Source organism: Balearica regulorum, chromosome 1 (genome assembly GCF_011004875.1).
Source record: "Balearica regulorum gibbericeps isolate bBalReg1 chromosome 1, bBalReg1.pri, whole genome shotgun sequence".
NCBI classification, from domain to species: Eukaryota; Metazoa; Chordata; class Aves; order Gruiformes; family Gruidae; genus Balearica; species Balearica regulorum.
Window position 1 is genome coordinate 184,423,992 of NC_046184.1, and position 60,998 is coordinate 184,484,989.

General features: G+C 48.4%; 2 protein-coding genes across 3 annotated transcripts; both read left to right on the forward strand.

Moving 5' to 3' along the window:
* Positions 1-15,988: 15,988 nt before the first annotated feature.
* Positions 15,989-20,793, forward strand: PCDH8 (protocadherin 8). 2 transcript variants are annotated; one of them, XM_075741737.1, is made up of 3 exons: positions 15,989-18,940; positions 19,084-19,294; positions 19,760-20,793. In XM_075741737.1, the coding sequence occupies exons 1-3, from the start codon at positions 16,529-16,531 to the stop codon at positions 20,131-20,133; spliced, it is 2,997 nt and encodes a 998-aa protein (XP_075597852.1). In that variant the 5' UTR covers positions 15,989-16,528; the 3' UTR covers positions 20,134-20,793. The 2 variants fall into 2 exon arrangements, with proteins under 2 accessions (XP_075597852.1, XP_075597853.1); XM_075741738.1 differs by having other exon boundaries at positions 19,087-19,294.
* Positions 20,794-41,409: 20,616 nt separating this feature from the next.
* Positions 41,410-56,205, forward strand: CNMD (chondromodulin). The gene is made up of 7 exons (XM_075741739.1): positions 41,410-41,537; positions 42,006-42,140; positions 44,588-44,728; positions 47,673-47,786; positions 50,422-50,575; positions 52,836-53,038; positions 55,008-56,205. Exons 1-7 carry the CDS (start codon positions 41,466-41,468, stop codon positions 55,221-55,223), a joined length of 1,035 nt encoding a protein of 344 aa, XP_075597854.1. The 5' UTR covers positions 41,410-41,465; the 3' UTR covers positions 55,224-56,205.
* The last annotated feature ends 4,793 nt before the right edge of the window (positions 56,206-60,998 follow it).

The window sequence follows — 60,998 nt, forward strand, 5'->3', positions numbered from 1 at the left end:
AGTCCAAGGGAGGACACCCAGTGGGAGAACCGTCACCCCTTCCGCCAACCCACACCCCCTGGACAGCTGTACTTGGGAGCACCTTCACCAAACATAGAGCGTCCTCCTCATCCTTCCAACTGTGATGGATGGGACAGAGAAAACCCTGTGGAACAGCCCTCTACCCAGCGCTCCTGGTCCCTGGCTCCCCAAGCTGGGAGGAGCCAGCAAGGAGCCTTTCTCTAGGCTTTCTCTCAGACTAAAGCATCCCAGCTAGAATATGTCGAGTCTGAACCAGGTGAAAATGGTGGGTAGGTGAATGCACTGCAAGATAAAAACAACCCTGCTCAAGCATCATACAGTCTCACTGCCTCATTTCTGGTCTGGAGACCCCGAAAGGCACACAGGCCAGGAGGTTAATCTAAAGTAACTGGAGTATTCAGAAGCTGGCAGCTGGATCTCCCTGGGGCTCACAAGGGGCAGATCAGCCTCTCGTTGCTTTCATTATCTGGATTACAATGAAAAGAGAGGAAAGAGGGTAGAGGCAGATGCTTCCCTGCAGACTCCTTGCCCAGATGTTGAACCGGCTGGCTACAAACCCCACACAGAGGCTTTGATGCCAAAGCCAGGGCTGACAACAGGAGATGGAGACATGGCCTCTACCTTTCCCCTTCCTGCCAAAGTAGACCAAATGATCTGTAGCACAGCCCATATTCCCCACAGCAAACACCACCTGGGATACCACTCTGAAGAGTCTCGCATCCCCATTGGTACCATGTCCTTCAGGGTTTGGAGAAGACCTTCACCACCTGCACCAGCTCTTGCCAGTGCACCTGGAGGGGCAGTCCCATGAAGACCACAAGCTGTGGGGCTGCAGTGCCCATACCTTGTATTGCCTTTGCCTTGAACCGCTGCAGCATCTTGCCCACCCCCATATGCATCTCACAACTTCTTACTCCCCACGCCACTGCTTCGATCTGTCACGGTGACCCTCCTCCAAAGATTTGTCATCCTCTTTCTGTTAAATCTTCTCCTTCCCTTTTTCCCAGCACACATTTGTAATTTGTATTTAAAGTACACTTCTCATGAGAAATGCTCTTAGGCTACCAGGCAGGGCAGGAGAGGTAGCTCAAATAGACACCTGCACTGGAGAGACAATAGCTCTGTCTTCTGGTAATCCATCATGTTCTGGGCCACATGCAGTGAATTCAGCAAATCCTCCTTAGGAGAAGTTCCTCGAGTCTCTGAACTGAACGGCTGGCACTCCGCACCCTGTTCATCCACAACATGCTGGCATTTGTAACAGGTAAATAAAAAACCACTATTGCCAAACGTTTCTTCCTTCTTATTTCCAAAAAACCAGCAGTCTGTTGATATTTTGATTTACATAACCAGCAACTATCAAACTGATAACACAGAGCAGCTAACACTGATAAGTAGAAAATAGGACATTTACCAGCTTTAGCATGCTTGAAATACTGTGTGGCCTCTTTAAAAACAATGAAAAACCATTCTGGATAAAATCTTTCAGAATGTTTTATTTCCTCAAGAGAACGGATCTCTTTTCTTAAAAAAAAAAAAAAAAAAAGCTCGCTAATATTAAAATATACTGAACCTGATAGAACAGAACGTCTCCTTTGAAGTAGTTTCAATCTTTTTAAATATCTAAAGGACCTAACCCACACAGGGCTTGCACGTTTTCAGCTTGAAAAAAAAAAAAAAATCAAAGCTTTCTCCCCTTTTTTCCCCCATGTACACCCGCTTGCCAATTATGGGAATTAGAAAAAAAATCAGTGTCTGAAAGAGGTAGGGTTTTTTACACTTTTGTAATTATGCACAGGATTTAATCATTTGGGGAGAGGGACTGCTTGCGGGGGAGAGGAGGGTTTTCTTCCAAGAGTTATATGCGCACTTTCATCCTGGATCAAGTGTCAACCACCAGGTCATTTTTCATAGGGATCGCCACGCTCCTCTGCCTAACAGCTCATCTCCGATTTGCTCAAATGATCAACAGCTCCTCATCTTCTTTATTAGTCTCTCTGTTTATCTGCCCAGCAATGAGCTCCAGCTCCCGCAGCCAGAGAACAAGCCAAGAATAGCCAGATCCAGAGCTGTGAAAGATATTCTTCCAGCATCATCTGGCTCCTTGGCAGAGTCTGCGGGCAGCTGTACTCACAGCCCCGTGCCTGCCGCTGGGTATGTCATGTGGCCACGCCGTAGTGGTACTGGCTGAGCATCTCTGTCCTCCTGGACACAATTTTCCTTTGATTCACCTTGAATCCGAGAAACCCATTATATGACCGTTGTCTCAGATTTGATAAATAAGGGCTTTTTTTAATGACTGCCTCTAAAAGATAGCCAACGTATCTTATTTCTGCTGTCATACTTTATAAATCTACGTACTGCCTTTAAGGACCATTCCCTTTGCCGTACAGGGCGTACTTCGGCAGCACTTTTGCACAGCAAACGAGCAGGATCTTTTCCAGATGATTTGTAGCACAAGGGCTGGACTTCTTTGCTGATGGATAAACAAAATTCTGAAAAAAAGGCATGCAGCAGAGGACAGGAGGGCTACCTCAGGATCACTCTGGTTATTAAGGCTACATAAGCCAGTCTATAATTTCCAAATTATATTTGCTTATTTTTTTCAGGAGAAGCACACCAAAAAATTAAGTGAGCAAAATGTTATCCCTGATATAAAGGATGCAATACTACACAGCTATTGCCTTGTGCTTTTCTCTTCCTTCCTTTTCATCCTTTTCTTCCTTTCACAAGAAAGACCAGTAAAAGCTCTGTGAATATGAGCTACAAGCATCATCTATAAAAATCCTGTCTTAAAATATTACTCATATCACACTGTTGCACAGTCAAATTTCATAGGAAACAAAGCACTAAATGCAACATAAATTACATCAGCATTACAACTTGGGCATAAATTATCTGAACTAAACATAATCTGACCTTGCTTCTACTAGTTTGGTCAGTGTCTCCATTTTAGATGCTGCAGGTCATCCTTAAATATGTTTGTCCTTTCACTTGATTTTTACATTTAAATTGGTTTAATAATTCATGACATAACAAGCATTAAAATATAAGCATTTTCTACCTAAGGAACTAACGTTCTGTCAGCTTCAGCAGTAGATGTGACACAGCTGAACACTTGAATCAAAAAAGAGAATATTTCCATGTACTGCGACTGATGCAACTGTATACAGGCGTTTATTTGTCTGCCCAAAGTTTCAACCCCGACAGGTTTTTATTCTTTCTTATTGTATTTGTCTAAATCCAATTGTAAGTTCTTCAGGGCAGCAATCTGTCTCCTCATATGTTCGTAAAGCACCATGTACACCTATGGCATTCTGTAATAAGTAATTTCCTATCTGCTTATGAATAAAGAGGGATTTCAGGTGAAATATTGTAAATTGAAATGGACAGGCTAGGAGGACATCATTAGGTTGGACACTGTGCTTCAACACAGGATAGCAGCCAACGTGCTATGCATGGTTTGAGCTTGCCTATGTGCAGCTCTAAATGCTTCTGAGAGCCATCCTACGACTATTCCCCATGTCCTGACACCATGCCCCTAAACAACACGTTGTGCAGCGTAAGAGAGCTCTCCATTAAATGCTTTGTACTGTGGTACACTTTTGTTTGTAAAGGTATCTATTGCTTTTTCCGGGGTTACTCTCTGAGAGTAAGCTCGACACACCGTGGAGCGACTGGAAAGACAGGAGTGTACTGTCTCGACTGGAGGTGTAAAGAAAGTGGGACAAGCCACGGAAGGGGGAGCAGAGAGAGAAGGTGAGAATTTGTTATATTAATAGGATCGCCTAGTGACTTGCTCGAGGCACGGACACATCCAGACAGGTCTGTTCCCCACTTAATGGTAATTGATTTGTGCAGGTGATATAGCAAACGTGAGAGTCCAGCTGCATGATGCATGCATAGGTGAAACTCCCAGTGTGCTTAGGATTACCATATTTATGATAGCAAGAAGGTATGCGATAGCCTTCTGGGAGCAGTCCCCAGCTCATGCCCTTGCTTGCACCCCAGGACACTACAATGCCTGTTGGTGGCCATCCCAAAATCCCTCCTCTTCCAGAAACCCAGCTCTACATACGCCCTTGCTGTACCCCAAAAGCAAAGCCCCTTTCCCTCAGCCCTTCCCACTCCAGATCCCTCAGCTTCCCCCCGAGTGCCTGTACTCTGCTGCCCCAGACCTCTTAAGCCATCTCAGAGCTCAAATTCCCCAGCTACTCCCAGACGACATCTCCCAACCTCCCCACTCCAGGTGCCTCTGGGACACCAGCATTCCCACCACATCTCTCACATCACCTTGCCCTGACTTCCTCAAACTCCATAACACTCCCTAACCCTGCACCCCAAACTTGCCGTCGCACAGCCCCCTTTCCTCCATCCATGGTCTACACACATTTTCCCCCTTTCAAATCCTCCCATCAACTCCCTTCACCACCCAGTTCCCCCACCTGGTCCTCCCTCTCCCACATTTGCTCACTCACCCCAAGTTTTCCCACCTCACCATCTCCCCGCTATGTTCTCCCTATACTGAATCCTGCTTGCCTCCATCCCTGCTACTCATATCTGCCACACCGCTGACAGCCCTGATGTCCCAATGGGAGCAGACCTTCAGCTTCCCCCACCGGATGAAACCCCACAGCACCCTTTCCCTGCCCATATCTTCTCCAAAAGAGTCATTCTGGAGGTATTCCCATCAATATTGACTTCACTGACATTTTAGATGTCTGGAAGGGTTTCAGAAAAATAAAATCAGTAGCTTTGATTTTTTTCACTCTAGCATTTCTAAGGGACCTAACCACAGACTGAAATCCCCACTGCCCTCTGTGGAGTATTATTCAACTGTAAGACAAGGAGATGTCTTGCCCAAGAACACCCAGAGAGGCCATAGCATGGCAGTATAACCTAGACCTTCAAACTCACGGGGCACACCTTAACCAAACTGTGCCTGAGCATCATTTTTGACTGCCCAAAATGAGTGCCTCACAGCTTTGCCTCAAGGCTCACCTGGGTCTTCAGCCTTTGACTACCTTAGAAGCCTGTTTTCCTCCTCAAAAAGCTGCAATCCCCCTGTAATGTTTTGGTGCTATTTATTCTCAAACACCACGTTCCTGAAGCAGCAAAACGAGGGAGCCCCATGCAGAGGTTCCTTCCTCACCAATGGAAGAGCAGAGAAGGTGTACAACTGCAGGGAAAAGGAAGCCAAGAAGGTCACTGCATACCTGGAGGCCAGTGGGAAGAAAAAAAGTCACCACCTGGGCAGCCAAAGTTTGTTGCTTAATGAGCAATCACTGATCTAAACCCCCGTCATGCCAAAGGCAACTTTGCATGATTACGGGGCGTACAGGACAGGGGTTTCACTCCACAGACCTGTATATTTCAATGGCTATGACACCCAAGAGAACTGCACTGGAAGTACATTAGTAAGACTGCAAAGTCAAGCACTTAAATTAGGAAATATGGGGCCTAAGGTGGTCTTTGCAACCCCAGTCACATTGTGACATAATCCTTATTTGCACAGAAAAGTGTTATTTCTCCACCATTCTCTTGCTCTGCTCCACAGACCCAAGAGCCCTCGTTCTCTTCGCTGGCACGTTCTGGGTCTTTGCTCCACACTGCAGTTTCCTCACATCGCTCAAGTCCTGCTCAGGATGGAAGCAATAATTTTCTCATAGGCTTTTCTTTGGCCTTCCCCACTCTTAAATTAGAGTGATTCACAGATGTTAATTATCTTATTTCCATGATGAACACATGGAAGAAGGGTGTATCATTAACTCCGCATTATAGCTGGTGAGCTGAAACTCAAAGAGATGCAAGTTAGTAGATTAATATCCACTAATGTTGCACATCTAAGCTGAAACACTCAAGGCCTGCATTCCCCTCAGTCCAGAGAGCTTGACATTACAAACTCCATGATGCACTATGCATTTCACCCTAGACTTTAAGGTACAGATACTGGAAGAGCATAACTTCACCACCAGCTCTTGGCAGTCATCCCCAGAGTTGAAAGCCTTAGGTCCATCACACAGACCGTGCCACGTTTGAGGAAGTACAGAGCCAAGACCAGCCCTGGGCTATCATGGCCAACCTTTCTTGAAATCAAGAGGGTCAGGGATGTTTTTGTAGTGGTTTTCGACAGCTGTTTCCTCATAGCAGAGGAATAGTTGGCTCTGTCTCACAAATACGCAGAATAACAATAGAAGTTTGTGGCAGACCAGGAAAAAAGGTGCTATGATTGGAACAGACTCTTCTGACTTTTCTCTCCCCAAACCTTCATCAAGTGCTTTGTTCAAACCCAGCAGTTTCCTTCTCCGCCTGCCTGAGACCACACAGAGATGCAGGCTGCTTTCAGGCCTCTGGATCTGCCCAGCCTGTACTTCAAATAAAAGCCGGTCCTAACTAAGTTCATGGTGTACTCACTGCAGGTAGAACCTGAGGGGTTACCTGCTTAATGTCTACTCAACCCCTGCAGGCTGCAGTGTTTCAAATGTATGGCCCAGTTTGGTTGAATGCTCATTAAAATGGCACAAGTCATTTGCCTGCTTTAGCAGGGCATCTTCTTGCAAAATTTCAAGTCCTCAAATAAAACCATGAAAACTCCATGGTTTTTTTTTAAAAAAAGCAGCAAACAAACCAGAAAAGAAAAAGAAGAGAGCCTGGATATTTATCCCACGGGCAAAACAACCATAAAAAAAGCCTAGGATAAATTTATCCTAGCCTCCTTTCTGGAGATAGCTGAACTGCTTCAGCCGAAACTTTCTCTTAGAAAGAACCAACAGCCTGAAGCGAACACCCAGCATGGAAAATTTCAGCTTAAACAGTTAATACTTGCTGAAGAATAAACTCCTGGAGACAGTCTTCTATACAATGTAAGTAAGTATTGTTATTACAGGACTCCCTATAGGACATAGAGAGCCCCGAGTGCCTTTCCCCAGCGCACCGGCTACCCTCTGCTGCCTTTGCCTGCCCCTCCGCTGCCCCTCTCCAGCCAGCTCTGCAGGACCAGACTCACATTGCCGCCCACACAACACAGGCCAACACCAATTTCTCACCCCAGCTGCTTTCTCCAGGGTAAGATGGCACAGCAAAACAAATACTGGGGAGTCATTAATCCAACACCTTCAGTTGAAGCTGCAACTCTCCTATACATACAGGCAGTTCCTTACATTTTGTACTTTTTGCTGTCCTTATCTCCTGTGGGTCTGCCGCACATTTTTTTGACTGGTTAATGACTTTATCCCTGAGCCGAGCACACAGTCTCGTCATTAGTGAGCATCATGTGCTCATGTTGTGTTATGTGTCTTGGAAAGCTGCATTTTGATACGGTATATATTCCTCTTTACAATGCCAGGGGTGGTTTGCACAAACCTCCCTTTCTCTTTTGATGGACTGTAGACAGCTTGCTCATTAGTCTAGTATCTAATTGCTTATCAGTCACACTCTCAAGCTCCTCATTACTTCACTTACACAGCTACAGTAATTAGATTTCACATTTCTTTAGACTCTCATGGCATTGTTTTAGCCTACTGAGGAGGCACTCATATAATACACATATATTATAAATTATCTCCTATAATTATCATATTCATTATAATATATAACATATATATATACATACATAATGCTGCTGAGGCAAACTCAAACCTCTCCAGTTCTAAGTGTTCAGGATGCGCCAGGAGCGTCTCCGAATGCTTGTTTGTCAGTTTTAACTTCTGCAAAGCTTCACCCATCTGTGACCCTTTGCTTACAAACCATGCCCGACTGCATCATTTTCTACCTCTCACCCACCACCGCATACCTCTCCCACAAAACAAAGCCTTCAGATCTGCTCACTGCAGAGATGCAAATTCTTTTAGGCACAAACACAAATTTGATGTTTAGTACAGCAGCAAACAGAAAAGTTGTTTGAGCCGTCAGCCCTTATTTTTTGGGATAACATAGATTTTATGCCTCTTTTTTGGTCTAATTTGATGCATTTCTTTAGCACCTATTCTCTAAGCCTCAAGCTTTTTTGTGAGATCATTCCACACATTTATTACAGCACTTAAAAAGCAACAACAATTTATTTAACTTTTCAAAAGAGAATTCTGCAGACTTTGGGGCCAGATGATTCTTTTTTTCCTGGAGATCATGTGTGAAATATGTGCTGGTGCCTGTACTTTCAGATGCAAAAACCACAGACACTGGGTGGCATGTAAAATGGTGCACCTCTTTTGAAAGTTAATTAAATAAGTGAATGCAACAGACAGTTAAACTCGAAAAGACAAACAGGTAATTCTCCCAAAATTGGAAAAGGACCATATCAGTATAGGCTATGTCTGCAGAAGTAAACTAAGCAGAGCTAGAGGACAGAGCATTTTATCGTGTTGTAGATGTGGCCGTAGAGACTGCAGTGGTTTCCAGATCGCGTCCTCATCCTGCTGTGGTGCACATTTACAGGTGCAGGAGGGACAGGTGACATTTGAGGACTGACCGGCTATCTCCTAAAGATGGGCAGACATGACACTCTGAGCTACAGTGCAGATACGTCCCTCAGCCATGGGACACAGCTCCGCTCCTCTCCACTCTACCACCGGATCCAGCCCCAGGTCACGTCACCCAAAGCCAGCATCGCACCTCCTCAGCTAGACCTCGTCAGCAAAGCATACGTGGAGAATGAGCAAATGAGGGGCAGTGAGTACAGGAATGCTTTGTAGCTCTGGAGGTCAAAGTCCCGTGGAGGTCAAAGAATGGCAGATTCAAACAAAAATTAAAAGGAGGGAAAAGTCTTCCCGTGGCCTCCTATGGCAGTCTGATCTAATCCTAAGTAACACCCTAAACTCACAAAATGCAGCAAAATATGGTAGCAGAAAACCTTAAAGCAAAAATCAAGAGTACCTGAATGATTTAGGAAACACATTGCCACTAGTCCCCAAGCTTCTGAAAAGTTTACTTCTCATCGACTCAGTATAAATATCTAAAGCCTTTCCAAGTTTCTTGTAAGGGGATGTGTTTGCTCTCCTCCTCCTCCTTCCCGTTGTGTGCCATTTCCCTGCCTTGCTCTGCCCAGAGCCGGCTGCATGTCAGGCAGCAACACGCTGGCAGTCATCGAAGCTAAAATCAGTCCTTGTAAGAAACCCAGCACGTTAAAGGTGGAGACAGAGAGGGAGGTTTAACCCTGAGCCCCACCTGCAGATAGGAAAGGGAGATGATCCCAAAATCAAGATGAAGGAGAGCGGCCCAATCTAATTCACCACCGCTCCCCTCACCTGCCTTCAGTCCCGGGGGGCTCAGGGCTCCTCGCCATGCCGAAATAAAACCTCCCGGGCCCTGGAGGCGGCCGGCCGAGGGAGGATGTTTGCCCGCTCGCCGAGAGTGAATAGCGTTCCTGCCCTGGCAGGCGGCCAAGCGCGGCAGCCGCCTGCGTCGGGGCTCTTCCCCGGCTCTCACAGCCTCTTCAACAGGAGTGACACGAGGCACACTCTTGCTCGCAGCCTGCTGCTGCTCAGGAGGTTGGGAGAAGAAGAGACACAGTCCTTCACAGCTGGGGGGCTCTGACTTTGCAAGCTGAGGCGCGATTAAGATGGAGGACGAGGGGGGGAAGAGGGGGGAGAAGGAGAGGCGAGATGGAGGAAGGGACTCTCCTCCGACTCGCGGCACAAGGCTGAGTGTCTGCCACTCCATCGCATTTTTCCCCCATGTCGCCCCTCACCATAATCCTCCAGGAAACAACCATGAGCAGTTCAGGGCATGAACCTGCAAAGCCCCCCGCCAGCCCAGGAATCAGAAGCTGTGGCGCTATGCCCGAGCTCATTAACCCCGCTATGACACTGAGCTAATTAGCTCGAGCATGGCATCATGCTAACACAACTTCTCCATTTCCAGAACTTCAACAAGGATCGCTCCCATGTCCCCTCCTGTCCTGTGGATGTATCAGCGGGGAGGTGAGAAATCACATGTGCAGGGTAAGACTGAAAATATAGAGACAGCAGAGAAATGGGAAGGACATTTTTATTGACATAGTAACAATATATCGGCACGTATGTAGATATCCTTGTGCTTATGTACGGGTATGATCTTACTGGGAAGGACTTAAACGGTAAGAAGGAGGCGGCCACCAAGGAGTGACATGGCTGTGCTTGTTTAGTGCGGCCCTGGGTGGGTGGCACTGGGTGGGTGGCACCGGGTGCCCAGGAGCAGCGGAAGGACATTGAGAAGGGGACCTTGCACGCCAAGTAGCGAGGGAGCTGCCTCTCAGAGAAATCAGTGGAGCCCATCACAACCGTCACACGTAAGTATTCGCAGAGGACTGTACATCTTCCTGGTAGCTGAGAGGTGGATTTCTTCCACCCATTCATCATTCGTAAGAGTCTAAAATCCCAAACAGTCCTTCAAGGAGGAGAGTGTGAACGAGGCCCAGGAGGAAACAAGGAGCTGCTGGAGGAAAGCCAAATATACCAGCCTGGACACCTTCAAAGTGGTATGAAAGACATCCCAGCCAGGTTTACAGCAGCAGTCACAGCGGGGGGGGCACCAATTCACAGCAGCCAGGACGAGAAGCTGTGCAGCTCCCCTCTTTAACATCCCGGCGATCTGACCAGACCCCAAACTATGGAGAGGGTAGGTATTTCTTCTAAAGGTTACATCGGAGCCTGACGTGAATAACTACTCTGTTACCTGCACCCCCTAAAACCAAAGGCACCGAGGCAAAATAGCCAGAAAGGATCTGCATGATAAAGGTCGTTCCTTCCAAGGGCATCTCTGGTCTCCTACCAGTCCTGCTGGTGGGCAAACAGAAGGACTCGGGCTGTCATCTAACACACCCGCAGTCTGCAGTGCATTTGTCTTCACAACACCGCTGTGAGGTACAGAAGTGCTCTGTGATGTGAGGGGCTGAGCCCGAGAGAGCCTCAAGCCCTCATCCAGGCTAAAATACGTCCAACTCCCACCACATTCAATGGCAGTTGAGTGCCTAAATACCCCAGACCTTGGTGGGGCTGAGCCTCATTAGCTTGCTCCAGATCACAGAGCTGAGAACTGAACCTGGGCACCTGCCTCGTGGTTTAACAGCTGAAAAGCCTCATCTATCTCTTCTGGTGCAGAAAAAGTAGAGGGTAAGAAGAGTGGGAAGGGGGGGGGGGGCGTCGGGGGGGGGGGTTGGTGCAGAAGAGGAGAGGGACAAAAGAACTGCCAGCAGGGGCTCCATTCCTTTGCACCAAGGGGTAGAGTTATGTGGGACCACAAGCTGGGTTGTGGGATAGGAGGGAAAATCTGACATCTAGCCACTTTGCAGGCAAGACAGACTAGGGAGCACCCCAAAAAGCCTGCAGTAGACCCCAGCTGAGGGCCACATGGGGGGACCTTTAGGAATGTTCTGCTCCAGGGATACCTCTGGGCAGCCGCACAAGGCCCAGGCTGTGTGGGGAATGCGAAGAACTGGTCTTTTGTTTCATGCCCCTTTGTTTTAACCTCTTGAATCAAAGACCCCAGCTGCTACTCCGGGAGAGGGTAGAAATTAATCCAATTAAAAAATAAATTCCCTGTGGAATCAAAACTGCTTGCCGGGTGGGGGGTATGGGCATGCAATTTCTTTCTTCTGCAAAACAAACTCTTCCTTCTAACCCACATTTCACAGAGCAGAGATACAGGCAGGGGACCATTTGGAGCAAATATAAGAAACAAATGATCGGCATGATTTATAACCCTGGTACCAACCCGCAGCTCACGGGAAGGATCACAGCCTCTGTCTTCTATAGCCTGCATGGCCGGAGACAGAAGCACAATGCTGTGTGCTACCCTCCAACACAAACAGTCATAGAGCAACAAAACCCTTTGCCGCTTCGTTCCACTCTTTTGTTTTCCAGGATTTTTGGTCAGCCCGTGCTTGTGGAGCTTGACAGGTTAACCCACACTTCCTTGGTTTCGACAGAAATGATTAAACAGGGAGGATTGTTTAGGCCGTGAAGCAGAAGGAATTCCTTTGTTTTTGTAGATCACTCCAAGGCAGCCGAGCCCGCGGGGATGCCCAAGAAGAAAGAGGCAGGGGCTGAGTGCAGAGACGGGTTTCCAGGGAGGAAGGTCATGCCACTCCTCTGCAGGCTCGGGTATGAGGGGTGGGGGGACACGTTGCATCCCAACTTCATGGCTGGAGAGAAGTCAGCTGGACCCTCTGGGTATGTGGGTGAGCAGGACCAGGTGGACACCATGCCCAAATAGCCTGGCTTCCCCACTCCCTGCCAGGCTCAGCAAAGTCGTACCACCCTAAGGCTTGTGCTAGAAGGGGATCCCACCCCACCACCCCAAGGGCATGCAGTCACCACGTGGCATGTGTGATGGGAACCAGGGCCAGTGAGCAAGGGGGGGCTTTCAATAGCCGGGGCTTGGTGCACCTCGGATCTCCTGGGAAACGGGAAGCACATAGAACACAGCCACCTCTTCTTAAAGCCTGGTTTGCTTCCATCACCCCATGTGTTAAACTGTACATCCTCCCTCAAGGTGTATGTGGTCCTGAGGTACTGGGCTGGATCTCTATGGGAGCCTTACCTTCTCTCGCAGCCCCAACATGTAACACCTTCTAGCTTATCTCCATCAACAGAGATCACTGGAGAGAATCCCAGGTAGCTGCCGAGAGGAGGAAAGTCTTACCTTATTGCACCAGGGACACCAACACCGTGGGACGTATGCAGTCTCATTGTGCTGTAGGTGATGGTGAAAAGGGCCAGAGCTATAAGTGCCTGTGGTCAGCTGGAGGAGTGAAGGGAAGAGGAGATCCTGGGGTTTTGTCACCCTCGGTAAGGCAATAACTATCTAGGGAGAAGGGAAAAGCACCCACAAGCTTTATTTCTAAAAGCTGGATCAGAAACAAGGGAAAAAGTAAATTTAAAGCTGAAAAAAAAGGAGTGATTTGCTGGCCATAACTGACTTAGTTGCTGTTGGCATCAGGCTGGTGGTCTAGGAGTGCTTTCACTCCTTGGGCGCAACACATTACCCAGGGATTTGGATTCACGGGGATGGGTGAGGGGGGTCTTTTGCTTTTCCCTTGGCCTGACACCCACCTCTCAGAGCAGCTTTGATTTCTGTGTTTAAGAGGTACGGGAAGGAGCTTGGCAGCAGAGATCAGACCTCCGGACACTGTGAAACGTCTCCTTCTTAACAGGCTCTGAGTCTCCGCAACAACACTAAGTGCAAGAGAGCTGGTAAATTATTAAAACAACTGTGCAACAGCTCCGGAGAAACCACCAGTGCCTCAGATTCAAAGGAAAGGCTGTGGTGTGAGAATCCCCATTAGTAACAATACGCACAGTTTGCAAGAACATATGTCCCCGCATGGAGCAATCAACCAATCTGGGCTGTTTAACCACAATATTTCAAAGAAGTGCTTTTAATGCAGCTGATCCGTATGTTTATTTTTGAGCTGTAAAACGGGATTCTTCACTAGCCTTTCAGAACGTTTCTGTAATGGACTCTATCCAAACTATTGGGGAGAAGGCTTTGCTCCAGCGGAGCGACTGATAATATGGGGGTTTTTTAACTCAGAGTCACGACTGTGGAAAAAGAATAACCCAGGCAGAGAGAAAGTGCATTTTGCCCTCTAAAAAAAAGGCAAGAGGAGCAAGACCCCACCGGGACTCTCTTAAAGAATGGGTTTGGATCAGAAGTGTGTGAGATGAGGACTGGGTGAATGGGAAAGAAGAAGGATTTCCAAGCCTCTTCTGATGCGGATGCTTGAGCACACATTGAAAATACAGCCCTTTGCACTCTTTTCTCCTGCAAAGTGCGTGGGAGGTGAACGCAGGTCCTGGTTTATTGATTAATTGATTCTTTATAAAGAATAAGAGCTCCTCGTGGAATAGCCGTGCCTTTGCGGGGAGGGGGAGGATGGGGAGGGGGGAGGAAGGTCTGGTCTCCTTCCCTGCTCGATCTAATCCTAATTAAAAATAAATTGCACGCTGTATGGAACTTGAAATGGCAAAGCTAATCCTGTTACACACGAGGGGCCTCCCCGCTGCCCGCTGCCCGCTCCCGGCCGGCGGCCCCGTTCCCAGGCACGCAGCCCGACCCCGGACCTCAGCCCCAGGACCCCGGCCCGGTCCGGACCCCGGCCCGGCCCGCGGCGGCCCCGCCAGACAGCCGTCTGCGGAGTTCCCGCGGGCAGGAGAAAGGAGCTGCGCGGAGGCTTTTCGTATGGAAACCAGGCGTTTGGGGAGCTTTTGTTGGCGGCAGAGCCTGGCCCCCCGCCCCGCGTCCCCGCAGTCAGCGCCGAGGCGCGATTTAAATCCCATTTCCATAAGCCGGCGCTGCGGGCAGCCCGCCGCCCCCCGCTCGCGTGCCGCACCGCGCAGCGACCCGCGCAGCGACCCGCGCAGCGACCCGCGCAGCCCCGGGGTACCCCTGCTGAGAGGGGCGGAGCCGGGGATGGAGCCCCCCCCGGGATGCTACATCGCTTCGTGTGCGCGGCGGAGTGGAGCGCTTCCATCCGAGGCTTCCAAAGGAAACCGGGGCGGGGGGGCGGGGGGGGGACACGACACCTCACCCCCCCCTTCATTTTTGTTACCCCTCTTCCTTTAAAACGCATCTCTTAGGTTCCCTGACACATGGAGGAAAGGGAAGGAGGAAGGGAAAGAAGGAAGCAAGGAAAAAGGAAAGGAGGCAAGGAAAGAGGGAAAAGAAGGAGGAAAGGATAGATGAACGGAAAGAGGGAAAGGAAGGAAGAAAAGAAAGAGAGGAAAGAGGGAAAGATGAAAGAGGGAGAGAGAGGAAGGAAGGAAGGAAGGAAGGAAGGAAGGAAGGAAGGAAGGAAGGAAGGAAGGAAGGAAGGAAGGAAGGAAGGAAGGAAGGAAGGAAGGAAGGAAGGAAGGAAGGAAGGAAGGACAAAAGAGGGAAGAATGGAAAGGAGGAAAAGGAGGGAAAGGAGGAAAAGAGGGAAGGAAGAAGGAAGGAGGCAAGGAAGAAGGAAAGAGAAGGGAAGAGGGGAGAAGGGAAAGGAAGAAGGAAAAGAGGGAAGGAAGGGCATGCAGTTTCCTGGAGAGCTGGATGCCCCTCAGGACCCCCAGCTTCCCTCCTCATCGGGTCTCCTCCCTACGGGCAGCCACCCTCTCCAGGGCCGCCCAGGCACCGCAGGGCCAGGAGGCTGCGTCGGGCTCTGCGCGGGGCCTTGGTGCCTTGCGGGGCAGATGGTTTCGTTCCCCCCGGTTCGTGCCAGGTTTCAGCCTCATGCTGTTATTTTGTTCTTCTGGAACGAGACTGGTGTTGCTTCCCAGAGAGGCCCTATTAGGACAAAAAGAAAATCCTGTGAATAGGCGTAACAGGGCACCAGGAGGGATAGGTCTTAAATGTATTTTAATATGAGCAGGGCATTGTGTGTAATTCAGCGCTCATCATCGTTTAGTCAAAGAGTTATGGCAGTGATTGGGAATGAATAGAGGGACATAATGGATACATGTGGCGTTTGCTCATTATATTCAACTTAGTCCAACTCCTCTGTGGAAACTGTTCAACTTTCTCTCCCTTTGGCCTGTCATAGTGAAATAATACAGACATTGGTTCCTCGAATGGGATAGCCTGCCATGCTATTATATTTCTACAGCTAACGAGGGCTTCATAAGCCTTTGATACAGCCTGATCTTTGAAACCTTTCCAAATCTCCTCAAGCTTATGCTAAATCCTATTTGGAACTTTTTTTTTTTTTGGTTTTTTTGGGGTTTTTTTTTTTTTCTTTTCCTCGCCTGCTAGTGCCCCAGGCTTAAGAAACCCGGGCGGTGACATGCATACTAAAGCATGCAGGGACATCTCCTGAAAGGCGACTTACGGCGCTGATCACAGCCTCTCACGCGAGTAACACACCACTCCGGGCGCGCAGCTGAATGCCGCCCCCCCGCCCCGGCCCCACGCCGGCCCCACGCCGGCCCCACGCCGGCCCCACGCCGCCCCGCTAATCCCCCGCCCCGCGCCCGCGCACCCACCCGCGCCCGCGCCGCAACACACCACGCGGCGCGACATGCCACGACACGGCACCTGTCCGACCTGTGGCGCGATTAACAAACCCCCGCCGCGCGTTTTACTTCTCGTACCACCTCCGCTGCCGCGCCGCCGGAGAGAGAGAAAAGACGGGAGGGGAAGAAAAGAAAGAAAGCAAAAAAAAAAAAAAAAAAGAAAAAAAGAAAGAAAGAAAGAAAGGGGGGAAAAAGGACTAAAGCCGGGGGGGGAAAAAAAAAAAAAAAAAAAGGAAAAACCCCAAACCCCGGAGAGTTAAAGAAAACAAAGGCGAGCGCCCCGCGCCCCCCCTCCCGCCGGCTGCCGGAGCCGCCCCGGTTCGGGGACCGCCGGGGGGCCGCCCGCGCCCCGCCGCCTCCCATTGGCTCCGCCGCCCGCTCATTTGCATAGCGCCGTCTATGAAAGGCCGTGCGGAGGCGCGGAGGGGCGCAGGCGGCGGCGGCGGGTTCGGGGAGCCGTGCCCGGGTACCGCGCATCTCCCCCGGGTACCGCGCATCTCCACCCCGGACCGCGCCGTCGGGCTGAGCCCCGCGCAAGTGCCATGAGCCCCCTGCGGCTGCTGGCTGTCGCCTCCCTGCTGACCCTGTCCCGCTGCAAGACGGTGAGGTACCGCACCGACGAGGAGGGCGCGCCGGGCACGGTGATCGGTACGCTGGCCGATGAGATGCCGGTGAAGGCGCCGGGAGAGATGAGCTTCCGCCTGATGCGGCAGTTCAGCAACAGCTCACTGGTGAGGGTGCGGGAGGAGGATGGGCAGCTGAGCATCGGTGAAGCGGGGCTGGACCGGGAGCGGCTGTGCGGGCAGGCGCCCCAGTGCGTCCTGGCCTTCGACGTGGTGAGCTGCTGGCGGGAGCGCTACCGCCTGGTGCACGTGGAGCTGGAGGTGCGTGACATCAATGACAATGCCCCACGCTTCCCCCGTGCCCAGATGGCGCTGGAGGTGTCAGAGAGTGCCGCACCTGGCACTCGCCTCCCGCTGGAGGTGGCCGTGGATGAGGACGTGGGCTCCAACTCCATCCAGAGCTTCCAGGTCTCCCTCAACAGCCACTTTGGTGTGGAGGCACAGACGCGGGCGGATGGGGCCCGGTGCGCTGACCTGGTGCTGCTCCAGGAGCTGGACCGTGAGCGCCAGCCCTCCTACACGCTGGAGCTTGTGGCCAAGGATGGTGGCAGCCCAGCACGCTCAGGCACAGCCACCGTGCATGTCCGCGTCCTCGATGCCAACGATAACAGCCCTGCCTTCGCCCAGGGCTCCGTCACAGTGGAGCTGCCCGAGGATGCACCACCCGGCTCCTTGCTGCTCGACTTGGATGCCGCTGACCCCGACGAGGGCCCCAATGGCGAAGTGGTCTATGCCTTTGGCAGCCAGGTGCCCCCTGAGGCACGACGGCTCTTCCGCCTCGACCCGCGCTCGGGCCGCCTCACGCTGGAGGCCACCGTGGACTACGAACGTACCCGCACCTACGAGCTGGACGTGCGTGCCCAGGACCGTGGTGCCAGCCCCCGTGCCGCCACCTGCACCGTCATTGTGCGCCTCGCCGACGTCAACGACAACGCGCCACGCATAAGCATCAGCGCCCTCCGTGGCGCCACCAGTGCTGCCGGTGTGGCCTATGTCAGTGAAGCAGCAGCCAGTGAGAGCTTTGTGGCCCTCGTCAGCGCCTCAGACCGTGACTCGGGCGCCAACGGGCAGGTGCGCTGCAGCCTCCGTGGCCACGACCACTTCGCCCTACAGCGTGCCTACGAAGACAGCTACATGATCGTCACCACAGCAGCGCTGGACCGCGAGCGCATCCCTGAGTACAACCTCACCGTGGTGGCCGAGGACCTGGGCTCACCACCCTTCAAGACCGTCCGCCAATACACAGTGCGGGTGAGCGATGAGAATGACAATGCACCGCTCTTTGCCAAGCCCCTCTACGAGGTGGCCGTGCCAGAGAACAACCCCCCGGGTGCCTACATAACCACCGTGGTGGCCCGTGACCCTGATCTTGGCCACAATGGTAAGGTCACCTATCGGCTCCTGGAGACACAGGTCATGGGGGCTCCCATCTCCACCTACGTCTCGGTAGACCCTGCCACCGGGGCCATCTATGCCCTCAGGACATTCAACTATGAGATCCTTAAGCAGCTGGACCTGAGGATCCAGGCCACTGATGGAGGCTCCCCACAGCTCTCCAGCAGCACCCTTGTCAAGGTGAGGATGGTGGACCAGAACGACAACCCTCCTGTCATCATCCACCCGGTGCTCACCAATGGATCAGTGGAAATCGGCGTGTCCAGCAAGACCTCCCGTGACTCCCTGGTGGCCCAGATCAAAGCTCAAGATGCAGATGATGGGGCCAATGCTGAGCTCACCTTTGCCTTTCTGGAAGAGCCCCAGCAGGACCTTTTCACCATCAACCCAAGTACCGGGGACATTGTGCTGAGGGGCGACCTCTCTGAAGAGCTGGGACAGCTGTTCAAGGTCATCCTCACTGTGACAGACAATGGCAGACCCCCCCTGGCCACGACCGCCACAGTCAACTTCCTGGTGACCGCCACTGCTCCTTCCAGTATTCAGGAGATAGCCAAGCCCGGCTCCTGGGAAGGAAAGGCTTTGCAGTGGGACATCCCCCTGATTGTGATCATCGTCCTGGCAGGCAGCTGCACCCTCCTCCTGGTGGCTATAATCACCATTGCCACCACCTGCAACAGGCGCAAGAAGGGGAATGAGATCAAAAACAACGCTTCCTTGAAGGAGCAGATAGACATCTCCCACCTGGAGAAGGGCCGGCAGGAGGACGGCAGCCAGAGGGGGAATATGTTTGAGGTACGAACCTTTCCCAGCAAAACCTCTTTCACCAGCCCTGACCCTTCTCCAGCTGCGGAAGAGATCGCCACCACTGAGAGCGGCAGCGACAGCACTTGCCTCTATGACGGTCAGAAGAGGCTCAGAGGACCGAACGGGGAGGTAAGATCCTGACGTGGGGAAGGGGGTTGGAGAGTTTGGGGGGGGGGTGTCTCAGAAGATGTGAATTGCAGAGATGTTGTTCTGATGTTGATTTACCCTTCGCTGCTTCCCCTCTCACCTCTCCTTTGATCCCCCCACCCCAGCAGGGTTTTGCTGCCTCTTCGAGCTACGGCAAGGAGCCTGCTCCGCCCGTGGCCATTTGGAAGGGGCACTCGTTCAACACCATCTCTGGCCGAGAGGCAGAGAAGTTCAGTGGCAAAGACAGCGGCAAAGGTGACAGCGATTTTAACGACAGCGACTCGGATATCAGCGGAGATGCCCTGAAGAAAGATCTCATCACGCACATGCAGAACGGTAAGGGCTCAGCCCCTGATCCTGGCTGGCAACTCCGGACAGACAGACGGGTGGACGGGGAGGTGGATGGAGGGACCCATCCCTGGGGCACGGTGATTAGGCAGAGCAGCTGGAGGGGCAAATCTGATGCTGTATGACTCAAACTGCCCGTCTCTTCGCAGCAGGCTGCTAGATGCTGGTTCCTCTCTGCACTGAGCACCCGGCACAAATTAGCTGATGCTGGAAGTACTGTAGGATTAGGGGGTTTTCCTCCCCAAAAAGCTTCCTTTAAAGTTAGGATTGTGAGGAGCGTTCCTAGCAAAACGACATAACCTTCCCAAGCGTGTTTTTTCGTTGTGCCATAGAGCATTGACTCCCACTGCCAGTGCATTGAATCATCCCGTGACTGATAACTCTGAGGATTACGAACGACGTGGATTTATTCCTGCAGTAACGACAGGTTTCTCCTTCTCTCTTTCCCTTTAGGTCTGTGGGCATGCACGGCCGAGTGCAAGATCCTGGGCCACTCGGACCGCTGCTGGAGCCCCTCCTGCGGACGAGCCAACCCTCACCCCTCTCCCCATCCTTCAGCACCCCTCTCTACCTTCTGCAAGAGCACATCCTTGCCCAGAGATCCCCTTCGCAGGGACAACTTTTATCAAGCCCAGCTGCCGAAAACAGTGGGGCTTCAGAGTGTCTACGAGAAAGTGCTGCACAGGGACTTTGACCGGACAATTACGCTGCTCTCCCCACCACGTCCTGCACGGCTCCCCGACCTTCAGGAGATTGGGGTGCCCCTCTACCCAGCGCCCTCGACTAGATACCTGGGTCCCCAGACTGACACGGCTGAGAAAATGTAGCCCAACACACTCCCCACCCCAGTACACACGTCCCTGCACGCACACGACTAGGTCACTCCCGAGAGCCTTTAAGTTATTGACCAGATCCAGTGTCGTATGTATAAATATGCAAGATGTGCCTTAAAAATGAAGTCGTTGGGAAAGATTTCCAATCACGTCAGTACTGTTTGATATTTGCAAACAAAAAAAAATTGTTTGTAGTTAATGTAATTTTTATGAAATGTGCAGTATTTAAATTTTTTTTGTTTTCTACATCTTTTTTTTTTTTTTTTTTGCTTTTGGTTCACCCATGGCCTGCCATTTTTTGTAGTGTTTTTAACCTGTACATTGTGTAATGTAATGTTTGTACATAATGAAAATTGGTTATATTTTTATATAATAAAAGCTTAAAAAATGGGAATTCTTGCCAAAGGAACTGTCTGAAAGACACAATAATAATAATTAATAATAATATCCTGAATATGTAGAACCTCGTAAGGGAAATTCCTCTTTCACGGTGTAATAATAACCTAAGCAACCCAGTGTACTGAGAAGTTTGCCTTGCCAAATGTGACTTGTATTTCTTGAGTATGTGGTCAACTTAAATGTTATTTAATTGCCTTTGGTTCCTGTAATCTGTGTCACTGATAAACACTAATAAAGGTTTTGTGATGTGTCGGAGGGATCTGTTCATGGATTTCATACTTCAGAGCGTAGAGGTCTTTACAGGTCAACAAAAGTATTTTGTGCAAAGAAATGCAGGGGGGAAGAGCGTGAAGGATGCTACTTCTCATCTTGCCCATCCTTTAGCTCCGGCAATACCTCGCTGGAGGTTTAGCTCCAGAGATTTTAATGAGGGGCTGCAGGGTGGGAGGAACTGCCGTGTGACGGAGCTGGCCTTTGCTTTTTCGTTGCCTGGTCTAAGCTCTTCCAGCCCCATCCTTCACCAGTGGGAAGCAGTGTGATTTTAGTGAAGCAACTGAAACTACGTCCATCAACTGAAGTGTTCGTGCTGAGTAAACATCTCTGCATTAGCAGCCACTCGAACACTTCGCTTTCTGAGCTGGCTGAGATGTTGATTTGAGTCAAGCTGCATAGGTATGTGCTTATATGTTTATCCCCTGTTAAAGCAGCCTTACTAAAGGACAGTAACTTGCATTTTCATACATATATTTATTCACCAAAGGAAAGGATAGGTTTATATTTGTGCATAAAACAGAGAAACAATAGATGTCGAGATTGTCTGTGCTACATATTTTGCCGCCTCCTAGAAATGACAAAGGCCTGCCAAAAAATATCATATAGAGCTTTGAAATTCTCTCCCCTCAAGGTTTCAAGTTAAAAGCAGCTCTCAAATCCTTCTGCTGAAATCAGGTATAGAATAGCATTGAATGAAACAGACTAACCATGAGCATTTCTTTATGTGTTCAAAAAACGTTTATAGCAGAGATGACACTTAAATTGGAGTTTTAATATTGGATTGAACTTTTCCAAAAGGAAGAACTGCTACTCACTTAAGTATATAATTTTCCATTTTGTACAAGTCAAGAATCCAGAAATTTGCACATGACAAAGCTTTTGGTTTTTATTGTGAATTCTTCAATTACATGTCTAATTAGTATGGTACATATAAATAGAAGATGACTCACACAGAAAATATAAAGCCTTCTTAGACATAAACAAGACTTAACTTAGACTTTGTCTCTCAAAATGTAAGTAGAAAACAGTATCCCACCTGCATATATCTTAACCAACAGAAATTCCCTTTCTCCTCCATCTTCCAGCTTTCTCAAGCCCACGTAGCAAGAATGACAGAACCTGACCAAGTTTTCATGCACATACAGGCTGAGTTTTAACAGGAGCTTCACAAAAGCCGCTGCATGAAGGTTTGTGGTGGGCAGAGAGCTTCAGAGGCTGTACATGAAGGGAATTGAAATCAAGCTGATGCAAGATGCAACGGGGAAGCAACGTCCGTGATATACAGCTTTTATGGTCGGGAAAATAGGTGAGTGTCTCTGGTGTTTCATCTAAAACTGGTAGTAAAAATCATGATGTTTCCTGTGAACCGAGAGGGTCATCTTGGTTAAATTTAGAGCTGAAATTGGGGCTGAAGGGTGGGTGCTGAGAAGGAAGGCTGGGAGCTTCCCTGCCGGCTGATCATCAGTGATGCAGAGAAGCAAGCCCGCATGTGAAGTAATTAGTCATAACTCTGAATGTGGGGAGGGAAAGACTCTCTGTCAAAAAAGGAGGGCAGTCTGATAAGCTGGTTCTTCCTCATCTAGTTCGAATGCCTGGATTACATACTGCAAGACCTCCGCAGCAGGTCCCTAGGTTCTCCTGGGCAAGGCTGGTGGGAGGTGACCGCAGCCCAAGGGCAGTTCATCGTGTTGGGTTGAGGTGCTGAATTCACGCTCTGCCTGCCACAGAGTCTGTGCACTTCTATGGGTGGGTTGATGCTCCTTGCTGCCTAACCAGAAGTTTGGGCCACCCCAATGTGAGGCAGTCTTGAAATGGGGGTGAAAATAAAGTCACCTGTTCCCATTCCCAAAGCAGCTTTCAGCAGCAAGCAGCTACAGTCTCATTGGGTTCTGGGATCTGTCTGTTCTGGCGTCCTGTGTGCTGCCAGTAAAATGTGGGATTCATCCACCTGGATAAAAAGCTCAGCATTTAAATCTGAGCCAGCCACTTTGCAGGGACTTTCTGGTTAGTAGAAAGATATGGACCTCTTCTGAGAGTGTCTCATCTTGGCTTGGAGACAGGCAATGGGGACAGTTCAGGTGCATCACTGAAGCTCCTGATCTCCCCGTTGCCTGTAAGGGCAAGAAGCAGCAGCCTCGATTCCTTTAAGTTTCAGACACCTAAAATTAGGTGAGGGAAATCCCCAAGCACCATCAGTTAGCAGCACATATCATCCAAAGTGCAGATGAGTGGAGAGGAGAGCCCAAGGCTTAGCTCCTGGGCAGGGACCCCTGAAGCAAACATTTGCTTCAGCAATGCTATTTCACTGTGTATGTCCTAGTTTTTTTTCTTTTATTTTTCATTTAGCATAACTGAGATTTTTGCTAACATACTTCAGAAATTAATGCAGACCTATCAATTAAATTCCATTTATTTGCCAAGCAGAGTGTGGCATCAGCCCTGTGTCATGTGTGGGGGAAGAGGCACTGCGGCCACACAACCTCTCCATCATGGAGAGCTGCCTGCCCCTGCCTGCCTTTCCCTGACTCGGAGGGCAGAGGTGAGGGGGGGGGGAGCAGGTACACAGGACTGGAAACAGCAATCTGTCACTGAGCCAGCATTAATTCCATGGCTCAACCTGGCTACAGCAGCCAGAGATCACAAAAACCCTAACACCGAGCTTGAGCCTGCTCCTGCAGAAGTCTCTGGTAGTCACTTATGACGGAGCAAAGCACCCTCAGCTCCCTTCACAGTCAGTGGAAAGAAATATGCACTTTTAGGACATGAATAATCTCCTCCTGAACCAGCCAGCTAAAATAAATCTGGTATATTGCACTAAAAAGTTCCCCATGTCTCCCTACATGCAGCCTGCGGTGGCTGTAGATGTTTGCACTGTGGACATCCAACATCTAGTGAAGAGAATCTTACCCCATGTGCTTTCAACCACCACCAGGTAGTTTGCTGTTAGCAATTGCCATGAGACCATCTGATCTGAGCGTGCTGACAGTGTGGCAAAATAAGGGAGCCGCAACCAAAATCGTTTAGATGAAGGTGAAGATACCTAGTAGCATCAGTGGCATCAAGCCAGGCCATTGGAGACCAGCAGACTCACAACCAGGTGCCAACGTCCAATTTCTTTGACATCAAGGGAGAAGACTAAACCAGCACAAGCACAGAAGTGGGTAATTCCCACAGCTTCTTTTCCAGATGTACCTGCACAGCCATGAAGACATAACTGCAATACCCAGGACACACGGGAGTGATGCTACAGTGGCACAGCCATGAAATGCCTTGTCTCCTGAGTGCCCCAGAGATGTTCCAGGACTGTGGGCTTGCAACTGCCACTCTGGAGACCTTGGGCAGATATCCAAATCTCTTTTAATTGTAAATAAAGTAAATGCATTTTCCCAAAGTCGAGTCTGTTCTGCCTGTGACAGTAATTGGTAAGTGACCTCTCTATATTGATCATGACCCACGAGCTTTTTCATCTGATTTTCTCCCCCTGTCCTGTAGAGGAGGGCAAGTGAGTGAGCGGCTGGGTGGAGGCCAGGTTGCTGGCCAAGGTCAACTCACCACACACATCAAGGAAACAAGATCCCAGAGATGCCTTCTGTGGCACTTTAGGGGAAAAAAAAAAAAAACACCACACAAAAAAACCCCCCACCAAAACAACAAACAAACAAACAAACAAACAAAAAGTCAAAATCCCACTGACCTGCTCTTGTCCTGTGCCTCTTGAATGCCTTCAAGGCTGTTTTACATTTAATGATGTGTGATGGAGCTGACCACCACTGTGAGGTGCCTAATTCTGGTTTCCGCAGTGCATGCTGTAGATGCAGAACTCCTAGTAAAACAGGGTGGCAGCACTCATGCTTGTAAGTGGATATGGCTGTGACCTCTGGGATGGGGGTTTAATCCCGTGATCTCAACACGTGAGAGATGCTCGGAACATCCTACCTGGACCAGGCCCTGAAGGCAGAGAGGCACAGACAGATGTGCCTGAAGGCAGATTCAGACAGATGTGCCTTTTGTGGTGAATGCATAGATGTCTACATGCACGGTAGCCATCTCCGCTCCTTTGGCAGACAACAAGGGTTGGTCAGGGCGATCTAGGGGGCTATCTGGCTCATCTCACAGCAGGCACCTGCATTCACTTCTCTCTAGTCTCCCATAACTTCAGTGACCACCTTGTCATTGCATATGACAGCAGATTAAGCACCTGCCTTACACAGACACACACGTTGAGGATACAGAAATTCAGGTGGGTGCACAGTCACCAAAGGGAATGGTCCACCCTTGTCTCCATCTCCAGCTTCATATTCCCACGACTCGTCTGCCACCAGCACCCAGAAAAGTTTGGTTCAAAAGCACCAAAACTGGGTAGAGTTCTGCAGGTTTAGCTCAAGCAGGGGTCAGGCAAATATCAGACACTGTCAGGGAGGGGGCAAAGAGGAAGAAGGCCCCCAGGGCCTGGGAATGCGGCAGGACTGTGCTTTTGGGCAGCAGTCAACAAGCAGATCAGCCAATATATAAGGAGGTGATTTCAAAGTTGGCCAAGGAGGAACTTAATGCCTTTTGGATGCTTTGAAGACCTGGCATCACTAGTGATAATGCCAGCTCACTCCCCAAATGTCACCTAAGCCCAAAGTTAGGCTGAAGAATGTGGACTGGTAACTGGGGAGAAGTAAATGTTACTTCCCATCATATATGCAAAGGTCTTGAAGCCTTCCTTATTTAACAGGATGCTTTGGAGAAGCTCCCTGCAGTTGAGTTTCCCCCTCCTTAAGTAGTGATAAGGATCCATCTGCTTGCCCAACCTTCCTGATGGATGCAAAAAGCTGGTTTTGCACTCATGCCCATGATGCTCATGGCAGTGGGATCCCCACCACTCTCAGGGCTCCTGGGGCATGCTGCCCATCCAATGTTAATCACATTGGGAGAGTTCACAGGGAGCCATGGACCCTGCCGCAGGCAGGGAGGGAGGTAGGGATCAGGAAGGGGACCGGCTTTGGTGGGTTCCCTGCACCACAGTGCCTGGGGAGGGTCAAAATCCTGGGAGCTGAATTGGAAAGGGACCAGATGGCCACCAAGTTGAGAAAAGCAGTGACTTAGCCTGGCTGTCAGAAGCCAGTGGGTTCATTCAGTTGGTAATTATTTTTGGGTGGGCATTAGCATCCTCAGGGTCACAGGCATGAGCACGTATTTTAGCCTGCAGCAGGCAAACCCTGCATGCCCATCAGCTCCTGATGTGATGGACAGCTGGCTGCTGTGCCCTGCCAGTACTTCTTGAGTAAGAAGGACCTACCAGCCCCACAAGCAAGGCAGGGAAGCAACCCCATGTGGTGCTATAGTCAAATGCTGTTTAAGGATGCAGATGTTTTTGAGGCAACTCCATCTTTCAGATTTGAAGGCAAGTCCCTGTTCCAAGCCCAGTTGTGCTCCATTGCCTTAACCTATGCAGGGTGAATGTGCTGGAGGCCAGAGGCTGCCTCCTACCTGTTCTCCCCTCCCAAGCAACTGCTTCAGATCCCAATACATCCACTTTCCAGCTACCTCCAGCCAAGAAACAGCTGACTGACAGTTTAGAGGTGCTTCTTAAGTCAAAGTATAAGCAATAAGGTTTCATGGTCACACTTGTCCTCTGAGTCATCTGAGTGCCATGAGGTTTGGGCATTTCTGTCCTGGCATGAGTACATAGGTGGCTGCAAGAGATCCCAGTTCCCACCACAGCAAAATCACCTCTAGGCTTTCTTCCAGATCTAAAGTGGACATATAGTGGGAACAGCCTCTGCGCCCACCACACCTTCCCAAGGTCTTGGGGTGGATGGTCCAAAGCCAGATGCAAGATACGACATGTGTCCCTGCAGCTCTCTGCCAGGCAGCCCCTGCCCACCTTCACAGCCGAGCTCCTGGGACCCTTCGCCCACCTGCCTACTAGCTGTAGCCTTCTGCCAGGGTGACGAGCCCTGGCCCTGCCTGGGTTGGCTGCTCTGTGGATGGTCACTGTAACCCCAGCCATGTGCTCCATCCCCTTGGGATGGGGCAGCTCACCGAACAATGGCTACCTAAAGGGCCCTGCAGACAAGACCTCCCTTTCCCCACAGGCTCACGCTCTGTCTAGAAATACTCCTTATGGCTAAAGCAAAATGGCTCAGGGATAGCTTGAATATGCTCCTGCAAGAAAAGGGGAGTTTTGCAGGTTAGCAGAGGCCATGGTGATGGACAACTCTGTAAAACTCCATCAGAGGGACAGAGACACAAAGAGAAGAACAAAGGGCAACAGCTTCCTCCCTTCACCTGGAAAACTCTTCTCCCTCAAGACAAAAAAGTGGGGAGTTTTGGGGGACAGGAGAGAGGGATCCACACGACATGGGGCTGAGCTGTCTAGAGGCTGCAAACACACAATGGTTTTGGAGGACAATCCCCAGTAAAATAACCAATTTCATTTATGTACAGAGGATTCTCAGTTTAATTGATCCTCTCTTTTCATTCAAAACATGTCCACTGGATTTGGAAGAAATTCAAGAATCTTGACCTTCCAAAAATCCTACAGCAGACACTAAAAGCAGGTTTACTGGACAACTAGCTAGAGAATAGCATGAAGAGGCACCTCCACGGATCAACATCTTAAAATTGCTTTTGCCTACAAATTTTCTACTGCCTGAATCTCTGCGTGTGGGACAATGGTGCATTTGGCATTTGACCTCTGAGCGGGGGCATCCCATCCCCAGCTCTTTGCTGCGGCTCACAGATAATAATTCACCGAGGTCTCCTCCCTCCCCAGAGTTTCATTTCACTGCTCTACCAAGGACCTTCCTGCTCCCTCCCTTGGGGGCTAGACCACTTCAGGAATGGGTTTGAGCCAGGGCTGGCAGCCTGCTGCGACCTTTGCCTGTTTGAGTAATGCACGATAACGAGAGATCTGAGATGCCTCTGAACACACCGCTTGGCAGGATGTTAATTAAAACACAGTAGCACTACCTCTACCATTCACAGGGCCGTAGCTCAGAGCACTTTATGAACGCCCAGGAGGTAAAGGAACGTGTTCAAGGCCACACAACACATCTGTGAGAGAGCTGGGAGTAAAGCCAAGTGCTTTTTGTTTACGCATCAGCATACAACCTGGCATATAGGATGAATCCCAGGACAAGACCAGCTGGATGCACCAGAGACTGGTGGCATAAGAAGGCAGAAAAAGTGCTTCCAATCACTTCACTTGAAAGAGAAACAGCATCCTGCCTCCATCCGTTCTCGCCCACGCCAGCAGCAAACCATCACTGTCCAAATCACCTTTGTAAAAGTCCCCGTGGTCCCTCACTCCCCTGTCAGATCATAACAAAGAGGTTGGGTCTGCCACTGCCAAATTCAAATTTGGGCCCTGGGATGGCTGGGGTTCTATTTCGATTTACCACCATGACGTGACCTGGGTTTTCTTAGCAGTTATTTATTTTTATTTATTTAACTGCGTAAACTGATTATCTATGTAACAACTTTAATCAATTATCTGTGGCAAAGAACTTCTCTGCAACTTAATTAGCAAAGTTCTTCCCTGACCTAGCAATATCTGATTGCATCATATAAGAGCTTAACTTTGAAATGGCAACACAGTTCATTAAAAATAACTAATAGCTGCAGGGTTTAAAGATGTAAATGTTCATTTTCTTAATGAGAAAAAAAAGGGCATGCAGACTCTACCTGTCTATATTCATTATACTGTGTCCACATGGGATGACTCACATTTGCAAAACTCAAGTTTAATTAACATGCTTATTTTTACAATGATATTTCTCATTATAATAAATTAAATGTTTAAACAGCCAGTGCAAACATTTTGATCCAAGACAAAAATGCTTGCACAGTGCTAGTTTAAGCATTTAATTTATTATAATCCTTTCCATAACAAACGCCTTAGAAGTTGATTTTTTCGCTGTGAAAGGCTATTAGTATTATTTCCTCTGGTAACGTTTAATCCAAGACAATCAAAATGTAAGGCGTGAACAAAATTGGACTGGAAGCAACGATGATAAATGAGATAGTGAAGGAATCGGCCTCCACCGGTAGCTGCGCCGGAGCCTGCAGCTGGTGCCAGCTCTGCGACAAAGCTGCGCCCTGGCAGGCCGCGTTGTCATTAGGAGCTCATACACAAATTAATCAAAGCGCATCGACTAATCCAAAGCGCGTTTGGTCCCCGAGAGCGTTTACCCCGACCCTATCCACTGGCGTACCCGGGGCGGTGGGATGGCGTCTTTCTGAAGGGCTCCTTCCAGTCCGAGTTTGCTTTCTTTTAAACCAACCCTCCGACAGTTCCCGGCTGGGGAAGGGGGGATGGATGTGGTTCCTGCCCCCGGGGAGCCCCGCTGCCGGCGGCACCCCCGCATCCCCCGGGGCTGCCGCTAGATGGGGGTGCGGGTCCGGCAGTCCTTGCCCTGCCTGCAGCGGCCAGGGCTGGGCCCCAAACTGGGGCTGGGGGGGGGGGGGGATTTGAGAAACGTCGGTAATAAGGGGAAGCAGGAGAGCCGGGAGACTCCATCACCTTGCACCGTGAAAGCGGAGCGAGAGGGGGGTTTGCTAAAATCGTAATGTCTTGCAAGATGTAGGGGCTCTCCGGCTACTGTAGCGTCTTATTTTCATGGGCATTTGGTGTGGCATAGGAGGCCCAGCCATGAATCTACAGCTGATTTATACCCACTACAACAGGATTCAGCTGCTAATTTCTAAAAAAGCTAAAAAGCCTGGTTCCTGCATGGCCAGGGTTCTCAGGGCAAGCTAGAGCAAGGGGGACTGTCCTTTCCTCCTTGGCATAAACTCATCAAAGGCCACGTTATTCCCCAAAGAGATGTCTGCTGAGTGGGCTTCGCCCCGGACCAGGACTGAGACATGAGGCCCTACAAGAGGCCAGGACTGCAAGGCAGACCAGGGGCTCCTTGGGGGCATGGGGACAGCAGGAAGGGATGCTCAGCCTGTCTGGAGCTGGGCGACAGTTTCCATACGACTTTCCCTGGGTTTGTGCCGCGGGAGACATCTCCTGCACCTCCTCAGGGGAAATTTGCACCTTTGAGCTGGAGCAGTATCTGCAGAAAGAAATGAACCAGGTAGCAAATTCCTCTCAAAGTCGTCTGAGAGGGAAAGCCTTGCAAGGGATAAAGCCGAGGCAGGGTTGTGCAAGCAGGTGAAAAAAACCCTCAGGTGTTCAAACTTCCCAGGCAGCTAGAAAAACACAAAGCAACAGCCACAGCAGTGGGCTGGAGACAGACAAGGACTCGCTGCAGGTCCCCAGCATAAAACCACCCGCATCCCCTGCCACCATCTCACCCTTGCATCCAGGAAAGCTCCCGCCCTGTCTCGGTGGCCTGGAGCCAATGTCAAATAACTGTAGCTATACGGGATATTTCGGCGATGCTGAAAAGTTAGTCTGCAAGTCACTCCAGTTGAGTACGTAAAGCATAAGTATATAATTTGAGTTAATAAATAAAGCCCTTTAGGGGATCTCATTACACTGTGAAAAGCATTAGCAAAACCCAAGTTGTCAATCAGTTTAGCCAGTTGACAAGCTAGAAACCAGCCGATGGTCCAGGCCGAGTCAAATCAGCAAAGGAGTAGAGATTTACCTAGGACAAATGACCACAACAGCGATTTTTTTAGAGAAAAAGGCATTAAAACATTCACGGACAAATTACCAAGACTCCCCAAACCACTGAATTATATTCAGGGGTTGCTCACGGTCTGACAAACGTCCTGCCAGAAGGCGCCCATTTATTTTTCATTGCTTGCTGCTTAACGAATCGCTGTGTTCACAAAAACTCAGCGGATTAATAAACTGATCCCACTGCTTAACTAATTGCGAAAAGCCAAAAAGTAATTTGAGTAGTAGTACAATGGTCATTACAAAAATATCCACTGACTCCAGAAAATTGAGGGCACAACATTTTACCTCGGAGGGCTACTTTATGTAGGCCACAAAGTGCCTTGGGTATTTCTTAGAGTCCTCGAGTTTATTCATGTATTATTTTCTCGGATATTCAGTATATTTTTCCAGCAGGCAAGAAACTGGGACTTCTGTGTACGAGTTTCATCTGCTCAAAATGTGAAAAAATATAGATCCCCTTAGCACATTCTGCTACGGTAGAAGCAAAGTGTAAAAGAAAAATTCCAAATATGTAGATTTAAAAATAAAAACACAGAACTCTTTCCTCCCTAAAAGGGATTTGAAGCAAAAAAAAAAAAAAAAAAAACCACCCAAAACTGGGCTAGAGATAGGTCTAGACTTTAATTGTGGAGTTGCCTAAGAAGAATTGTTGGCCTGGGGTCATTTTAATCAGGTTGCATGTCAGCTTGCAAAATCTCCAAATTAGCTTACAGCTCCGGGAGAGAAAGATGTTTTTCTTTCCTGAAGAACGCAAACAGATTGTTGTGACATGTTCTCAGTCATCATGACAGATCAGATCCCTGCTTTGCGCTGTGAGCCGGGAAAGAAGTCAGCCGCTCCTTCAGAGATTTGGGCATCTCCCAATTTGTCAGAGCTGGGGATGGAGTTTATAGAAATCCTTCTGAAAGTGAGGTTTATATGCAAAGACTCTGATAAAAGAGATTGACCTTAATTGGGAAGCAAGTTTCTTTCACATTTTTTAACAACCTCCAGGCCTTCCTAGCAGTCTGATGAAAGGGAAGTTGTGAAAAGAAACAATCTGTATTTATGCAGCAGGAACTATCATATCCTGAGCTGCACGGAGAATGACAAGGAACCGACTCATCCTTTTAAAAAAAGGATTAATTTGCCATTTTCTTCCTGAGTTTGTAAAAAGTAAGGGTGTGGGTGGATTTCAAAACAGGCTGAGTACTTTGGTTAGTTTTACGGCAGGCTCTGAGCCTGTGTGAGACTCTGCACGTTGCTGTGGAGCACCTGACCTGGGATGGTGTCCCTTCCAGGGTGTCCTCAGCCTCTGTGTCCGATTCAGTCCCTTGACTCTAGCACATTTGGATGCTTTGTTGGGTGTTTTTTTAACACCTGCATTCAGGTGTTCAGTTTTCCATCTGCATCAGCAAATGGCTCCAACGGGATGACAGGGGGAAGAGGAAGCAGGGGGACAGGAGCTGGGGTGGTGACTTGATGGACTACCAGAGGAAGAGGCAAGCACAAGTTCATGACAGCAGGCTGGTAGTGGGATGCATCTCACCTACCTGGTGACCCCCAAAGGTCTGCATCTGAGCTAGTAACCAGCCGTGTCTGGTCCACAGGACAAGGGAAAGAAATAGATGTCTCCAAATGGCGATTCCTCTGACTTCTAGCTGCTGCCTCCTGCTCTTAACTAGTTCAGACACCTTATGCAGGGAAAATGAATTTATCTGTCCTTGGTAGTGGCCAAGAACTCAGCGTTGCCTGCAGCCAGGCTGAAAGGATGCAGGCAGAAGCAGGAGCCCTCCCCTGACACCCTGGCATGCCGAAAAAGTAGGCGCATGTCTGGGCAGAGATGGACCTGGGACTGCTTTGCTGAACCAGGAGAGGATGCGATGTGCAACAGGCGCTCATGCATTCGCCATGGAGGAGCCATCCTGAGTAGCTGACGTAAGATCCCCAGGCCTTTGAAATTGGATGGGACAAGATGGTGGGGGATGTCTCTGCCAGGGCAATCCCTGGCATCAGGAGAAGACACTATTTCCCCATCCCCGCTTTTTCCTTCTGTGATTCTGCAAGCCAAGAGAAGTCACAACCATACATCTCTGGGTAGAAGCTGCCAGTTTCTTTCTCCCAATGGCCTCCACATTGACAGCAGAAAAATCTTCATTTTCCCTGTTGTACAAGTTTGAGGACTTTTTTCTTTTGTTCTCTGGCTCCCTGCCATCAGCCATGGTGGGACCCAGGGCAAGGCAGCAGTGCCACGCAACCCAGATGTCAGCAAACTGTTAATCCCAAGGGACAGACCCCTGGGGTGAGATTCCCGCTGCAACTTCTCCAATTAGACGGCTTACCTCCTGCTTTGCCTCTGCTTTAGCCATTTTGGACCTAACATATTTTATTGTTCAGCCTCCTAGTTTAACGGCTGGGAAGCTCTGGATATAAGCACGCAGAGATTACTGGTTCAATAATAGAGTCGGGCATGTTGGCTTTACTTCGTTTTGCTAATAAAGCTGCAAAATAAAGCTGTTGACTCTTCTTTCATCAGCATCAGCCCCGTGAGGCTCTCCCATGTCTCGCCTGGTGATTAGAGCAGAGGGCTGGGAACGCGGGTCTGGAGTTCAGCCCTTAATGAGCTGCCCGTTCAGTGTGTTTCACTTGGGGCTCTTGACCTCTTTGCACCTCAGCCAACTCAGCTGTAAAAGTGGCTGAAGGGTGGACCTCGTGGAAACCAGCCGCCGTGCCCCGCTTGAGCCTGGAGTCCGGGTTTCGTGGGTAAACACAAAATAAAAATCAACAGCAATTTGAATCTGCGGTGACCCAGCTCAAATGCCACCAGGATGTCAGGCCTTGCTGGTGTAAACAGCATCAGTCTCTGGGGTCCTCCGTTACAATGTCAGAGCAAATCTAGGTAGTGTCCCTGCGATTTGTGCTGCAGTGGAAAAAAAAAAAAGGTGCTGCAGACACCAGCACAGACAAAGCAATGTGGTGCCGGCTCCGGTACCGAGGTAGGTCAGAACCTGCAGCACCGAGCAGCGCTGGAAAAACCTGGGTGGCATGCGCCCATCCAGGTGGGGATGCGGTCCTCCAGCTGCGGGGAGAGGAGTCCCCATTACACTCTAAATCTCTGAGCTGCGAGACAGCCCACGGTCCATCCCTTCTCCAGGAAGGTTCCTCATGGAGAAACCAGCATGAGCCATGCCAAAGACAGGAAAGCCCTAGTGCTCTCTCACACCAAATCCAAAACATTTCCACCCTGTCCCACAGCAAGGACGGCTGCAGCTGCTGGCACCTGTGCTAGCACTCATTGCTCAGTGAAACAGAAGGAGATGAAAGGAGTAGCTCATGTCTGGTACGGCGTGTTTGCCATGTAACACAACCTAAGTACGATGGGGATGCTGAAGAGAAGTCCTGCCTCAGCCATCTAACCCTGCCCAGCACACACGTGTCTACTCACATGAAACATGGTGGTTTCTCTCAAAGTTGGAAACAATCAAGAGCTTTTTCCCTTTTAAATGAGAGATTGCAAGTAGACTCAGAGGTGGCATAGAGGACCCAGAGCTGCCAAGCTGGCAGTTGGGGGGGGGGGGGCGGGCAGTGAAGAAGGGAGAGCCACCATCCCTTGGGATTTCAGCAGTGTGGGGTCAGCCTTGCACATGCTGTTTGTCACAGCAGGCTTAGCAAAATGGAGCAAGAAACTGTTTTCAGGCAGAGCAAGAGCACCTGGAATCCAGTCAATCCAGTCCTGCAGCAGGGCCATTCACTCCCACACCTTCTCTGCACCTCCTCATACAGTCCTCCACTGTGCAGCCATGTGGAGATGAGACCTCTGAACCAGAAAGCTCTTCCTTGGGCATCAGCGAGAGTCCCAGATGTACTTGTCTGGATATCTCAACATTATCCCACCTTGCACCACGCAGACATACCCAACCAAGCACGGGCTTGGAAAGGGCTGAGGTTGAGAATTGTCTTATAAAAGCCTTCTCCATACCTACCACTCATAACCCCAGCTGCCCTACAAAGTGGCCTTTAGTGTCTGGTGACTTGTAGGTGTGGAGAAGAGGCTGGCATGAGGCGTCTTCTGGAGTTGGGAAGGTGAGTATTTGCACGGTGTTTCCACCGTACAAACTGTTCGGATTGGTGCGGGTGGCTGGGTGTGAGCCCAGACCTTCGGCGTACAATGGAGATCTCTGTTCTGGTGTAAGGATCCTTTCACTGAGGATTTTCCATCCCTTGAGGAAAATATGCTAACAGGCTTTAAATAATTAAACAAATCACATTGCAGGCAAACCCAAGTTGATCTTTAAAATGCATTATCCTCACAAGACGAGTGAAATGCTCAGTGCTTTACGCCTTCCTCCGACCTCTTCACACATTAACTAATTCATCGCACAAGGGACCACCCAGCTGCATCTCGACCACGGAGCAAAGGCTACGCCAGTCACCTCCGTCTTTAAAACCAGTATTGCCACAGCTGGGGGCCAGGTTTCTTCAGCACCAACAAGCACAGGCAGTGGGAGAACAAAGCTCTTTTCATCAGGCCAAGCTTGCACGGAGGATGTCCTTCCCACAGAGCCACTTGCTGGTCTCGGCTGGGAAGGGCGGGCTTCCCTTATGGCAACAAGATGCTCTGGGGCAGCTGCAGCCACCTCCTTGCAGGAGGGGGGAGTCATGTGTGGTCGTGACCAGGGACAAGTTTGGCTTTCTGTGGGCAGAGGGGAGGAAATCAGCCACCTTGAGAATCTCTGGGCCACCAAGGCCATGCATGGTGGAGACCTTCAAAGACAGGAAGGCAAAGCAGCTGCGAGGCGGTTCTCTCCACCTAGCGTAACACTCCAGATGATTTATCTAGCTCTCTGCAAGCTAACTCTTCTTCCCCAAAAACTGCCTGACAAGTCCTTACTGTTTCTGCCAGATGGCGCAAGGACAGACGAGCAGCTTGGGGCAGCAATGTTGCAAGGTTGGTCAGCAAGGAGAAAACCTTGCCAGCGAGGGGTAGAGAAAGGCCAAGCCCATCCTCAGCCCTCCCCGATGTCCCCCCAGCCCTGCACATGCAAGGCCCCATGGAGGACAAAGTGGTGGACGGGAGGCCACCACCACCCCCTCTCCGATTAGCCTGGTTTCATGTAGTCGCGTTTTCCGGCTCCTCAGCAATCCTCCATGCCATGCAACAGCCCAGAACAGACGGGCTATAACATGTGGAGCTTAAATTATTTGCAGTTGCCCCTTTCGAGATTCAGGAACGCCATGGAAATGACTGCTCATGGCGCCGTGGGGAAAATCCTAGGAAACAGCCTGGGGACAGCCACAGCTGTGACCCCCACGGCAGCCAACTCTTCCCAGGAGCTCACCATTCCTTCTCCCACCTCACCAAGCCTCCAGGTTTGCTGGTTGCCATTCTTCCCTCCATCCCTCACTCTTCCAGGCTGTCCTCTGGTGGAAGGTCTCCAGCTCTTTTCATGCTATTTCTCAAGCATTTGTTCCCCTCAGCAGCCCACACCAGACACACACAAGGACCCTGCTGCTCTGCTTCTGGCTTGTCAGATCACATCTTCAGGAAAGGAGATTTGGCCCTAGCCAAGCCAAAACTATTATCCTTGTTGTTGATAGAACTTGATTTCATAAGGAAATCCATGGAGGGGTGCCCAGATATGATGGTTGCTCTTGGTTTCTCCCTCCCCTATCTTTTATCTCTCAGGCAAATGCTTATCCAAATGCTCCATGGCTCCCAACTCCAGTTGAGCCATGGCACTGTCTGCTGAATTTTCCAGCGAGAACTTATCTATTTTCTCCACCGTATCCCACCCTAAGAACAGAGGTCCTCAGAGGAAATGCACTTCTCACAGCCATCAGTGGGGAACAGTGAGGCCCTGGACCACTTTGATGGACATGTCATACTCTCCATGGTCATTTCTGAGGACCAGCAATCTCAAGAGAAGGAATGTGAAGTGACAAAAAAAAGTCAACAGAGCACTAAAATTTAGCAGAAGACATAGTCACACCAGGTCGTTTATTGGTTCTTTTGCCCTCCCAGATTTAGTTCCTTAAATCTGATGTGAGGGAGGGTTTTTTGGAAGAAACTTTTAAGTAGGGATTTGAATCCAGGGGAAGAGGCATTATAGATTGTATAAAAAAAACCCCAAAACCTGATGTAAGAGGCTAAATGAAAGACGAGAGTGTAGGTGAATAGGGATTAAACTTGCTGGAATCAGCCCACGCAAGTGCTTCACAAAGGTAATAAAAGAAAAAAACCTTGTTTAATGTGTTCTCAGAAGAATGAGTAAAATACATGTTTCAAGAAATTGTATTTGTGAAAAACATCCTGGTGCTGCAGGTGCCTCTGGGACAATCTAATCGGAAATATTCTCTAAAGTTGGGTCATGAAATTACTAGAAGAACTGTGCATAGGTCGAACAAGAGAAATATAGTTGATTCATGGGTGCTTTCAGATGAGAGGAAAAAAAAAAAAAAAAAGCCAGGCTCGGCCTCTTCTACAAAGCAAAAAGAAACTTAGCAGATTTCTCATCAAAGTGTAAAGAAGCCTCTGGGAAAGAAACAGATTGATGCTACCAAGTTGTTTAAGATAATAACTACCTCCAAAGCACAAAGCCGTGGTTGGAGGTTAAGAAAGAAAGTAGCCTACGAGCAATTTACACAGAATAACCACATCGTTAGAGGTAGGAACGAATGCATGTAATGACAGCTAGTTATTTTATTTTATTTCTTTAATTCACGGAAAACAGAAGGCACAGCCACTAGTTAAATTGAGAAGAGTAAGATGAGGACATATGGATAAATGGGATTCAGCTCTAGGGAAAAACAAATCAGCCTTTAGTGTCCTGGGGTGAGGAAGAGCAAACTGAGACGGGCCATATGTCCTCACCCGACCACAGGAGAGAAGAGGAAGGATTCGGGCTGAGCGAGGTCCTGCACCAAGTATGTTTCAGGCCATCCTTTCAAATGAGGTCAGCTCAGCTGCGTGGTGCCGTCCTGCTGGGGACGCAACCCAAGCAGAGCAAACGGGGATGCCCATCTTCTGCGGAGAGTAGCATCAAAGCAAAGGACATTGCAGGGCTTTCCAGGGAGAATTTCACAGCCTACCAGGAAAAAGGGGTTATTCTGGTATTTGAAATTTCATGTGTTGCTGGTCAAAGAAGGGAGGACGGCATCAGCACACCCCGTGCATGGTAGAGGAGCATCCCAGGGGCACTGCAACATCCAGGGCCACTGCAGAGATGAGAGCTGTGGTGATGACATACATTGTGGTTTGTCACCCTTTGGTCTCACTGCCAGCAAGAAGCCTTAGAGTTTCTCAAAATACTCAGGTTGTCATGGGTTAAATACCAAAGCCAATGTTTTCTTTTTCTACAGGACTTTCTTCCTCAAAGAACTTTGGTTATTTTGATGAGGCATCAAGTAAGTGGGACCTGAATCAGCACTGAGTTATGGTGGTGTAAACCCATGGAAAAACAGAGCAGTGAATCAGGTGCCTGTTCTCAGTAGTTCTCATGAATTTCTGTTCAGGACATCATGGACTTCAAATAACTATTTGGGACACTCAGAAAATGAAGATAAAATGCATAAGGTGCCACAAGAGACTTATGGAAAGATGCACAGCATCACCAAATCCTTCTCATTTTTTAATATTTCCATTTCTTCTTCTAAACTTTTTCTTTAAACTGAAAAATAATGAGAAAATGTGCTTCCTTGAGACAAGTCAGTACTATCAGCTAAGCAACCTCACATTCATCGTAGCACTCCAAGTACTCTGGAATGCTTTTCAGCCCAGAGGATAATAGTATTAGACGACCAGAAAGGCTGTCCTGGTAAAAGACTGTTATTATGATTTCCCACCTCAGAAGTTGGCTTAATCCAGCTGAGCACACACGTTATTTAGAGAGGAGCCTGAGCTCAGACACTAGTATCATCATCATCTTTATTGCAAATGAAGAATTCAGCCAGCAAAAAGCAAGTCACGTTTGGTTTTTTTGTCCTAAGCCCTGCAAACACTGGCTGGTGCACTCGTCTTTGCGCTGCACAGCAAGCATCTGGAGCTGCTGAATGCTGGGCTGTTTGTACAGATTTGCATCTGTCTAAAAAAATCCTCTTTTCTCTCTTGTCACCTAATCAATCAAATAGCAAAAGATGCGCTCCCTGTACCCTCCAAGGAAAACAGATATATGCTCACACAAAAGGCAAAGCATGAGCATAGGGGTTAACTAGAGGGGGTAAGCTGCGAACGGTGTAACAGGAACATTTTTTTTTTCACTTCTGTCTGCTTGAAATTTCATGCTGCTCTTCCTCTGCCTGTGGAACAAAAGAAGAAGAGGCAGTGATGCTCTGAGTTAGCAAAAAAAAATCTGGGATTGTTCCCTGCATGAGAAAAATATGTTTGGAGGATGACTCGGAAGATTTGAACCTTGACTTGAGGAGGAAACTTCTCTCCCAGAGGTTTGGCAGAGCAGGTCCCTCCCGAAGGACCTGTTCCCCCACCCACACCTCCCCACGTGAGCGGGATCCATCTCACACCCCAGCCCGACAAGGACCGGCAGCCGGGCACCCATGCCTGCGGATCGGCCGGTGGCTGGCACCATTGCTTGGGATCACAGGAGTCTGCCCAAGCCAAAACCTGCCAGGGCCACTGCTGCCCCATCAATAGGGTGGGGGCAAGCCCTCCAACTCCATCCTTCCCCTTCCCAGGGGCGATATCGCACTTCACCACATGCTGCCTTTGCGGCACCTGGAGTGAAGGTGCCTCCGTGACTATCCAGCATGGACGTATTAATTACACCTCTTTGTTCTTGCACTGACAATTTCTTTGCTAATGCTCCTCCTCGACACCGTGCCCTCAGCCACCCTTTTGCTAGCCGAAATGGTGCAGCCTCCCTCTGTCCTTCCATTCGCATCCCAGGGAAGGAGCTGTTGGGCACTCTGATGGGTACCAGGATGGGGGGAATAGCTGCTCCCCCACCTCAGTGGCAGGGAAGCAGCTCAAACGAGCTGAACCCCAGCGAGCAGAAGCTCTTCCTGGGCAAGCGCTCCCTCCCTGGCACGTTTTCGCACGGGAGATGAGCACAGTGGCCTTAAAATAAATCTGTCTTTTTAAAGCAGCAATGCTAAATGGAGGTTTGAGATCAAAGGCTGGGATTCTCACATTTTGCCGAGATAGACATATCCATTCACGAGATTTTTGGTGTAACAAAGTACTTGCTAATGAAGAGGATCATAATCTTATTATTAGCCCCAACCTACAACAGTATGTCATTCAAGTGCAGGCTAGAATATGCCCTAGTTTAGGAAGTTGCACAGTAGGCTTCACTTTTGATTTAATGAGCTGTGATTGTGTTTATTTTTGGCGGCAACTATGCCCGTTAAATTTTTAAGGCCTGATCATTAACAACAGTAATCAATGGGAAGGATGAATTTGGGTTGAAGGGAAGGAAAATGGGGATTGCGTCTCTGGGATTTGGTCCCCAAGCATGTGGAGGCAAGGTGATCAGCAGAGCCTGAGTTTTCTCTGGTTTTGCATTGCTTGATGATATTTTTAAGCTACTGATCGTTTCAGTGAGGGGATTTAGAGACATGAGAAACGGCAAAGATTTTTGCAGTTACGTCGTGAGGCGCAGAGGAGAGGCAAGCCTAGGGAATCAACTGCAGGGGCAAACCTGCCTTTTTGGGGTCCACAGAGCTGGGATGAGCCTCTGTAGGACAGAGTCATCCCTGGCCTCTGCTGTCAAGATCCCAGAAGGCTTAAGGGGTACACGTCAGTAGTGTGCAACAACTCAGCAAAGACATAAACCTGCCAGATAATGGAGAGGGGAAAATGCAAATGGCGATGCATACTCTGAAAAAAAAATTGGCTATTGCAGAGCTGGTTAGCATAGGCACTCCCCCCGAGTGAGATGGGGCCCCATGTGCCAGGGTCTCCCCGGGTTAACACTCCCCACCCCTCCAGTGCTGTTGCCTGTCTGGGAAACCGGAGCTGGGCCACTGAGCAAGCAGGGTAAGGCAGGGCAGAGCCCAACCCAGACCACCCCCTTCACACTCTTTTTGCAGTTGATTTTTTTTTTTTTCTCTGCTTCCAGCCTTACAAAGAATACCCTGCTCTGTGTTTGACAATATCAGCCCCAAAGGGGTCCGGCAGGAAAGAGTGCACACTTGGGCACAAGCATGTGCGTGATGTCCATAAGGTGCATGAAGGAAACACAGACATGGACGTACGTAGCCAGCTGTAACCCTGAGTTTAAGTGATATTAGAATGTGCAAACAGATTCCTTCCAACCGAAATTCCCCTATGATCCTGCTATACTTTAGATGCTCAGAAAAATCATACTGAGCAGTATGAGTGATGAGGAAATGGAAGAAATCCCAGGGATACATCTGCTTTAGAGGTCAAGTCGCAAGTTATCTATGACTTTTTTAAATGGAAAGATGCTATTTTCCCCCGTACTTTGCCCCCGCTGAGCCTGGGCCAGGCCTGGGCTGCGTTTCCCAGGCTGTGCCCAGCCTCGCCGCGGGGCTCAGCTGGAGGCAAGGCTGCTGGCGTGTGCCGTGAGGTGTTTTGCAGAGCAGCCACCCAACAGCAGCTCTTCAGCTCCAGCGCCTGTGAATTCCTGTGTCAAGTGTAAAAAAAGCAGTTAAAAAGCTGTTCTATTTTAAAAGCTGCCTTTTACAACGGCCGTCTGTCTGTTGGGCACCTCTCCCCTCCGCAATGGCCTGCGGGGTTGGGGGTGTGTATCCCCCACACACCCCCCCGACTCCCCCATTCCCAAAACTGGACGCAAGCCCCAGGGGCGGGGGGGAGGGGGGGGGACAGGGCTGGGCTGAGGCGATCACAGCCGCGGGGAGCCCCGACAGCTGCCGGGCAGCTCAAGGGGCCGATTGTGCCCACGGAGGGGGCGGTCCTGAGCCCTCGTCGGGGCCGGGGCGGTGCCACCTCCCCGCCGGCCGGGGCCCGGGGTGGGCCGGGGCGGTGCTGACCCCCCGTCGGGGCCGGGGCCGGGGCCGGGGCCTGGAGCGGGGCGGCGGCGGAGCTCGGGTAGCTCTCCCTCTCGCGGCAGCCATGGCAGAGGGCTCCGAGAAGGTGCCCATCGCCCGAGCGGGGCCCGACGATCTGGAGCAGTGCCTGCCCCCCGTGAGTGCCGCCGGGCGGCGGGGCGCCGCGGGTGGCACCGGGCGGGACGGGACGGGACGGGACGGGACGAGATGGGATGGGACGGGACGGGATGGGACGGGACGGGACGGGATGGGATGGATCTCGCGTCGGGACGGGTCGGATCGGGACTGAACAGGTTCGGACGGGACGGGTCGCGTCGGGTCAGGTCGGGTCGGGTCGAGTCGGGATGGGATGGGATGGGACGGATCGGGACAAAACGGGACGGGTCGAGTCGGATCGGGATCGAACGGGTCGTAATCGGGTCGGATCAGGATGGGTCGGGTCCGGTCAGGACCGGCACGGGTCGGGATGGGATGCCGCGGTCCTCACGGCCGGGCCGGGGCCCGACCAGGCGTCCCAGGGCGGGGGTCCCTGCCGGGCCGGGGGACGGAGGCTCTGCGGGCCGGGGGGTTCCCTGCCCCGCAGCCAGCACCGCGCTCTCCGCAGGCGTACGCGGCGGCGGCGCCCCCCGGGCCGGGGCGGCTGCTGAAAGCGGGGGCCGCGGTGCTGATCGCCGGAGCCCTCCTGCTCCTGGCCGGAGCCATCGGCGCCTTCTACTTCTGGAAAGCCACCGAGCGGCAGGTGAGCCTGGAAGTACATCCTCACATCGAGCAGGGTTGGTTTTGGGGGGTTTTTTGTGACTTGGTTTCATGTAAGGAGATGCACAGATTGGAAACTTTTCTTGCGAGGTCGATAACGAGGTCTTTAAGCTGATCTTTGTTTTCTCCATGCTTTAAAAAAAAATAACAAACCCCAAACCAGAACAAAACAACCCCCCCAAAACCCTAAAACCCAAACCCATAATCACTATCTTTACTGGCTGTTTGGATGGAGCCTCCTGGAAGCACATTTCTTAATGAACATGAAACGTATCTTTGAGAGCACAGACGCTACATTGATTTCTGCTCGCAAATCCTCAGCAAACTCAAACCCCAACAAGTCCCCGGGGATTTACATCCTGGGCAAACTCCAGCTCCCAGGACAAAAAAAGCATTGAAATGAGTAAATTCCTTTTTCACATCATCTGCATTCTTGGTCCAGATTCTACCTGGACCCTCAAATATGTAATGCTATATTTAACCCATTAATAAGCGCCATTATTTCACTCTGGTGGTGCGTACACATAGGTATTTATGGTTAGCAGCTGTGCAGCCATTTTTAAAGCCATGATAAGTTTTATTATGTACATTTTTCTGGGGTACATGAAAAAGCCTGTATGCAAAGCACAAAACTGAGAAGCTGCTGATCAGTTTAAAAAACAAACTTCAGAGCATGAGAACATGTTTATATATTAAATTTTCTTTCTGTTTACATAAGATTTTGGTTTAAAAGATATTTGAAACACGATGTTACACATGTGAATGTAACTTGCCCCATACGTGCAATTGGTATCTTTGAATTTACTTTGGAAGAAGTTTTGTACTGCCTCCAGCCACGTGCCGGTCCCCGTCAAGGAGAGCCTTGTGCAAATCCCAGCAGCCAGAGCAGAGGTCCCCCGGTGAGATGCACCCGTGCACGTAGGGATAATTCAGATAACCAGAAAGTACAAGATTTTACATCAAAACCAGGACATGTTGCTGACCTCCAGGATGTGCTGTAAGAGCCATCTGCTTCTCTAGGCTTTTGAAAAAGGAGAGGGATGTGAATAGGTACGTAGGCAGGGAGGGGGGTATGGTGTATTCAGCTCTGATGGGGTGGGTGCATTTGAGGAGTACAGGACAAAGTTTCCCTTTTTTATTGCTCCCATCATCTAAATTCTACTTTGCAAAATGCATCACATTCGTAGTTGTCATTAAGCTTCCAAGTTGATCTCCAGGTGAAGACACGGGGAAAGCTTAGAGTTATTTTTCCAAGCTGCCTTCAAACTCAGAAAGCTACATTTGACTTGCAAATGTTTAGGAAGCAACTGTAAAAATTATATTTCATGTCATTCATTAAATAAAAAGGCAATTTTTAAATTATTATTTTTATTTTAAATCCTTAAATTCTCTCATAACTGACAGGGGTAACGAAGTCTCAACTCCAGCTCAGCCCCTAGCACAGGAGAATATGTACATTGGTCTGCTTTAATGGACCATGTTCAACAGGAGTCCTAGACAGCGGAGAATATGGGACTGAATCTATGTAACTGAGGAACCATAAATCTTTAGCACCTTAGACTTTTCTGAGCGAAGGTGAGAGAAGAAGAAATTTGTCTCTAGCTGTCAGTGTAAGTTTTTCATTAAAATGCTGTAAGGCTTTTTTAACACCAAAAGTAAACTGCTTGTGCAGCGCTTTTAGCAGAACTGCACAAGAGCATCGAAAAACCCCTCCACAGATTGTCGTCCTCCAGCAAATACAAACCACGCTGCAGCTTTTCTCATTGAAAATAGGATAAGAGCAAATACGCTGACAAGGAAAATAGGAGTCTATACAACTTCACATCCAATTTAAACAAAGTTCACATCCATTACAAGCTGGGAAACATGTTCATATTCAAGACAAACCCATTTTCCTGCACCTCAGCAGAACATCCTAAGAGATAAATAGGGGTTGGCCTTCTTCGGAGTAGGATGCTCACTCCTGCTGTCCTTTGGGAATCATGCCAGCATAAGAAGTGAAAAATATGACCTAGAAGAAGGTTTTTAAGTTGGAGCGAGCCTGGATGTGGACTCATCCCACATTATTTTTGAAGTAAAAGTGAGTACTCCCTAGAGAGGGCATCTCAGGAGGTGTCTAGTCCTGCTCAGAGCAGGGACAGCTGCGGGGACAGAGCTGGCTGCCCAGGGCTTTATCCCGTTGGGCCTTGAAAACTTCCAAGGATGGAGACTGCACGATCTCTCTGGGCAACCTGCTCCTCTGCCAGCCTGCCCCAACAGGGAAGTGTTGCCGTAGTTTGGTGGTGGTTGTTGGAGAGTTATCAAATGCCTACAGAAATAAAAGTTAGGAGCTAAATAGGGATATGACAGTTAGATTGACCCATGGCCTGGTGTAGGAGGGAGGCAGGAAGCCATTACTGACGTGCGCTACTGCTCCTTTATCGATTCCAGGTGTACAATGTTCACTATACCATGAGCATTAATGGGAAAGTACAAGATGGATCGATGGAAATAGATGCTGGAAACAACTTGGAGACATTCAAAACAGGAAGCGGGAGTGAAGAGGCTGTTGAAGTTCATGATTTTCAGATTGTAAGTACCTCCACCCTTTTCATGTAACATGCTCCAGCACTGGACTCAGCATACCGTGCCCTGCCCCGAATTCTCTACCCCAGTGGGCCTCAGTTTCCACCCCCAACTATCCACACAAACATCCACCTTTCACAGCAAGCCAGGCAGTTTCCTCCAAAACAAAATTCAAGGGCCTTTTGGGGATAGTTCATGCCAGGGCCCGCTCTGGGAAGCAGTGATAGATTAGGCTGCATCAGGTCTGGCTCTGCATGTCAAGCCATTGAACAGAGCTGCAACATATGCCCTTGGGGTCTTGCTAGAAAAATGTTGTGGCAGGCTGTGACACAACCTTTGCATGATTTCATATGATCTGAACTGGTAAAACCACCTCCCCCTCCCCAAAACATCACCATTTTAGGAGCATAGGGTCAACACAGCAAGCCAAGTAGACACCAAGGAGAGACCACTATACAGCGCTGGACCTGGGCAGCGTGCTCTGCCCTAAGATCAAAGATGGAAGCTGCTCTTCACAGCTTGGCCTGGGTTCATCCCTAGGGGAGTGGATGGAGCATTTAGCATAGCTTATGCACCCATGCACCAAACGCACAGCGCTGGGCCACTTGGGCTGACAGCAAACACATTTGGGTACCCCAGAAACGTGGCTATGGTTGCTCAGCACAGAGCCTGGACTAACAGATGCCGAATCACAGCAGAGCTCAACAGCTCAGAGCGGTTCACTGAGCTGTACCACCTCTGAGCTGCTAAAGGCACATCTATGTGGAGTTGCAGAAATCTATTTGCAGGGCTCAGATCCTACAATTAATGTTCTCAGGTGCAAAACATTCTACTCAACTTCAGAGTTAAGTCCTCTGTAAGTCAAAGCAGCACCTGAAATAAAGATGCTGCTCCTAGGAAGACTTGCCCAGGGCTTCTGGAGCAGCCGCCTTCCACTTGGTGAATCTAGAAAGGCAAGGAAATTCAGCTCCTTAGCTTCTCAGCAAGTACAAACAAATCCATGCCAAGAGACCCAGGACCCTGACTTTCCCAACAGCTGTGGTTCAGCCTTTATGAAACTCTCATTAACATCACCATAGCAACATTATTAGCAGCTGAGTAAGAGCACCCACAACGAGCTCTTCTCATTTGTCTTCATTCCCACATCTGCACCAAAGTACCAGCCCACAGGAGAGATGCTGAATTCCCATTGCCTCCATGCGTGCTGCTGGTAAGCTACCACCTGCTGCAACCGGGCCAGAAATCAGCTCCCACCACCAACCAGCTAAAGGGACCTCCCAGGGACAGTGCCTGCTTGTAATTACAGAGGACTGGGGACAGGCTCAGTGAGAGCAAAGGGATGCTGCCAGTTGCATTTTGAGCAGAAGGAGAAAGAAATTGAAGAGACACACTTCCAATGGCCAAGTATTTACATTAGCAGCTTTGGATTAACTGGCATCGCTCGAATGATTGCATGGTCAGCGAAGACTTGGATTTGGTAATATTAGGATACTCCCAGCATGCTCAGTGCACCACAAAGTCTCGTTCCCTTGTGCACCCATCCCTGCATAGCCATCCCCTCTCTCACTGCTTTGGAATTAGTCATTTTATTTTGATGAGTGTCTGTCCAACTGTACAGGAACTTGTAGGCACACTGGATGAGACTCAGGTGTCTCAGTACTGTCCATCCCAAGCTGCACTAGAAGCCTATGGTACTCACGATGGCCGTATGAAGCAAGCGAGAGGGGTAGTGAGGACACCCCTGGCCCCCTGGCCTAGCAGCTAGAGGCTAGGCAGAAAACCAGCCTATCTCAAATCACAGAATGGTAGGGGTGGAAGGGACCTCTAGGGGTGGAAGGGATCATCTAGTGCAACCCCCCTGCTAAAGCAGGATCACCTACAGCAGGTTGCACAGGGTCAGGTCCAGGTGGGTTCTGAATATCTCCAGAGGAGGAGACTCCACAACCTCTCTGGGCAGCCTGTGCCAGTGCTCGGTCACCCTCAGAGTGAAGAAGTTTTTCCTCGTACTGAGATGGAACTTCCTGTGTTCCAGTTTGTGCCCATTGCCCCTTGTCCTGTCGCTGGGCACCACAGAGAAGAGTCTGGCCCCATCCTCTTGGCATCTGCCCTTTAGATATAAGTACGGAGCAGAAATGCTAGTAGATACTTATGTTTAGGTGGTTGAATGGAGCTCACGCAACCCTGTGAAAACCATGCAAATTTTGCAGTCCACAACAAGGTGTCTAAATTCATAACATAAAAGGGAACTCTTTTATGGGTACTCAAAAACCTACAGCTGAAACATAGAAAATACCAACAAGGTTCCCCTGCCCAAATGTTGGCGCCCAAGGTGCTGGCACATAGCTGGTAGCTACGACCCTGGACTTGCAGAAGACCTGCAGCCCTCTGGAGCTGCTGGGATACCCTTCTCTTGCATGCAACTAGGCATCCATGGTTTAGGCAACTGCATTTCACCCTCGTAGCCACACGAAGGAAGTTTCATACACACATTTCTGCACCAAATTCCCCGTCACGAGTTTTCCCTTGCTGTCACAGCCACTTATGTGTATAAATTGGACCAAGCTGCTCCCGTGTTTTTCTAAGTCTGTACCATAAGGGTCAGCCAGCTAACACAATTTTGAGGCTGCCTACGTTAGGTGCTAAGTTACGGTTCAAATCGTGTCAACTAATTCCTTAGCAGAGCTACTCCAAGTAGCCTACAGCGGGCACGGAGGCACTTATATAAAACACCCCCATCCTTCAGCAATCGAGTGAAAACTTCTAGACCCATTTGACAAAAATTGTAAAGCTAAAATGATGAGGGAAGAGCGTTTTATTGCATCTGGTTTTAAATAAGATTTAACCTTCAGACTAAAAATTCAGTGGCAATTTTAGCAGAGCTCGAGCGCTTTCCTGAGGGTGGTGGGGAGCTGGAGGGCTGCGCACAACCCCCTGCCTTCTGCTTTTGCAGGGCATAACTGGAATCCGTTTTGCTGAGGGAGAAAAGTGTTACATCAAAGCTCAGCCAAAAGCTCACGTCCCCGAAGTTGATGCTATGACTAAAGCGAGCCTCTCATCTGAGCTGGTAAGGGGTAATTTTTTTTTTTTTTTTTAACAAATCTTTGTATAGAGAAGTATTTAAATACAAATAAAAATGACATTTGAAAGCCACTGTGGATAGTGGTAAGTTTGTTGAGGGTAGGGTAGTTGAGGGTTCATTGACTGATTGCAAGAGGTCCCTGAAAGGTAAGAAAAGCGAGATTGGTGTCAGAGGTGTCACTGTGTCCAGGGGCATTGCGAGGGGCTGCAGATGGGGGAGTGGGGGAAGCTGTAGACCAACGTCTAGCAGATCCACAGGTGACTTCGGTGACAAGTACATCTGCCTGAGATCAGGCTGTAAACAAGCCTGCGGAGGGAGAGCATGGAAGAAGCAGCTGCTTTAGTCAATGCAAAGAGAGATAGTGGTAGATCCCAGGAGATTTCTATCAACTCTTGAGCAGTAGCAGGGACTCCATGACTCAAGTCCTCTGAAATAGTCAATAAAGGGGAATTGTGGAAAATATTATTGGTTAAATGGGTTTTTTAATAATTGTTTAAAAAGTTAAGCATTTGCATTCTTAAATGGCATCAGACTTCATTGTAGGACATTGTGTTCACTAAATTTAATGGAATCTGTATCATGACCACCTCAAGAGCTGCAATTCTCACCCAGATACTGCCAAAACCTCTCCCTAGCTGACCTTTGTAAAAACATCTATCGCTTCAGGTGTGCAAAGCCTGTTTCCCAGAGCTCAGATCCCCAAACCCATGCAGAAGTGGCTCTGGTGACTTGAGCATGGCCAAGCCTGGACACTGGTGGCGGCTCAGCCACTGGCAGGAGGTCCACAACCTCCTTCCCTGGGTCTGCTCTGCTCCCAGGAAAATACAAGCAGATACAATTAGCTGGGAGAGAAGCACCATTAAGGGTGTACCTACCTGCAATGGTGCTGTGATTACTGAACTTCTACTTTAAAATGGAGGGCGGAAAAAGGTCTCTCTCAATTCAAGTAGCAATGCACCAGCAATATTACAAAGTCCTCTGAAGTTGGTGAGATTTTCCCCGTGATAGGGAAGAGATCTTGGCCAAATTCCAGGCAGATACCTAGATCTTTCCCCCCTTGCCTCATTTTAAAGGCAGGCTAGGTGCCTTGACTTCATTAGCACTAGTGACTAAAGTCAAGGTTTCGATTTCTCTTTTTATAAGACTAAAGTCACAGGACTGAAAACATAATCCTAAAATAGTCCAAAAATTATTTCTAATCTTCTACCCGGCTACAGTAAACCTACTTCCCTGTCCCGTTTCCTGTGCGCTTTCTCCATAGATGTACCACCTACACAACCCCTGCAATAAATCATGCGCACCAAGGCCAAAACCAGCAGCCGCCTTAGTGCTACCATTGGGGTATTAACCTCTCCTTGTTACTCGACTTTCCAGGTTAGATGTATGACAGGAATGGCAAAATAGTAATTATTTTTCTAGAGCGAGTCCTCTCGCTGATGCACACGTATTTAGGAGGAAGTATGCGTATGCCGTTTTCTTACAACACGTATCATAACCAACACTGCCTATAAAAATGGTTGATTAAGCTTTTACAGATACTCAAACTCTGCCTGCTCACAAGTCATGATCATCTCAAATGGAAACAAAGGATATTTTTATTTCTGAAAACCAGATTCAGAGATTTCTGATGCTGATAAAAGCTTAACTGGGAGAATATAAAGAGCACTTCTCACTAGACAGATTGGATAGCAAACTTAAATGACTTGAGACCTACAAAAGAAATCAATAAACACATTAAAGGAACAACAACGCGACGGAATAAATTGATCTAGTCAGTTATATAACAAGTTTTGATGACTTTTATGGAAGCAATTTAGAATTTTGACTTTGAAATCATACTGGTTTTCATGATTCAAAAGTTGGTTTTCTTTTAATATTTCACTGTTGCTATAAAATACTTACACATTTTATGTAAAATAATACTTTGAACTAACAACTTTAAAGAATCAATCACTGGCATTTTCCTACATTACTTTGAAGATACGAACCAAAAACCTGCAGGGTACACTTCAAAAAGGCAGGCTCCTTTAACTTGCACTTCAAGCTTTTGGTCAATTGAATTGCTTTTACCAAATGAGACCTTTAATCAGACCGATCACGTTGACTTAAAACTGGAAGCTGGAGCAGTTCTCAAGCTATAATCCTCTCTAAAACTTTTGAATAAGATATTCCCCCCCCATTGTAAATACACATCTCTTGGGAGTACATCAAATGAGAGCAGGGCATGATAAAAGATTAGGGTCTTGTTTTTAGCTGGCGTATTTCATTGCTGCTCTGCTGAAGGTAGTAAATCACAGTTTCCACCACCTGAAAATCTGGCCCTTCGGGCTGAAAGATCTCTGACACCTTGTCCTTATACATGGGGCAAAAGCCTTCCAAGAGAGAGACGGGTGAAATCTTAGCCCCAGGAAAGCCGACAGAAGTTTTGCCGTTCATTTCAACTGTGGCAACCTTTACTCAGGCTTTGGCTCAGTACAGTTGGTTCATGTTCATAAAATACAAGTCTGCTCGGTATTAGCTACAGCGGATGATTGTACATTTCGATGTTTAAGAATTGACAGCGAGCAGGCACATGACTGTTCACTGAGCTAGTAAAGGATTTATGCTCTTCTATTTGCAGGAAGATGAAATCATGCCTGTGAGATTTGACGAAAACTCCCTTATCTGGGTGGCTGCAGACGAGCCTATCAAGCATAACAGTTTCCTAAGCCCCAAAATTTTAGAGCTTTGTGGGGATCTTCCAATTTTCTGGCTGCGACCAACATATCCCAAAGGTAACGCTTCTTGTATTTGAAAAAGTATGTTATCTCTCACTTCATCTAAACTCCTGCCCCAAATCAGGTCTGCCACCAAAACTTGCACATCTGGGAAACCACACCTAGACATTTGGTCTTCCATACCTGCATTTCCTCAGACAGTTTATATAGCCCACGTGGGTGACTTACTATGAGATGAAGTATTGCCAGAGAGGTCAGCCTCCTTCTACAGAAGGACAAGGCAATAGCTTAAACTAGCCCTAAACGTTTAGGCAGCTGACACCAGGTAGCAGAAACACTATACCTGGCCAAGAGTTAGGGAACCAACAAGCTCTTGATCTGGGACTATAGCCTGTCCTGTTTCCCACCTTGCTTCTCCAGAGGATTTCACTGGAGTGGAGGGACAAGATACTTTAGCTAGGCAACTGGCAGATGAAGTTTATGAGGTCCTGGAGGCAGTCCCAAGGCTGAAGTACTCTCATCACCCACAGCCAAGCTTAGCAAAGCTGTTCAGGAATCATCAGGGAGAGGGCAACTTCTCCAAGTGGCTTCCAGGTGAGAGAAGAGGAGGCTTGAAAAGATTTACTCCTCCTCAGTCCAGTTAATATTAGAACACTTAAGGGCGGGGGTGTCATGGTTTAGGCCCAGCCGGCAGCTGAGCGCCACGCGGCCGCTCACTCACTCCTTCCCCAGCATGATGGGGAGGAGAAGTTAAAAGGCTCGGGTCGAGATAAAGACAGGGAGAGCTAATTATCATCACGAGCAAAACAAACTGAACTTAGAAAAAGGGATTCATCTAATTTATTAATAAACAGAATAGAGCAATGAAAAAAAAACAAATAACATCAAGCCTTAAAACACCTCCCCCCACCCCTCCCCCCTTCCCGGGCTCAACTTCACTCCCGGCTTCAACCTCCTCCCCCCCCCTCAGTGGCGGGGGGGGGGGGGGGAATGGGGGGAGGGGGATGGGGGTTGCGGTCAGTGCAGCGCACGTTGTTTCTGCCGCTTCGTTGTCCTCGGGGGGAGGACTCCTCTCATCCTTCCCCTGCTCCAAAATGGAGTCTCTCCCACGGGCTACAGTCCTTCCCAAACTGCTCCGGCGTGGTCTCTTCCATGGGGTGCAGACCTTTAGGAGAAAACTGTTCCAGCATGGGTCTCCCACGGGGTCACAAGTCCTGCCAGCAAACCTGCCCTGGCGTGGGCTCCCCTCTCCACGGGTCTACCGGTCCGGCCAGGGACTTGCTTCAGCCCGGGCTTCCCACAGGCCACAGCCTCCCTCGGGTGCCTCCACCTGCTCCAGCATGGGGTCCTCCACGGGCTGCAGGTGGAATCTCTACACCCCCTCATCGGTCCTCCACGGGCTGCAGGGGGACAGCCTGCTTCACCATGGTTTTCACCACGGGCTGCAGGGGGATCTCTGCTCCGGTGTCTGGAGCACCTCCTCCTCCCCCCTCCTCCTGCACTGACCTTGATGTTACATCTCCGCACTTCCCCCTCCCGATGTAAAAAAAACTTCCCACCTTCTTAAATATGTTATCACTGAGGTGCTGATTGGCTTGGCCTTGGCCAGGGGCGGGCCCATCTTGGGGCTGGCTGGCATTGGCTCTACCAGACACTGTGGAAGCTTCTAGAAGCTCCTCACAGGAGCCACCCCTATAGCCCATGCCCCCACCCACTACCAAAACCTTGCCACACAAACCCAACACAGGGGGAAAGACATTTTAGAGCACCTGTGGATCCAAACTGCCAATATTTTCCACTTTTCTCATGAGCTTTTGTATCCCACAGGACAACAAAAGAGCAGTATGAAAGCTGTCCAGAAGCTGTTTCCACCAGGTACACCAGCTGCCCTTGGGAGCAGGGCACCAGTCTGTCACAAAAGCACTTTAAAAGATGAAGTGCATATGACTGGTCTTGTAAGTGCTGGCAACTGCCTCTGAGTTAACATCAGTGACCGTATGGTGGGTCAAAAAAACTCCAAATTCCTCTCACCTGTTTTGCCTCAATGGGAGGAAGAAGAGGGGTTGGCGGGAGGGAAGAAAAAGGCAATCGCACACCCCTTTGGACTGACGTTGGCTGCAGATACAACACAGGAAGGCAAGCAGCTCCCATGGGGATGCTCGTCAAGTTTACCACCACATAGTTTCATCTTTCCCTCTGCCCCCTCCCCCCCTCCAGTTTTTAATATTTAAACAAATCACTGAAACTTTAAATAATGTGTGGATAAATACAAGGACACGCTGAAGATAAGATTATCCTCTTGTGATTATTTCTTCAGATAACCAAAGGAGAGAAATGAAGAGAAACAAACGCCAATCAGAATCAAACTTGGATACAGAAGACTTGGAAGCTGCTACTGAAGAAGTAAACACCAGGTCACCCACCACACAGCTGACTCAAGAGCTTGATCACCAATCTAATGAAACCGGGCCAATGGGACAAGAAACTGATCAAATGCTTAATCCGGACAACCCATATCATGTAAGTATTTGCCCTGTAATCTTCTTTCACAGCCCGAGGCTGTTGTAGACAGGTAATACTGTTGATGTGCGGTTTGTATGTTTTTCTTGTTTTTTTTTTTTTTAATTTGCACAGTGTTTGCCTGCTTAGCTTTTCTCTAAAATTACAGACTTACAAAAAACCCTAGGAAGTTCAAAAAAGTCTTGCCTCATCCTCTTCTCCCTCATCCCAGTTTTCATTAGACTTCACTCTGAAACAAGCAGAAGTGCTTGGGGTGGCAAGATTAAGGCAAGTTGATGCCAAATTTCTTTCCAGGGTTCAGGTCCATTGGGAAGCAGCACTAGAGAGACCCAGCAAGGACAGCACCATCTGAAAACAAACCAAAGCTGCTGTTGATCAGACAGCTGATCCCCATCATTTACTGACAATGTAAAGAGAGAGTACAGGAGCTAGAAATATACTTTGCCTTCAAACAGAAATTAGTATCAGAAGTGACTATTGAAGAGGAAAGCAGTAGTAGTGCCTGGCTGTAAAGAGATTAGGGTTAGGCCAAATAAATCATTTTCTCAGCCTCTTCTCTATCAGAGTAAATGGCCTTAGGCTAGCAAGCAATTCACAAAGGACTTTAGAGACAGCAACAGTGGGTGGAGAATGAGTGTCACGAAACTTGTTCTTGCTCTTCAAGACGAAGCAGCCCACAGAAGGAGCATGGGAGCCGCGCCGCGGTGTCCCAACACCTTTGCTGCACTGCAGGAAAACTGACTGTACTGCAGGCACCTTCCAGTCTACTGCACCAGCACCAGACAATTTACACCCACCATTTGGTGCAGCAGGAATAAGTCATTTTAATACAACACTGTCACAAGATAAACGCCTCCTGCTTTGGAAATAAGTCCCAGCTTTGACTTGACATTTATGCAACAGCAGGAGATCATTACACTGTGACAACGTTCTGTTGAGTTGACATCCCTTAATTAAACTTAAATTAATCACTCCAAATAAAGTGGATCTAAATCGACTCTCTCACGAGGTCAGTCAAACAGCAGCGGCACTGGAACGTAACTTCTCCTTACAGCTACCAACATGACTGCGTCAGTGGGGTCTGAGCTGCCCCATCTCTGGAGGGCAGTGGCAGAACAACCACCACGGGTCCGTCCTTCCAGCTAGAGGCCCCCTGGCCAAACGGGCAATGTCCAGGCAGATATGGTCACCAACCAGACTTCCCTCAGCCTGCAGGGCAGGATTCACCTTCGCTAATGGTTACTGCGCAGATGCCTACATGCAAGCTTTCTTTAGAGATAGATTAATTCAATTCAAAAGGACCATTAATTATACTGTAGATCTTTCCTGTAGGATGAAACGAATCCTCCCTAGATCTATTTCTCTTCACCCACTATGAGTAGAGTTTGGACGATGAGCTCAGGTGTGGAAGTTCACACTGCAGGTATCTGAATTCAAGTGTGGCAGAGGTTAAAAAAAAAAAAAGCAAAGACAGGGAGAAATATTCAGAAAACTGCAGGGTAATAGTTTAATAGTTTACTGAATAGTTTCCTGGGAATGCTATCATTAAAATACAAAAATTAAAACAAAAACATTAAAAACACAGCATGCATTTCAGATATTGTCATCTACATAAAAGACCCAGATAAAGGTCTTGAAATCTTTTCCATCACTGATATTTAGAACTTGGGAGTTTACTGCTGCTGAATCTTTTGAAAGGACTGTAGAAGAAAAATAATGAAGTTAGAGCTCCCTGTTGTTTTTTTTTTCCATTTTACATGGGTGATTGCACCAACTCTAGACTGCTACCAGAGTAAGACAAAAAAAAAAAGCAGGAAAAAAAAAAAGCAAGATGCATGTGTCAGTGGGAGTTCTGTTAACTTCAACAGGACCAAGATTTCAGTTTTTACCCTCTGTAGGGTTAACAGGTATATTCTACATTCTCTGAGAATAATAGCACCGGGATGACATTTAATATTTTACATTTCAGCAACTGGAAGGTGAAGGGATGGCTTTTGACCCCATGCTGGATCACCTAGGCGTGTGCTGTATTGAATGCAGACGAAGTTACACACAGTGCCAGAGAATTTGCGAGCCTCTCATGGGCTACCACCCGTGGCCGTACAACTACCAAGGCTGTCGTACTGCCTGCCGAATCATCATGCCCTGCAGCTGGTGGGTTGCTCGTATCATGGGTGTTGTGTGAGGGGAAAAAAAAAAAAAAAGCAATCAGAGCCTTGACAAAATAAGCAGGAATGCAATGACAACAAACTGGTAAAAGACCGCAACCAAAGCAGCAGTACCAGTCCTGGTTTTCAAAAATCAAAGCATGTGTTACTGCACCAAAAGTAAGGTCAGATATTCTAACTGTAAATACAAATCTTAAGTTAATATTCTATTAGCTTTACAAGTGACAAGGGTATACTAGCAATTACTGAATTCAAAAACTAAGACATCCCCCCCAAAAAAATACAGTATTAAACTTTGCGCAGACTGGTTTAGCAGTCCAGAAACTTGCTCGTAAATCCAAATTCAGCCTTTCATAACAAAACCCTCTCTTTCCAAGCAACACGTGAAAATTTACATCCAATTAGGCAACTAGCTCAACTTGCACACTTGGGAGTACCTTTCATCCATGTAGCTTACTTAAATAAATCACAAGTTAAGTTGCTCCCCGTTGCTATTCATACCGAGTTGCCAGGTCATTATGAATGGTTATAAACCAATTACAGCATACCTTTCCCACAAAGCTGCTCCAGGGGACACGGGAAAGCGCACATTGTGCTAAATCGGAAACAAATGGCAGGAAAAGGGGCTGCGGAAGGGAATGTGCGTGGCTGCAGAATCAAAACCCTTTGCACATCTCAACATCAAAGAAGCCCCGGCATCAAGAATCTTGTATCCATGATACCACTGTAGTGTCTAACAAGTATCTGCTATCCAGCTACTACGGCAAAAGTATTTACATGCAGTTGCAGACCAAAGAGTCTCAAGACCCTTCAGAATCTACAACAGTCACTGTATTTATAAATCCTTGAACTAGACACTTCTGACATAAGATTACAACCCCTCTTTATTTCACATGGATAGCAGCCATTCACGCTAGCTCCTTTAGCTTTGCTGAAGCTAACCTCCATTCCCTGCTAGAGAAACTGCTTACCAGTAAAGAGAAAAAATAAAAAAAAAAAGGAGGTTTCTAACCTCACCCTTTTTGCTTAGGCAAACTCTGCAATTATTGGGATTGACCCTATTACATATTAAATCTCTAAGGAAGGTACTAAGCTGAAACACTCACAAAGAAGGAATGACTTAGGATTTCTAGCCTTGAAAACCAAAGACAGAGGTACCACGCTGCCTTCATCCATACTCTACATCTTGAACCCTACCATTGAGTTTATGGAGCCATCTACACAGGTTTTATAAACAGAATGGTCCAATTTTTCTTAAAATTCGCTTTCTGGAGCATTCATTTTGTGACTAAACAGCTCTTGAGATGTTGCAAGCCTAGTAATGTTATTAACACTGCGTGACACAGAAAAGAGGAATTAATTTGACATAATCGTGGCTTAAAGAAAATAAAGACAATCTCATGTGGGATGCTAAACTGCATATCTAAAAAGCAAAGTGTTAAATGAGAATAAGATGAGAATAGAATTCAGTATTTTGTTCTATTGTAGCTTTTTTTAATATAAGCTTCACCTTCCCTTAATCTGAAGAACAGACTTGCTTTGAGATTTAAATTAAAAACTTCTTAAAGTGGGATTTCAAGGCCTGTTAAATTGGAGTTTCTGCTTTTAAAAATTAAAATGACCTTGATCATTATTTTGTTTTAGAAGTACATCATTCATATGCTTAGAAAAGTTGGTTTTCCTTTTTTTTTTTTTTTTACTGCAGATTAAACAAATACATTAAAAATGGCAATCGCTTTCTGTGCTTTTTTCAAAGTAGAAAGTGTAACAGTACCGTTACGTACATGCTCAAAAACTATCTGGAGAGGAAAACAAGGGGATCAGTAAGTAAAACACTGAAGGCAAAAAGAAGGAAATGTGACTGTATATACGAACTAGACTGTTGCTGTCTTTTGCATCTAAGGCCATCTTGAGACAACCCATGACCTGCTTCTCCTTGTGTCCCCCCAGGGGAAAAAAAAAAAGTCTTCTTTAGAAGATGCTAAAAAGCCAGTCGTGTAGGTGATTTCCATGTCTACAAGTTCTTAACAACATTAACTCTTCCTAAACAAAAACTTGTATCAGTTGTTTTCTATAGGCAGTCACAAAGCATTTAAGGAGTAAAAAAAAAAAGCACCCTACTCATGGACGCCTGTCAAATACGTCTTGAGAACTCTTATGTACGCACTATGCCATAAAAGAAGCAGACACACTACTTACATGGTCTGTGACTAGTAAAATTGCCAGCACTATAATCTTGCCCAAGTACAACACACAGGGCACAATTTATCCAAAAGATATGCAACAAAATGCATTCCCCAACTCATGCTTCAAGCAAACAAATGCTGAATTCAAAGGAAAAAAAAAAAGTAAAGATCTTTTGCTGCAGCAAGGTTGAAAAATCTTATTTAAGCACAATAACTAATTTTGAAGGAAACACTCGGAAATGCAATAGGAATGACAATAAAACCAATGAGCCAATGGTATGAAAGGACACAGCAATATTCCCCGCAGTGGTGGCTCAGACTACGGTTCTAACTATCCACAGCAATCCTATTCACTGTCGTTCAGCACTTACTACCAATGTTGAAGACAAGTTTTCCACTGCCACCACAATGTAACACCTTGAACACTAAAGAGGTTACAACATGTCTGCATTTGGGGGGGGGGGGTTGGGGGGGGAGGATGTTCCTTGAATCTGAGTCTGCGCTAGCAGAAACCAGTTCAAAACCTTCCTTTGGCCAAAGTTAGGGGAGGAGGAATGAAAGAGGGGTGAGCTTGCCACCAACGGCGTTTCCCACCACAGGTGGGTGAATGCTAGTCAGAGCACTATAATTCTACTATCCTTAATCTTAATTACCATGTGATTGTGTACTAGGAGGATTAGGATGGCAGAGCAGAGCAGAAAAAGGGGATAAATTCAGGCCGGTAGAAAAGAGAAGGAAAACAGGCAATAAAGCCATAGGGTTAAAAAGACTGAAAGCCAGTGATGGGAAGGCAGGAGGAGTCTGTTTTCTGCATCTACAGCCCTTTTTCTCCCCACTTCCAAGGAATGAACCTGAGTCTCTCCCTTCGTCCTTTTTGACAGGGGAATCACCCTCCACTTGTATCTACACTGAGAAAGTAAGAAGCAGCTCGGGGTCATGGAAGGGGGAAATCTCTCTCCTGCCTCCACTATAGCACTTCGCCCCTGCTGCAGCACTGTCAGAGTTTCACCCCAGCCGGCAGCTGAGCACCACACAGCTGCTCACTCACTCCCCCGCATCGGGATGGGGGAGAGAATTGGAAAAGTTAAAGTGAGAAAACTCGTGGGTTGAGATAAAGACAGTTTAATAGGTAAAGCAAAAGCTGTGCATGCAAGCAAAGCAAAGCAAGGAATTCATTCACCACTTCCCATGGGCAGGCAAGGCAGGTGTTCAGCCGTCTCCAGGAAAGCAGGGCTCTGTCACCAGTTAACAGGTTACTTGGGAAGACAAGCGCCATCACTCTGAACAGAGCCGCCCCCCAGTCCCTCCTCTTCCCCAAGCCTCTTATAAAGTGAGCATGACGTCACATGGTATGGAATATCCCTTTGGTCAGTTTAGGTCACCTGTCCTGTCTGTGCCTCCTCCCAACTTCTTGTGCCCCCCCAGCCATCCCACCAGCAGGGCGGTGTGAGAAGCAGAAAAGGCCTTGGCTCTGTGTAAGCACTGCTCAACCACAATAGGTCCATGTAACAAAGACATCTCTATATTATCAACACTGCTTCCAGCACAAATCCAAAACATAGCCCCATGCTAGCTAATATGAAGAAAATTAACCCTCAGCTGAAACCAGGACATTATCTACCCCTTATTCCATACTATTTACATCATGCTCAGGTCCCACACAATCCAATACAGCCTCATTAACCACTACCACCTTTCTCATCCCTTGATATAATATAATATGCTGATATCATTCTCTTAGTCCTGGGAACAAATTCCAAGAAATTTTCAGTGAAGAACAGACTAATCACTTGTTCCTTGTAGTGGTTAAAAAAAAAAAAAAAAAAAAGGAAAAAATGTAGAGAAGCATAACACTACAGTTGGCAGAGAACGGATTGCCGATTGGCATACCAGGATGGATAGAATCTCTGCTCACAAAGGGCAGGAGTTAGACTGAACCAGTAGCACCACCATCTTCTGCTTCTGACAGGCTCAACTGATCTTTTACAAGCACTGCACGTATACCAAAGATGAGAGAGGCAGTCTTAGCGACAACAGACAGGCATTTTCTGTGACCCCCAGAACAGCAGCAGAGAGTAATCCCATCTGTGGTATTAAATGGGAAAGCTACTGTTACCTCTTGCTGTTCTGTTCCCGTATTTACAACAGGACTACAAATCAGAGCACTGAGGTGAAACTGCCTGGGTCTTCTAGACAGTACTCTCTACAGGTGACCAAAAAGCTTGAGGAAAAAAACCCCAACTTCAAGGTAAGTTTGAATGCAATTAAAACATCATCCGGTCTGTCCTTGCAGGCAGTTCTCGACCTCCAGCCAACTCACTGCCAGTGCTGCAACAAATTCCACTCACCCTCTCCAGTCCCGAAGGAAATTCCCTTTGTCACTGGTACCCTTCACAGCCTCTACTCAACTTCCAAGCTTCCTGCCACCTTCCTCTTGACCTAGGGCTTCTGGAACCACTCTGTGCGTGGGTTTTGTCAAGAACAGAACGTATACTGTTCACAAATTTCATGAAGCACCTTCCCCTAAACTTTATAAGGAAATTTTGCCTACTGCTTTAATCCAATCCCCTCTCACCAGGAAAAAACCCAACACACATCCCCTCAGCCCCATAAGGCAACAAGAGCTGCCATTATTAGTTCACCTAAATTCTAAGGTGGAACACACACAGATTATTTGTCTGTACTCAGAAACATGCTGGAATTATGTTTAGACCTGCAAACTTGGCTTACAGGATTGAGATGGACAGGGAGGTCTACCACTTGATTGCTACAAGTTTTAGCCCGAAGCTAAAGCATTATATTTGCATTACAGATGCCTCAAGAGTACATAAGTAGCAATACATTTTATTTTACTTTTTGCCTTAAGCTAACTGAATTGAATCCCAAAGCAGTGAAACAGTACCCACTTAATACAATATTGTGCTTATCTGACAAAATATTCCCATGGTCTTTCTGTGAGTGAAAGTAGAGAGACGAACCTCCACTCTCTTCTCTTCAGTAAGAGCAACTCGATTGGCAGAAACATCCTCAAATTACTTTTTCATTTCTAGTTAAGAGATTTTTATCTAGGCTTTTCCCACAGCAAGTCTTTGCTAAGCACCGTTAAGTGCTCTGAATGACATTTATAAAGCAAGGCTGGCCAGGAGACAAGAGTCCAATTTTGTGACAAAGCAAGGCACTCAGACATTTGTCTTGCTTCTACATTAGAAAGGAAGAAATGCCTTTCAGAGCATAAATAAAAAGCAGCAAAGCACTTATCCGGGAGAATCAAGTTCAAGTCCCCGTTCCAAATCAAGTCAACTTCAATGTTAGCAGCCCATATGGATGGCAAATGCTCCAGATATTGAGCGACTAGCTACTCAGAATTCTCTGAAGGGCAAGAAATTCCCCACTGAAGTGAACAAGTCTTCACTAAATATGCCACAAGTATATACCCTTTGAGAAACTCTTCCAAGAAGCAGACATTTCCCAGTAAGAGTCAAAAGGTAAGGCACCCACACAAACCTTCCTAAATTCAATCCATCTCCCTTCATCATATTGGAAGACCAGCATAACATTCAGTTTTGAAGGTCATTAAATTTGAGCTTTGGAAAACATGAGTCCATT

Excerpts from the sequence above, each read along its gene's own strand:
- PCDH8 (XM_075741737.1), top strand. The coding sequence starts at position 16,529 with ATGAGCCCCCTGCGGCTGCTGGCTGTCGCCTCCCTGCTGACCCTGTCC. Across the intron at positions 18,941-19,083 it reads TCAGAGGACCGAACGGGGAG|CAGGGTTTTGCTGCCTCTTC; the intron begins GTAAGATCCTGA and ends CCCCCACCCCAG. Across the intron at positions 19,295-19,759 it reads CATCACGCACATGCAGAACG|GTCTGTGGGCATGCACGGCC; the intron begins GTAAGGGCTCAG and ends CTTTCCCTTTAG.
- CNMD (XM_075741739.1), top strand. The coding sequence starts at position 41,466 with ATGGCAGAGGGCTCCGAGAAGGTGCCCATCGCCCGAGCGGGGCCCGAC. Across the intron at positions 44,729-47,672 it reads AAGTTCATGATTTTCAGATT|GGCATAACTGGAATCCGTTT; the intron begins GTAAGTACCTCC and ends CTGCTTTTGCAG. Across the intron at positions 53,039-55,007 it reads ATCCGGACAACCCATATCAT|CAACTGGAAGGTGAAGGGAT; the intron begins GTAAGTATTTGC and ends TTTACATTTCAG.